A 70,103-nucleotide genomic window follows, 5' to 3' on the forward strand; every position below is an offset into this window, starting at 1 on the left:
AGTACTCTGCCATCTGCTGTCTTGTAAAGACAAGGCAAACGCACTAACCCTTCTCCGAATTCTATCCGGAGTTCAAGCAGACCGCTAGAAGAACGCCATTTCGGGACCATGGTCTTAAGGGACTACTCCGACTTGCACTATCTAAGGAACTCACAGAGAAGCTGGCCATAGTTGACGTCAGAGACATGTTATATAAAGCCTTCGTCTAAGAGTGTACTCGGCAGGACAACCTACTACGCGCCACGCTGTTACAACAGATAACCAGGTCATAGAAGCCGCCTATAAGTTTAACTGTCTCAGTTCCGGCCCCCGCCCGTCCTGTCGCGCCTGTCCCTGTTTCCTATGACCCTATAGACATAGATTACTCGGCCTGCAGAGCCTCTAACAAACGCGAAGCCAAACGAGAACATCAATACAATCTAAGCCTTTGTTACTACTGCGCAGGCCCGAACCACAGAGCTAATGCATGCCCAGAAAAGCCAAAGCCAAAGCTACAAAGCAACCTTCGTATTGTCTCTTTTACGCCTACTATAGCATCCTTGACTCCGGTATTCACTCCAGCAACCTTACAAGCAACTACACCCGTTGCCTCAGCCTCTCTTGCCCCTCTTCCTTTGTCTGGCAGTTATATTAATGCAAAGTCATTAAACAAAGCAACCCTGAACTAAGTCGCATTTAGGGGACTAAGAAGAGGTTAATTATTACTAATATAGTAAATAGCTTAGCAATACGATTAGATTCTATTTTTTTACATTTAGCAGACCTTCCTTTTGACTCTAAGTGCCTCTTAATTAAGTGTAACATTAGACAATTTAAATGTCAAGCCCTAATCAATTTTGGCTATTCTACAGTAGTATATATCAGCAAAGCTTTTACGTAACTCTTTCTTTATAAAAAATTAGAAAGTTAAAGAACTATAGTAGGCTTTGATAATTAGACCTTTATAATAATCTATATCACTAAAGTTCCCCTGTCTTCTGTACCTTCTAATATTTATTAAGAAGTCCTATTAATATTCGTCGTTCTTAGACTAAAATATAATATTATTCTTAGAATGCCCTGACTTAAACGACATAATTTGATAATAGATTAGGTACTAGAGACTATTATATATAATATAGAATACTGCTATAATTATTACCTTTAAAAGAACAAAAGATACTTTATTACTTTTAAAGCTATGTAAAGAGCATAGAATAATAAACCCTAAGTCTAGAGACAAATAAAAGCTATAGATATAACTATAATGCTAATTACAATAGAAGTAATAGCCTTTAATTACCTAAGTAAGCAAAGAGACTATAAAGTCTTTGTAGTATTATTAAGAGATATTAAGAAAGCCTTGAAACCTAAAGAAACTATAGATCCCTAGACTAGACTTCTTAAGTAATACTACAAGTTTCTGTTTCTGTTTAATAAAGCTGCTACTAATAAGCTTTTATTATACCGCCTTAGAGTAGATCACAAGATTAAGTTATTACTAAATACTAAACTACCGTCTAGAGCCTTATACAGCATGTCTAGAAACGAATTAGAGGTCCTAGACAATGCTTTTGCTATAGGCATAATAATTAATTTTTACTTATATATAGATTACCAGGGTTTAAACGCTATTATAATCAAGAACAGATACCTGATTTCCCTGATTTAAGAGACTCTAGATAAGCTCTGCAAAGCTATGTAGTATACTAAGTTAGATATTATTACTATCTTTTATAGAATCAGAATAGCTTATAGAGACGAATAAAAAATAGCCTTCTATATATATACAGGCTTATATAAATAGAACGTGGTCCTCTTTAGCCTCTGTAACGCTCTAGCCTCCTTCTAAAACTACGTTAATAATGCCCTAAGAAAGGATATCCTAGACTAATTCGTCTCAGCGTATCTTAATAACATCCTAATCTTTAGCAACTTGCTAAAAGAGCACTACCAACACGTAAAGACAGTACTAGGCAGATTAGCTGTCACTAGACTACAACTCAATATAGGAAAATACAAATTCAAAGTTCACAAGACAAAATACTTAAGAATAATCATCTAGAGCCGTTCAGAAGATGGCAAACCCAGACAAATACACATGAACCTAGAGAAGATAGTTGCGATTCGAGATTAAGAGAAGCTTAATAATGTGAAAGACATACAAAGTTTTATAGGATTTGCGAATTTCTATCGTCAATTTATTAAAGGATTCTCAAAGATAACCTTACCCCTGACCAAGCTTACCTGAAAAGACGTCCCTTTCAACTAGAGAGAGGAAGCTAGAAAAGCGTTTCAGACGCTAAAAGACATGTTTATAAGCTCCTTAGTCCTACAGTACTTCGACCCTGACTTACCCTGCACTGTAGAGACTGACGCCTCAGACAACGCGTACAGAGGAGTCCTGTTTCAGCCTAATAATAAGGGGATCCTGTAACCTGTGGCCTACTTCTCAAAGCGACACGCCCCAGCTAAGAGCAACTACAAGATTTATAACAAGGAATTAATGGCTATAGTCCGTGCTTTTGAAGAATGGCGCCTAGAGCTAGAAGGGTCCCAAGAACCTGTACAAGTTGTAATAGATCACAGAAACCTCGAATACTTCATGTTGTCTAAACAACTATCCTGCTGACAAGCCTGTTAGAGCGAGTTTCTCTCTTGTTTCGACTTTGTAATTAAGTACCGCCCTAGGTCACAGTGCCACACAGATAGATTATCCTGCAGATTATAAGATAAAGCCATTAACACTAATAATAATAAAAAGAAGTTCCTTAAGCAAGTAGTCCTGAAACCAAAGAATCTAAACCCCTAGATATTAGAACCTATTCCTATCTGTCTAATTAGACCTACAAGAGTCTTACGCCGCTATAAGAGATTACCTGAGTTAGGAGAAAGCCCTAACGTAATCACAGATAATATTACAGCCCTGCGCATAATAAACCCACAGCCTTGAACCATCTTAGAAGAAGATATCACTGCCGCATACCAGAATCTTGCCTGAGAAGATCCTTGTCGAGTAACTCGCTAACAAGTCCTGTCTGGGGTCAGAAGGTCTTTTATAGTCACGTTAGCCGACTATTCAGTAGAGAACAACAAACTATACTACTAACAACGCCTATGGATTCCTGAAAACGAAGAACTAAGACTCCGCTGTATTAACAAATGCTATAAACAGCCGATGACTAGTCACCCAGGCCCCGCAAAGACCTACGAGATCCTGCAACAATAATTCTATTGGCCAAAGATGATAGACTCACTAAAGGCACAGGGGGCCAAAGGTCCTATATGCTGTCGCACAAAACCGTCTTGCCAGCGCCAAGGTCAACTGCAGGCACTAGAGCCGCCCAAGAAACGGTGGCAACACCTGGCTATAGATTTCGTCACAGACCTCTCTGAATCCAACTGCATTTTCCCTGGCGCTATAAGCATTTGGGTCTTGACGAACCAATTGACTAAGGAGAGACACCTAGCGCCGTGCTCCGGCATAAAAATAGAACATCTAGTCAGGATATTTATTTACTTTGTTATTTATAGCTATAGCCTCTCTGAGTTAATAATGTCTAATAAAGATTTATAGTTTGTCAGTAAATTCTAGAATAGCCTATATAAAAGGCTAGGTATTAAAGCGAAACTATCTACTACACATTACCTAGAAATAGACAGATAGTCAGAATAAGTCAATTAAGCAATAGAGACTTACTTATAAAGCTATATTAACTATATATAGGATGACTAAGCTGAATAGATTATATTAACTAAATTCACTATAAATAACTATAAGTCAGAATCTATAGGCATGTCCTTATTCTTTGCTAATAAAGGCTTTAATCCTAGGATAAGCTTTGATTAAGCTAAGACCCTCCTTAACCTTTGTACAGAAGATATCTTGACATTTATAAAAGAACTCTTAAATTATTACTATACAGAACTAGTTTAGAGCTAAGCAAAAACTATAGATGTAGCAAACAGAAACTAGAGACGACACCCTGCCCTAGTATATTATAAAGGAGATAAAGTATAGCTGAACGTTAGAAACATCTGTATATAATAACTATGTAAGAAACTCAATAATAAATAAATTAGCCTATTTAAGATTAAATAAACTATAGAATTTACAGCCTACGAATTAGCCTTGCCCTCGTCCCTAAGAATATTCCTCATTTTCCATGTTGCCCTGTTAAGACCATGCTATACAGACATTCCCCTGAGACTCATAGTGGGTAATGACATATCTAATGAAATAGAATAGGAAGTTGAAACCATTCTAGAAGCAAGAAGAGAAAAAACTTAATAATAAATAAATTAGCTTATTTAAAATTAAATAAACTATAAAATCTATAGCCTGCAAATTAGCCCTGCCCTTATCCTTAAGAATATTCCCTATTTTCTATATTACCCTATTAAGACTATGTTATACAGACGTTCCCTTAAGACTTATAATAAGTAATAATATATCTAATAAAACAGAATAGGAAGTCAAAACTATTCTAGAAGCAAGAAGAGCTCTCAGAAGAAGACTGTTCTAGTTCAGAGTCAAATAGATCAGCTATAACGAAACGACTTAGGAGCCCGCAGCTCACCTCCTTTACGCCCCTGAGATCGTACAAGAATTCTACGAACGCCATAGCTATGCCCCACGTTGCCCTGAATACCCGACCTCTTAAGGGGGCGCCTGCAGCAAGTCAAAGAAACTACAGCTAGTCATGAATGCCTACAGATGTCTATAGTCACCCAGAAATGCTCGAGAAGATTCACAAGTGCCCCACCACAGCACCATAAGGACCTACGCTCGCAGGAGCTCGCGCATAAAGAGGGGGTGATGTTACAAATCCTCCCGCGACCTACGCCAAGGACCATATTCCCTGTGGCACTGACCATGGCTCACAGAGCTCATCTCAGACCCAGCTCCCTGCTGCTATTCTAGCCATCACTGACGACAGGTACCCACAATTGTCTATACCTGGCCTCAGCGAGATAAGGGGCACGGACATGTATATAGAGTGTTGTGTTCTCACTTTCGTTTCCTTTTCTTAACGCTTCGTCTTATATATTAGGCCCAACTATAGCTCTTCTAATAATAATATAAGATTATTACTCTTTAGAAACATCTATTTAAAAGATCTATACAAAAGTTATTAAGATCTACTTATCTTTATATATTAATAAGTAGAATAATCTTACTAATTACTCTATTATACTTAATATAAGCGTCTTTTAATAACTTATAAAGATAGTAAGCTTAGTAGTTATCTAAAAGATCGAAAAGGAATAAATAAAAATAATCTAAAAGCTAATAGCTAACTAAGATTTTAATAAATATAATTATTATAATATACTAAACTATTATAACTTACCTTACTAATATTATCTTTAATAGGCTTATAAATAGGCTATTCTTATTTTATGCTTTCTTCTTCATCTTTAATAATAGCTTAAAGGCCCCTTAGTCTAATAAGTAAAATAGAAACTATCTTATAAAGATATTCCTATTAATATAAGTTCTTTATAACGTCTAGATATTAATTTAATTATTTATTACGTTTTAAAATATTATAACTAACTTTATAATTATAAAAGAGCTAAATATAATAAACACCTCCTTTCTAGACTTAATAAGATTAATTAAATAGGTTAATAATATAAGTAAGAAGATTAGATACTTATTTAAATACTTAATATTGTTCTAAAAAAGGCTTATTAAAAAAGAAATAATATAAAGAATACTTATAGATTTACTAGTAATAAGATTATTATTTCTTAATAAATAAAGGCTTAAAAAGCTTAAAATAAAGCTATAAAAAATAATGCTATTCTTTAAATATAGTAATAGGCATAATAAACAAATAACTAGAAGCCTAGCTAACTAATTTAAATAATAGCTAATTATAGAGCTTAGACTAAGTGATATAATAATATAGCTGCTAAGAGAGAAGACGAAATAAGGAGGATAGAGATAAAGAACCTCTGTAGTATAAGTAGCAGGGCCCCTTCTTTATAATCTATAATTTCTGAGCTTAAAGGAATAATATATGCTATATTAATACAGACAGCTTCCTTTTTATTAGATCCTGTTCTTCTTCTTCCTCTGATATTTAATATAGGTCTTCCTTAGCCATCAGCAGCACCTTAGGAGGAGGCAGCACTAACAGGAGCAGGGGCAACAGGAGCGGCGCCAACAGAAGCGGCGGCACAAGCAGAAGCAGGAACAGCTAGATATCCTACTCAGATCAATGAGATATCTTCGCCTTCGTCACTATCAGCTGCAAACGCTTCGGGCCCTCCTCCTCCTCCTGCTCCTCCACTTTCTCCTCCTTCACCCCTGACAACGCCGCAGAGCCCAAGCCGGCCAAAACGAAAGCGTAACGGGCAGAGATATGAAGAGGCACTGGATCTTCTTGGGCCTAAGAAAAGAAGGAATAACTGAGGGCGGCGGAAGCGCTATGTGGTCAGCTAAAAAAAGCTGTTGTTTTAGTAGCTGTTTGTAATGTGTCGAATGTCGAAATCGATCGGCCATTCCAAAGTGTAATTCCTAGGCGAAATCTCCTATTACTATGGAGTTTTCTCGAAGATAGAAAGAACAACATTGTCGTTTTCACGATGCCTACGCCCAACGGCGAACACAATGGAATTGAGCACTTTGTAGTTCCTATTTGAGCTGACCAATGAGAAGCTGCGCCAAGGGGGCGTTGCCAAGAGGGGGCGTTGCCAAGGGGGCGGTCCCGAATGGCTCTCACGTTATGCTTCCCCAAGACTTGCTTGATTGGTCCAATCAGAGAACTTCGGAACAGAGTAACCCGATTAGTCCACACTGGCAGCTGGACTCGGTCGTCGGTCATTGTGGCTGACCGGGGCGGCCTGTCAAAGACCTCTCCACCTGACGAAGCCTAGGATCTCCTCAATCACCCGTTCAGCGTGTGTCAGATAAAGCCCATGTCCAGCCTTCTCATACAAGCTGACTTGCGTGTTGGGCACCAAAGCCTCAATCCACTTCGTACCAGCCTCATACGGCATGCCTTGGTCTGAATCTCCTTGAAGCACCAGCAATGAGGTCCCCGCCAATGCCTTCAATTTCTCTGTGAAATCGCAAGACGCGATGATCTGCACGCATCTTTCCATTGCCAGTGAGTCCGCGTCGTCGACGATTCTCTCAAAACGCGCTAGAGTGGGAGCATCGATTTCTGTCCCAGCGAGGGCTCCAAACACGTTGGGCAAGGATACTCGCGTAAACGTGGCTCGAGCGGTGCGGAGGCCGCTGAGGATTGAATCCCAAAGCTCACGCGAGGGCGCCGACGGATTCTCTGCCGTCTGCAGCGGGTATGGTAGAGCAGGTCCGATCCAGATGAAACCCTGGCGGAGAAGTATCAGTTAAGAAAAGATGGATGTTGCCGAGAGGTAGAGCTGCACAAGACCCAACTGACCTTACAATGCCTCTTCACCAACTCACTCCCCTCCCACGCCAGAAGCGTCTCTCCGCAACCCATACTAGCCGCCACGAACACAAAGTCCTCCAACTTCAGGCGCTCGATGATATGGATTGTATCTTCCGCAAATGTTTCATATGTGACCTCGGCCGGTTTCGCATTCGGACCACTCCAGTCACTCTTCCCGAATCCGCGGCGGTCGACCCCAATGCAGCGGATGCGGTGAGTCTCGCACAGAGGCAGCATCAGATGATCGTACATCCGCGAGCTCATTGGCCAGCCATGGATGAAGACCAGGGTGAGTTGCAGCGCGGATTGGAGCGCTGCTTCGGTGGCGTAAAAGGGCTGAGGGACCTTTGCGGGCGTATAGTCCCGGTAAAAGAGCTGGGTGCCGTCGATTGGAGAGGTCATGTAAGGCATGCTGTGCAGTGGAGATGGAGGATCTATGAGTTTTAAGAAGCTGGAGTTGTGCTGTGCTCTAATGATGGCTGTTGTTGCTTTCACTGTGCTCGGTTCACATCGACAGTCTTATAGCTCTTCCCAGGCACCATATCTACAACATCTCGTTAAGATCTGTGCTATAGTAAAAGAGAGCTGTCGAAATATACGATCTTTACGAGCTGGCCTTACATTTGAGCATCGCAAGTTGCTTCTCGTTATGCTCTTGGCATTTCTGTTCTGCTGGCAGTGCTACTAAGTAGTAGCAGACCTATCTGAACAACCAGCCAGCGAAACCGCTCTATCTTGGGTATCGTGCCGTCCGCATTTGGTTACTCCAAATCCCCCATGATTCGTAGATGCAGCATTTTCCCGGTGTGAACCCAGCCCAGATCAGTAAATCAAAGCATACTCCTACCGAGACCTCCGCCAAAAGCCCCAGGCATGCTGAGGCCACCCCTTTCATCCATATCAATGGTCGATGCCCTGGTTGGCGTCGGTGTCGGACTACCTTCTGCATCTCGTCTATACGAGCTCGTCCTTGGATTTCTCACTCGTGTCCCTACGAAACCACGACGGTTGCGACCTGTCCTTCCACGACCCAGCCAGTTCAGCTTCAGCTCCTTGCTCAGTTCTTCCATCTTTGCCTGCGCCTCATCGTTGGACTGTACACTTGCAAGCACAGAAAGACACTGCAGCATCCGCCCTACCGTTTCCGTGACATGTGATGACGAACTGTCAGTCGGTCTTGCGGCAGGTGGTGATGCCAGCGACTGGAACGCGATATCTTGTGCAGGATTTGAGGTATTGGAGGTGGCACGTGAGCGGCCAGCAGAAGAGCTGCCAAGCAGCGTCGAAGACTGAGAATTGAAGGATGAAAGGTTAGGATCGAGGGATTGGGCCGTTGATGGACGTTCGTTGGTGTTGGCGCTGTTGTCAAAGGAAGAGGTGTTGGAGAGGCTAGCATTGATAGACTCTAAGGATAGTCGAGAGAACGTGGCCTTCAGCACCTCATATCTGGGTAATATCACTGTATCCCGAAACGAGATAAGCAGCATACGACGTACTTCCAACTCATCTCCAGCTACTACCAGACCATTCGCTCCGCTGGGAGGAGATGTAGAGAGATGTGATGACTCTGAGGTTGTCAATGCTCCCCAAAAGTCAGCGGCTGCAGCTCGTGTGGTAAGCACGGTGCCACGGCCCTTGAATTCCTGATCAAGAGGAAAGAACACTGCTTGCATGAATGGCAAGACCGTCTGAAAGACTATCAGCCACAAAGATACAAGATGCGGCACGAGTCGATCGTCTGGCACCGATCGAATGGTGTGGTTAAGAGAGAGAAAACCAGTCTGAAAGAGATCATCCAAATCTTCGGTAATGGTGGTAGGTTGATGTCGCTGAACACATCTTTGTATATATATGGTAACGAGCTTGTTGAGATCCTCGACAGCCACCCTAACGTCTTCGCCCTCAAAAACTACCAATATCTTGGCCTTCAGAAAATCCCAGGCGTCATCTGGGGTCATGTTGTTGAGCCCAAAAGTTCCGAGTATGTCCCGCAATGCTGGATCAACAGCGACAGGTGTCATTGCCCCAGAAGTGCCTAGAGTCGAATGCTGCGGTAGTGACGTACTAAGAGTGGGCAGGTTGGAGAGAGCCCACTCAGAGCCTTCGCTTTCCCTCGACTTGGTCGCTTCAAGCGTCGAATTACTGGCCAGGGCCTTGGCTTCCCGCTTCTTTTCGCGAAGTGCACGGCCTGCATGGCGGAGATCAAGTCCAGAGACTGACTTGGAGAAGTTCGAACTCAAGCCCGGCGAGGATGGCTCGAAGGAATAGAGCGACGAAGGATTGTCGATATCCAACGGTTTGGAATTACTATTCACGGAACTTAGGGGAAGATTGTGGTGGTCATCTTTGTCCTTCAATTTCAGCTTCTGCCGCAGACCTGTATGCTTGTGTGGTTTCTCCTTCTCGTAGCTTGTTTGACGGTCTGACGAAGGCACTTGGATCATTGTTGAGGACGATGCGTTGTTCAGAGAGTACATGCTGTGGCTAGAAGAGAGCGAATCAGCAAGGCTGGTGGTTGAAGCATTGACAACCCTTGATAGTGCACTTGAGCCAATGGGTAGTTTATTCGGCGAGGCAAGCGGTCTATCCTTAGCCTCCTTGTCCTTGTCTCTGGTGATGCCAATGTGCTTCGGCTTGAACATTCTCATCTTCGAACCCTTCTTCTGTTCCTTCTCTGGCCCATCTGCTGACATCAGGCTTCTTGGAAAGGCGGCGTTTGCTGCAGTGGCAGCCGCTGTGTTTCCAATAAGCCCATTTTTATACTGCGGTTCAGTAGCTCGTGCATGCGTTAACGCTGCATCGGAGCCATTATTCGATGGTGGCGGTGTGCTTTTGCTAACTTTGCGGCCTTCTTGTGGAGTCATTTCTGGAGGGATTGGTGCTGTCTGCGAACGTTTCCTTGAATGCGACGACATCGAAAGATGCTGCATGGCTGCTTGAGCAGCGATCTGTGAAGCTGAAAGGCTCGCCATGCTCGAATGATCGGCAAGAGAAGTTGAGGGCATGGATGGCTCGAAATATCCTTGAGAGTGCTGTCTTTGGTGCCTCGAGTGACCAAAGGGTGATCCAAGTGGAGATCCTTTCCTTGTTGGCTGGTCACTATGAGGCATGAACTGTGTAGCCGGTCGGGAATAGTTGGGAAGAGACGTTTGGCTACTGTTCGCGGTTGCTATATTCGAGGCAATGTAGGACGGTAGGTTCGCCTGGTTAGCGGCATGGGCAGGACGTTTAGGCATCGATATAGAAGTGAGATTGGAGCCCGTGGATGTGTCTGATCCGGACGAAGGAGGACGTTGATTCTGTCTTGAGGATGAACGTAGCCGCTCCGGTCGGTGGGATGGGGCATCCATTGTGTTTTTCCGCTTCCTTGCAGCTGCGGGAATTTTGACTTGCAGCCAGCCGCGCCGGAATACATACAATCGAGCTGGGTTTGACCTCTTATTGCGTGACTCTGTGAGAGCCACCTACCATCACGGTCGCCCGGCTGTCATGCCCTTTACACGGTGTAAATGGATTTCGGCCATCTCGAAGAGCCAGCCAGTGGCATGGATAACAAGCATGTGGGGGAAGGGGAAGGAAATACAGTTACAGTAGTACTACGGGGGGGTAAAGATACTAGCGCTGAACTAACAATACTTATAACCCCCCCCTCCACCCTGGTAATAAGTAGTTACTCCATATTCTGCGTCAGGGTGCACGGGGTGCCCAAATTGGATCCGGCCAAGCCCTCGCCCCTAACGTAGGATACAGGGCTCTGCATCATTACCGTTTGCTTGTATAGCAACACAATTCCCTAATGGTCCTAGAAGCCTGGACTAAATCATGATTCCCTCCCGTCAGTCAATCTTTCTATCTATGCTTACAGGCCTTCGAACCAGCAAATATACCGCAGCCGACCAATGTCACGAGGTATCAATTAGCACCAGACTGGGGTGTTGCGTGCGAAACTGCTAGATCCATTCAAACGCCGTATGAATTTCCACGAAGAGGCGCATCTCGCTGCTGTAGAACGGGTGCGGATTCCCCTGGTCTTGCTGATTGTTGACGGACACTGCAGAGAATTAAGCTGATGATGTGTCTGGGCGGGGGATGACTGCACTTGTGCTCCTGAAGCTGGACGGGATTGGAGGGTTTTCAGACTCTCGCGTTCCGTTGGAAGAGTGGACTTCAAAGCAAAAGAGCCAGCAAAGGAGCCAGCAAAGGAGCCAGCAAAGGAGCTAGTAGAGGAGCCAGCCAAAGAGACAGTAGACCTACAAGACTACGGCAACCCGTTTCTCAACTTACCAAATGAGCTGCTCCTCGCAGTTGCACTTTCCTGGATAAGGAGTTCCAAGCCCTGCTCAGTCTCTCCTGCACCCAACTTCGTGTCCTCCTCGATTCCTATCTTGATGACTCGCTCAACGATATCAGTGTGAAGCTGTGATTCTTACGATACCTTGAACGTGACTATCCTGATCATTTAATATGCCGATCTTGCGGTTTTCTGTTCAACTGGCAACTTAAGCACTCATACTCGTTTGAGGAAAGATCAAAATCACGCGCCTGGCTCCTGAAGGGAGGTCAGCAGTGCCTTATATCACGTGAGGTTATCGACCTCATTTTTCGGGCCCACGAGCGAGGACAGCGATACGGCCTGCCTCTATCTTCCTTAAGTTCAAGCATGAGCGATCGGAATTGAATTTCCCGAACAAATGAAGCACGTTTAGTGGATGGGCAACTTCTGCTTGCAAGTTGCTGGGAGTTAGACTTAGATTCCAGACAGAATATGTTGCCAAAGACTCACCTCTTCAACTCGCATCCATTCTACTCGCAATGTAGGGTCCGAAAAAGTATAGCAGACTATTGAGAAGGCTGTCGCAGAAACAACAGGCTTAGAAAAGCCTAGAGTGTTCAAGTGCCCTTTCTGTGCACTTAACTATAGTCTGCACGTGCAGAATCGCGTGTGCGGCCGAATGAAAATAGTTTTGAATGTTTATCGGAATTTCGGACAAAGATATGCGAAAACTCTGGCGAGTGAGCAGCTATTCTATTGCGATAGTTCTTCTTCGCGAATTGATGTCGACGAACTTTTGCGAAGGGATTTACATGTTCTCTTCTAGCGGACGTCGGAGAGCTTCAGCACATCAAAAACAATCACCAATACCAGACTCCACGCGAATCAGCGACAGATAAAGTATTCAACCTACCTTGAATAGATGTATGCCTAATTCGGCCGTTTCCCTTGCTTCCCATGTTACAGGTGCCTCCCACTGATGATGGATTAGTGGGCTTTGACTTGGTGGTTTTGCCTCTTAGCCTCCCTTGTTCAGCTACTTATTCGCTCATCCAGTCCGTAGACTATTCGCCACGGAGGCTCAGGCCATAGCCTTTATGTATTTGAAGAGACTGAAATCTCCTAGACACTGCAATCCAAGGCTTGAAAGGATCAGACCCGGCCCTGTATTCTTACTTAAATACCTGCTTGCATGTTGACAGATGAAGAGCAGGTAGGGGAGAGCCATTATTTAATATAACCATCAGTTGTGCTTCCTTCTGCTGTGGAATGACCATCGACGAGCTCTCTAGCAACTTGAAGAAGTCGAGCACAGCTTGCCTGTGCCGCAAATATGGACGCTCGGGGGTTGACTGCCTTTTTATATGCATTTTCCCGAGTATAAAGTAATAGGTATGTCAACCTCTTCTTCTTCCTCTATGTTGAGAGCCAGGCAATATCGTGTGACCTCCTTACTTCGTACGCCATATGTCGGGAAGGGCAACGTCGTCGAACCTTAATTTTGCCTTGTACGTTATCGATTTCTTCCACAAACCTGAGGAATCCTGAGGGTAACCATTCCCATGATGTTTTGAGGATCATATCTTCGTTTCAATTGATAGCCTGGGTGCCAATGTTATGAGGCCAGCAAGGTAATTCAATTGAGAACACGGGATTGCGGCGAGATCCTCGATTTCTAGAGCTCCCTACTTGACCAGGCTAGAGTAGGCTTTAGTCCGGCCTCAACGCAGTGACAGCGGGCGATGGTTATGTGGTCTAAGGTCTCTGACCGCAGTATCATGCTGCGCCATGGACATTACTAAGGCATAGGGAGCTGGAAGGGGGACGACGATACATGTCTGAAGCGTGAAAGAGGTGGGTAATATACCACGTACTGCCGTGCGGGGAAGCGTAAATCTTGTTAGTTCAACACTAGTAAATTTGTATCAGAACAGCCCTCTTACACAATCATATGAGATTTCATATGAAGATACCCGAATTACTCTGCCTCAAGGGGTGCCGGGTTACATGACAAGATCATATCTTTCAGCTATCCTTCTCTCAAACAAAGTTGACCTCGCTCTCTTCCAAACTGCTTCATGGGAAACTAGACATACCAAAGCTCAATGCAAAACGCATGAATGGTCGTTTCTTGAACTTGAGGGATCCTTTTGATGATCTGGGAGGCTTGAAAGTAAAGTTGCGGATGAGAATTATTATAAGTACTAGTACATCATTTTTGCCTCAGTTCACAGCCGTACTATGTGCCTAAGGCGATGACTAAGTCAATATCTGCTTAGTCAACGACTAGCCCGTTTCAAGCCTGCGGTGTGTAGCGCAGCCCACTAAGCCCGTCTGGGGGACCGAGGCAGCATCATCTTCCGAGGCTAATAAAGCCAAGAGATAGGCGGTCCAAGTACTACTACGTAGTACGTACTTGAGTAGCACTTAGCGAGACCAGTAATGGTAAGTAGTTCCGAAAGCAGATGCTGACCTGGGCCAATTCTAATCATGAGGCAGTACGGAGTACCTCATTCAAAAACGCGTCATGCTGATGACTCCTTTCATAGAGACATACAGTCATATTGAATGGCATGGCATGCTTTTGTAGTGAAAAATGTAGGTCAACATTGTTGTCTTCTACGAGAAGTGAATTATAGTGCCGAATCTTACGTACTAGTACGTAGTAGGCGGAAGAAAGTGGCAAACAACCAACAACTCTGGTGAGTGGCACGAGTGGGTTCAAGTGCCCCGTTGCTAGCTCGTATCGGGACAGCGGCTCCTTCCCCGTCCTCCCGATTTGCTAGGGTAGTACCAAGTATCAGCAGATTGAATTTGAGTCCGTCACAAGTAACACAGACACACTCACACAAATTTCACTGATGTTCATTCACGTAACATTAACAATGACAGTATATCTCACGCCTGGTGGGTTTTTAGCCTTTTTGAAAATTTCAACTAATAGCTCCTGTTGCAACCCGCAAGATCAAGTGGGAGATTGCCTGGGATTTTCAGAGCTATGTTCTGCCTTACGTGCCTACCCCCCTTAACCAAGCGCCGATGCTGTGTGAGAAAAGCCATAGCTGCAGACCCTGCCTCAACGATCGACTCCTCATCTAAAGGTTCGCCTACAGCCCAGTTCTCCTCCTTGCCTCTCTCTTTATCCAATGGCAATGCTTGTGCTCCAAGAACTTATGGCAATGCTGATGTGGCATGGCAGATCCTATCTCTATCATCAGTGCTGTCGCCATAGGACTGCATGCTGTCAACAAGCTGTATGATCTGGTCTGTGGAATTCGAGACTCTCCACGAGAGATTCAAGATCTGACTGCCGACTCCAAATCTCTTTGTGATATTTTGGACGCCCTCAAGCGGTTCCTTGATGAGAACAAGGATTCCGGGCTTCCATCGGAGATTATTCAGAGCCTCCATATCCCTCTAGATAATACCCGCCGTGTGGCAGAACAACTGGTCAGCAAAATCACACCTTTCGTGAGCGAAAAGGGCGAATTTAAGAAATCAAAATGGGGTGGGATGAAATGGTCCTATTATCAGAAGGATGTAAAACAACTGGGAGCACAACTGAGCAATGGCAAGTCAACACTGAACATGACCCTGGCAGTTATCAATGTGTAAGCATCAACCTGTCTTCTCTTCTGCGTTGGCAAGTTGGGCCCGTCAGAGTGATAGCTGACTGCCAACCAGAGTCAGGACCTCACATATCAAAAACGACACGACTGAAATCATCCATTACTTGAAAAAACTCAAATTGGATTCAAAGTCTGGGAAAGGAGACGTTGGGGATTATGTGGCAGAGGATCAAGCCGACGTTCAAGGACCAGACCCGCGGATGAAGGATATCAATTTTGCCTTGACAAGGTTTCTCGAAACCGCATCTACTATTGCTGGGTCTCCATCCCAGTCGCCCTGGGCTTCACCAACGAACGTTGCACAAGCTTCATCCTTCAATGCGGATCTTGATGATGATGCCGGCTCAGACCTTGCCCGTGCACCAACCTTGACCAGAGAAGATAGCGAATCAGAAATTCGGTACATACTTGCAAAAGAGCACGCCCACAATTTTTTCAACGAGGATGGACAAACCGCTCTCCACCTTGCAGCTATGCAGGACGAGTACTTGACACGAAATGTTCTTGGGCATGGTTTTGACGTCAACGTCTGCAACCTCGACGGCGAGACCCCACTCATGTGTGCAGTCAATGTCGAGAATCTAGAGACTGTGACCTTGTTGCTGAAGAGTCATGCTGACGTCAATGCAGCTGACAACAAGCAGCAGACGTGCCTCCATCTAGCGGCTTCGAAGAACAAGTCTGACTCAATAACACAGTTACTTCTGAGACGAAATGCAGATACAGAGTTGGTGGATGAAACTGGACTCACACCGCTGCTTGTCGCAGCATTCAACGGCAACGATGTGGTAACCCGCCAATTGCTCAAACACGGTGCGAAACACCAAGCGATCGAGCCAGGCGGCTTCACCGCCCTACATTATGCTGCCATGCAAGCAAATCATGCTTTCATGAGTCGCCTCCTTGACCCGAAGGGGCCCGATTTCGAGGCTTTCTATGAGCCCTCTATCTACAGCCTTCCTACGAACCCGTCTCGTGATACTATCTTCAAGCGGCGCGTCTTAATTGTCCGCATGCTTCTCGAACACGGCGCAGACATCCATGCCTGTATAAAAGGCTTCACACCACTGCAAATTGCAGCAGTAACCGCTCAAGAAATGATCGTAAACATCTTGCTGGAAAAAGGAGCTAGCGCGCAAGGGGTCACCGTCATCTGTGGTTACTGGGGTCTCAGCCCCGAAACAGTGAAGCTCCTCCTTGAAAGAGGCGCAGATCTCAAAGCTACCGACATGCGGTGGAACAAACCTGCCTTGACTTGGCACGCTGAAGTCGGCTCTCCTGCCACCCTTGAAGTTCTCCTCCAGCACGGTGCCAGCGTACACCACCAAGACGTCCAAGGTTCCTCAGCCTTGCACTATGCGAGCGCTAATGCCCGCACCGAATCCGTTAAGCTCCTCCTGGAAGCGGGCGCCGATCCCAACGTACAAGATCTTGAAGGTAAGACGCCACTCACCCGGCTGATGTCACCGCCCACAGGCCGCTTCTACCTCGCAGGACGTTGGTGGAACCCCACTCCTACCGATCGCAAGGAGACGGCGATCCTTCTTTTCGACGCTGGCTGTGACACTTCTGTGAAAGATGTGTATGGAAGGGAAGCCATACACTATGCGGCGAGCAATGGCTACTTGGGTGCTATAGAAGTGATTGTGGACAGAGGAGGGGACTTCGACGTCGTGGATGAGAAGGGTAGCACGCCGCTGGAGCGCGCTCAGGAGAGAGGACATGTAGATGTGGTGAGATTCCTGAAAAGGAAGAAATTCATGAAGGAAGAGGAAAAGGAGCAAGGTAAGTGACAGATATTGAAATGAGGGACGGAGGTATGAATTATGATTGAACGACTTGACAAGGTTTCTAGGATATGACCTGTGCTCATTTGTCATATCCTGTTCTGTCAAATTTGGATCTACATGGTTACGATTGTCATTCCAAGAGCCAATCAATTACGACCTAGAGGCTAGAAGAGATGTTAGAGAATTACACACCTTGTGTTACTATATGGGTGAACTTCCTTAACGTACCCAACTGTCATATGCATTACCCTCAAATGCATCAAAGCTACTTGGCGTTTTGGATCTCGGAGCATACCTCTACTATTCGAACGTTGCTGGTCCTAATTGGAAGATAAAATTGAAAGAAAAATGTTCTAAAAACAATTCAAAGAGGTCACCATGCTCAGATGAACATTCGTTAAATGGCGGCGAGCTGAAATTGGTGGCTTGAAAATTTGGTAGGAACAGAAGATATCGGCCCTACAAATTGTGCATATGACAGCTGGGTACGTTATTCAACATCAAATCAAGAAGGCAAGTTGAGTCCAACATTAACTATAGTATCCAATTAGCATGCTGATGCTCGCGAGAGAGAATCTCAACTTACAGCACATTTCAGCCACTTAATTAAGCTTTGCGGTAAGTTGATTGCTACTATTCGTAGATAAGAGACAGTGTCCACGATGATGATGGTGCTAGGAAAATCCATAGGCTTTTCAACCTGGATACTGGTAGAAAAGTAGGATGCGAAAGAGCCACTACTAACCGTAGTAAGCCAAGCACCTGACTCAGGCCTGGTTCGCTCCCACTTTTCGAGGTGATGCTACCTCGAGCTAGTGCAACGATGAGTGAAGGACTGGAGTTAGTATGCAGTGTCTCCAATCAGCTTGTGCTCATCCTTGCGCCTGATGGGATGCACAGGCAAGTGAAGCATGGAATGATGATACATTGCCACGCCTTCAAGCTTTTTCTCGGCACTTGCCTTCCTCAAGCGATCTCGATACCTAGCTGGAAAGCTCCATTCAGCTACCTCAACTTCCCAAGGTTTGTTTATCCTGCCCAGCCGATGCAACCAGTTGATGCCCCAAAACACGTAGCCCTCGTCTCTGCGCACGCGGTTCTTTGGCTCGTAATAGTTCGGTGATGGCTTGTAACCGCCTGCCCAAAGCCAGCCCTCATTACGGTCGTTTGGCGAGTCTCCATTGAATTGGAGCTGGACACCAGCGTTGCGGTCGTCTCTCTCAGTTTTGAAGATGCCTCCCAAAGGAAACGACACTTCTAGCGCTTCTCATAATCCAGGCCTGAAGGTCGAACGATGGGAGAAAATGAGAGCGTTGACGGTACTGCAGGCGCAAGTATAAAAGACGCTTTATGAATAGAAGCCCGCGAGATATAAAGAGATCGATTTGACGATGTTGTCCATGCCTGGCTCGTTCCATGAAGAACTCTAAATCACAAAGGTCCCATGGGCGAGTTAGCAGCATCGATTTCTTTTCAGAAAATGCAGCAGCACTTTTAGAGGGATAGCCGACCGCGTCAGCAGACATTAGTTCTATTTTATTCATGCCATTAAGAGGGGATGTTCTTGAAGACACCAAGCTAAGTACGGATTCAACGAAGTGGTCTTCAAGCTGATCAAAGACGTCTTGCAAAATCTTGACTAGAGCCTGGTGCACACAGGTGACTTGTTCGACTTCCCATGGCGAGAGGAGATCAGGAAAAGCCTCTAGTTGCCCTAGATCCTCTGGGTCACCGAAATCTGCATGATCGGTTGTGTTGAAAAGCTTACGCAGAATTTCGAATCGGTAAAACGCTCGCTGTAATGGTGCCTTCTCCACGTCACTTATCTGTTGGGATTCTTGAAGAAAGGAATCATCACTGCAACAGCTCCCTGCGCATTGCGCATGCCGACAAATAGAACCCAGTGATTGGGTGGTATAATTGGATAAAAAGAATTCGACGCTGTGTGAAAGTCGCTCGTGTATCTCGAAAAGATTGGACGGCTCAACAGCTCCATTCTGAGCGATTTTGGCATATCTGATGCATTGTGGCGACAGCTCGGCCCCCGATACCAGACCGATCCCCCGTGATACATGTCAAGGACGACACATCGAAACTCCCAACATCAAACCTTTCCGCGAGAGAGCGAGGGCTATGATGAAAGACGTCGTAGGGGTCAAGGTCCCATTGGCACGGAATTAGGACGGCCGCCAGCATGCGAACGCGGTCACTCTACTACTCCCTTTCGACGAGGATCCCATTTACTTGGACTCAGATCAACGAAGCCGACCATCCCGGCGACGCCGACCATCCTCTGACAGCCCCAAGGGCTTCTGTACGTTTCAGGGCATCATTCGAGGTTCCAGACGTGACCGACGCAGTCCCAGCACCAAGCGCTCCCATTTTCGGGAAGATTGCCCAAGTCTCGAAGATTCTCCAAGTGCAGGGAGCCGCCATCGGAGCAAATCAAGGGGCTGTTCTGGCTACGAAAACCCCGCCGAGGACAAGACTTCCAGACCTACCAGTAAACCAGGATATGGGTTCACATTACCCAATCCAGCGTCACGCAGTTCCAGTCGTGATTTTCCGAAACCATCGTCACGCAGCTCCAGTTGTGAACTTGAACACAGTCGCACCCGTGGTAGTAGCACCGTTCAGAAATCTTTCACGCTGAACCCTAAGTTGGAATGTAGTCAATCGAAGAGGAAACACTAATTCCGCGACGGGGACGATGTGATCGATCTCGCGCAAGGCTGGTCCTTGTTAGGTACGGTAAGGTTATCATATTAGTCCGACAAAAGCTGGAGGGATTGCTCCTAGATGTCATGTGCAAGATTAAGTAACAATAATAGAATTGACGGCCCCTTGGTGCACAATTGGGGTTATTTCTACTTTGCAGAATTGGAAGTCTTCCAGAAAAAAGTAAAAGTTTTGAAATTTTCAAAGCATTCTTCGTGATCATGGTGTCATCTGTAAATAAACATCGATCTATCGCCGAGACAGCCTGCTTTGAGAAAGCTCCCCAATCAGAGGCTGATGTCCTCTATGCATGTGGTGCATCTCTTGGATGTGGACAGAGTCGTGCACCAAAAGTAGTAAAAACTACCCTGATATTAAGGTGAGGGCTAGCAGGTAGTAAATGTAAGCTAGGCCCTCTAGCCTAAAATATGCAGCGGGTAACTTATAGGCCCTGCTTAGATGAGCCTCACACTAAGGCCGTTGTACAGTACCACGTCAAAAGTATTGGATCGACGCGCACTTTTTTTCCAACACGCGTTTTTTACTACCCTTTTCAACCAACCACCATGAATCAACGCAGGGCTTTGGCGCCTCTAGAAATCAACAGGAGCTATGGCAAGGAGCTATCTCCATTTCAACGCGGTCAGATTTCAGCTTACAAGGCTGTGGGGCTGTCAAATGCAGAAATTAGCGAAAAAGTTACTTGCGGCAAATCCACTGTTTTTAATACCCTTGTACGAAATCCACTCTGTAACAAAGGTAATAGCTTGCTGTGTTCTGGTAGACCCTCTATATTAAATCGCATTTGAAAATGAGATGTTCTATACATTATTTAAGCTAATCTAAGAATTACTTATATAGCTTTTTAACTTGCTCTTAGAGTACTTATTTTAAAAAGTACTCTTTATTAAATACTTAAAGACGAGGGCATTACTAATTAGCTTGCTAAAAAAAGATAACTCTTAAAGTAATTATTAAATACCTTACTTAGTATTTAGAATAAAAAAATTAGATATAAAATAACTAATATAAGATTATATTTAGTAATAAATATTCTTTTAAAAGAGGCTTTAAGACTTAATAAGTTTAGAACTTTTATATATTATAATAAAAGTAAGATAAAGATATAATTTAGCTATTTAAAAAAGATAAGAATATTAGTATTATAATATAGAGTATAATTTATAAAAATAAGTATTTAAATATTATTCTTTTAAAGTATAATCCTAATTTAAAAAAGTTAAGATATACTACTAACTCTTATCTTATTATTCTTTATAAGCAAATTCTTTAAACGTATAAACCTAGCCAGATTTTTATATAAGATAACGCCTAAATCTATATTATAAAAAAGGTTAAGGCCTAGTTTAAGGAAGAGGGTATATCTCTACTTAAATAGACCCTTTATAGTCTGGATCTGAACCTAATTAAGCATCTCTAGGCGTAACTCAAGCAATAGATTAATGATAACTACCCTGACTTAATCAAAATAGGCAAATCTGAGGCCAAGTATCAACGTCTATTTACAGCTATTCATGATGGTTAGGACGCCATTAGGCAAGAAGCTATTGATGCTTTGATCAAGAGCATGGATACCCGTATAAATGCAGTGATCAGGGCCAAGGGATAGTATACCCGCTTCTGATATCTAGTCGCCTATTTAGGAAATTAGTATTATTCAAAAAAGCAGATTTTAACATACTATTAAATTGATTCTTATAGGATTCTAATAAATACCGGGCGTATAGTAGTAATTTGTATAGGAAGAGTAAAAAATGTTAGTAAAGTATAAGTGGGCAATCACTTAAAGAGAAGCATAGAGAGTACTTAAGCTTCAGGGGCTTCTCTAGGCCTTCTTTAGACCGGAGTACCTGCACGACTAAGCACCATCTCAGGCTAGTAGAACCTTAGTATTAGCGTAGTTTGACTACTTTTGGTGCACGACTCCGTACTCTTGCAATACTACTGACTTTGAGCCAAATGGCGTCTCCTAGTGCATATAAATCACCAAGTAAAACACTACTTTCAGGAAGAAGCGAGCAATTACAGCGCCGTCAAATCTTGATTTGAGTGGTGTGATGTAGGTCCTGGCTTACAAGGGAAGAATCCTGGTGAGTGAGTCCTTCATAGGGACACCCATCATTGGTCACGGATAGAGCCTTCTTACTACGTACAACTATTACTACGGTACTACGCATAATTGATGTCACCCGCGCGCTAGTAACAGGGTACCAAAACGCCTCCTTTACAGCCCTCTAATACTATGACCTCGCTGTCGCTATTGCTACTATACGCAAATTTGTTGATCCTGTGCGTTACTACGTATTCTACTAATTTTATCTCATTCTACACCAGCAGTCTATCTCATAGAGCTACTTGAGTCAATGCCAACAAGGTGCCAGGCGGTCATTGATGCTAATGGAATGCACACTCAATACTAAGCATAAATAGGCTAGTCCCAATCGAGCGATTTTGCTGCGTTCTACCTTGGCGTTACAAGCTATTACTAGCGTACGAGTGACATTAATCATGCCCCGTACCGTAGTAACAAAAAAACTGAAAACGCCGATCACGATCACCTGCAGTGTAAGTTACGTGGCACCACTGAGATGGGTTGACTGATGGTTTGAGTTCACCGGTAGGAATGTCTGCAGCGGGCCAGTGTGACAGCATATAGATGATGGCTGCTGACCACTCAGACCACTTGCACACTCATGCTAACCACAAGAAGTAACTTCTCAGCGACGCCTCGTACAAGAGGATGGCTTGCCTAACGATATCTACCCACGAATTAGAATCCTACACGAGGCAAAAACAAAATCCTAGGAAGCAAAATCCTAACGCTTTCAACGTGCACTAGGGTTTCTCACAATTCTAATGAGGATGCGCCGAGGAGAAGGCGCAGACTCCAAAGGCTGAGGGCAAATGATAGTTCGAACCAAACACCTCAGCGACCCTGGTCTATGTCCGAGCTGGATGGGACCATGTTTTGAAAGATGCTTGGCGCCGTCGTTATGAGGGTGTGGACTGGCATAGGGGGCTTTGAGTAAGTACACGCCAACTTTCTGAGAACTTATGTCAAGAAAGGCTGGCTAAATCTCTGTCATCTTGAAATGCACCTGTATATTGCTTTGGAAATAAATAATCACTACGAGTCTGCTCTAACTAAGAACTAAAACCAAATGGAAGTCGCAATAAGTGGTATGAAGAACGTTCAACATCTCTCTGTTATAAACTGCGCTCACGCTTTCCATGAAAAGGCTTTGCAGCTGTTGAGATTGCACTTCAACTGGCTAATGGCTTCGCCAAACTGCACGACTTCTGGGTCACAATTCAGGAGGCGCCTGAGGATATTGCCGATATGGTTAGCGAGTTGAGGTGCCTCTCAGACCTGCTGAGTGAAATCGCAACGCAGCAGTATACTGGCCGTGGTATTCTAAGTGCAATGGAGCGCTGCGGGAGGAAAGTCAAAGTCAGCTGCGATGCCAACCTTGTACCATTTCTCCCGTTCAATAGCTGAGCGATCAAGATACTCCACGGAATCGTCCAAGAGTTCGAACCAAACTTCACCTCACATCTTAGGCGCGTACGATTCTGGAATAAACTCAAAGCGGCTCGCAAGAAGCAAAAGCTCAAGGAGTTCCGTGAATCCCTTCTGGAAACCAAGACAACGCTTATCCTCGCTTTGACGCCCAAATGGTTGGTCAAGTTCATCTCAAGTCCGTGGGACCTAGAGGCTGATAGCGTGCTGCCAGTCACCTTCCTCCAGCTTATGTAGGTAATGCTGATATAGTAGGAACAGCCATCGGAAATGTTCGAGATGCGCTCGATACCCGGGAACCACGGGTATCGGCACCATCTCAAAGTACTTCTGATAGCGAGTCACCACCATCATACTCTGAAGCCAAGCCCACGGTACTGGAAAGGGCCGATGATGGAGTAAGTCCATCTCGCTCATTGGAAGCCTGAAGCTGACCGTCTACAGACGATTTCATCTGTCCCTGATGTTCAAGACCCTATCCGAAATCTCATTGAAAGTGCTCTGCTCGCGGCAACTCGGGATTCTTTCGATGGCACCTCATTTGCAAAATTGATGAACGACATGATGCAACATGCTTCTTCCGTACAGTCTCCAGAACGCAGCTACCACACCACTCGTCCAGTTCAACCTCATTGCAGCACATCTGACAAGCCTACAAGCCAGACTCCTATAGCTGATCAAGTCGAGACCGCGTCCGCTTTACTTCGTCAGCAGGGAGGGTCCCCAAAAGTTTATCATCAAATCTCAGGGACCGAGACTCCGTTCGGAACCATTTGGTGCAGAACCAGCACGGTGAAGACAAATGGTCGCTCCAAGTCACCCAAAGGGATTCATCTGGTGACCTCGTACGTTTATTACCCTTCATGGTGGCTGAGCAAGCTTGGTGTCAAGACTGGCATGGAAGCAAACTTGAGCAGCTCCCCCAAGGGATGGCAGTTTTGCCTTAATCCTGTCCGTGCAGTCCCGGACGACTCTTTAATCTTTGATTTTTGCAAGACCGGCAACATTGAAGCAGTCCAGCATATGATAGCCCGAGGCGTCGCCTCGGTGCAGGATACGAATTCCAAGGGTTGGACACCTCTACACGTAAGTTGTGGCCCTAACATCTGCTTTGGGCATCGCCGCCTTTGAGGCCTTTGTCTGGAATACGAGAATAGCCATGCGAGTTTACAACATTTGTGGTGTACACGTCGGCTGATCTCGTCCAGTTCGCAGCCGATGCGGCCAACGTCGAATTATGCGAATTCCTGATTTCGGAACGGGCTGACAAAAGAGCTTTAGCCTATGAAGGCCCTTCCGAAAACACGCTGTACGTCTCTTTGTGCGCTTCTGAAAGGGTTCGTTTAGGATGTGACTAATAATTTACACCTCCACCAGCTCGTCGGTGACAATCTTCGCAGAGAAAGTTCAATGTCTGTCCGCACAGCGTAAGATTGCTATGCTTCGTCTATTCTTGGATACTCTGGATTTGTCGGAGCCCAGTGACGATGGATGGACCGTGATTGGATCTCTGGTAAAAGCGCAATCTAGGGAAGATAGCTCCCTTGCTTCAAACAGCATAAGCTGGTTTCTGCAGCAATTCTCGACGGACAAGATGGTCAAATTCGGAGCCAAAACGCTGTGGCACGGCCTTCAGCACGCCGTGCGTGCTTTCATACAGCTCACCCAGGAGGATATGGTCTTGCAAGAACTGAACGATCTTGGAGTCAACAGCATAAAGAGCTCGATTAGAAGGTCGCAGGTCGTGTCTCTAGCTCGTTGGACAGCACTTCGAGTCGCAGGGCGACGACTGTTACCGATGCTGAACATAGCAGGCGCGATCCTTCATTGCCCAGGCTTTGATTGGGTTGGGGATGGTCCACAACCCAACGCCGCCCTGGCGGAAAAGCAGTTACCGTTTATCTTCTCCACGTGGACAAGCACCCTAGCAGACAGTATCGAAAGCGTTCAGGAACTCACAGCCGTGGAGCTTCAGGCAATTTTGGAACAAGCAGGCTGGACGTCAGCATTCTTTCAAGGATTGGATTCAAAGCTTTTTGATGAGCGACCTCAAAGCCAGCAACGCTGCAGCGCTAAACCTCGTTGTTCAGCCTGCGGTGACGACTATACTTTCTTGGGAGCTGGAGTGGTGGAGCCCTCTTGGATTGCCTTTGCCGAGTGCACCAAATCCAAACACCGATTCGACTGTCTTTGTTCCAATTTCCCTTGGAGTGAGGTGGTGAGCAAAATCGACCACATTCGGCAGAGCCATCAATCAATGCGAGAGGAGGACGACGATAAGAAGCCGGGGGAAATTCAACAACAGCTCGGGCTTTCCCGTGCCCACACTAGTCAGCTTGATGACGGAGACGACGCTAACGTTGACACGGAAGATGAAGACCCCTTCTACGACACCCTACCCGAACAGCTTAGAGAAGGAGAGCAAACCAAGGAAGATGAGGAAAGCTTAATCATACAAGCGCTCGAAACACTCAACAAAACAGACCCCTTTTCTTCCATTGCCCTTGATCTCTACCGCACCCAGGGTCAAGCCTGGCTCGGATCTTACCAGCCGGCCGAGTCGCTTTGTGGCACGTGCTTTCTCAGGAGGGAAAGGTATATTGATGAAAAAGGGGATCCGGGCAATGATATGGTCAAGCCACCCGAGAGGTTTGTGATGATAATTTGAGAATGGAGAGGGGTGAGGCCGCAGCGGAATTGATATCTGAGAGATGGGTTCGTGAGGGTGAAGGAAAGAAGAGAGACTAAAAAGCAGGGGAGCATATTGCCTGAATTGCTGTTTCGGCTGTGGGATCCTTTCAGCAATTTCTTTTTTATGACTTCCTTTATATCATTTAAAGTTACCCACGACTTTTGCAGGTTATCAACACCTTGGGATCAAGGGTTTCCTTTTAATCTCCAGAGCTCGAGATCCCCAACCCTGTGAAGGACCTGCAGCCATTCTCTACTCAACATGACTTAATTCTCCGCGAACCACTCCCGAATGAACCTCTTCTTTAGCTCTCTCTATTATTCATCACTTAAAATCCAAAGCTGCTGTTGTCACCTGCATTATAACTGTAATAAAGGATCGTTCAGATGACACACTTTATACATCGTTACTTATGACTTGTTCTTCCTCATGTAAGTTCTATTAATATCTGCCCTGGTTTAATAGTCTAAAATTATAAGCCATAATAATTTTATGAAGATATTTTATGTCTCACTTACTATTTAAAAAAAATAGTTAGATTGGATATAATAATACTGTACAGACAGTCATCCTTAAGCGACGCAGCGTGCGTAAGTCATAAGAAGTCATTTTCAGGCTTTATGATATTTTGGACCTGCAAAAGAGACCGTAAGTATTTTTACTGTTTAGGGGAGATACGGGAGGCGGCCGGATTTTGTAGCATTCAACAGTACAAAGCAAGATGAAATGGCCCACCATCACATGGTCTACGGGGTACAGGAGCCGTCAAAACCGCAACAAAAGGTGCCCAAAACGGCAGCTGTTGTCCTGATGTAGAATTTGTGAATTTGGTGTTCCTCATGCCAAGAATTATGATGCTAAATCATGGGAATGCTTTTCTCAATAAGGAAGTGCACCCATTTAGTGACATGGGGGATAGCCAGACTGACAGGATGATTCTCATCTTTGCTACTTTTTGGTAACAGAAATCTCCACGAATTCGGGTTAGGTTAGGATTTCACTTACTAGGGCTTTTGAAGTACGGAATAGGAATAATAGTCCGTCACCAGGCATCATGAGAAGAATGACGGTCTTCACTGAAAAGTGCCGCCGCTTGCACCTTGTGGTTTCATGGTGAATATGACCTCTAAGTTCTAACTACGTTAGCGCGCGGAGCTGTTTGAAATGGCTTTGTGCATTGGCCACCTCCGCAGCAGGCCTTCTCGGCTTTTATCTAAGATCTTTACTAAGAGATTTTGATTTGTAAGACTGAAGGTGGTAACCGTTTCATCAACGCGGCCTACACTTATGTTCGCAATATTGTCCGCCCGCTGAGCATGGCCGACATCCTGACTCAACTCCAGACATGCCTGGACCAGGTATGTCTGCCCTGCTTCAATAAAGAACTAGCCCGGAACATATCTTACCCGTAACCAGCTTGCTACTCAATACTACGCCTCGGTCTGCTACAATCTTAGTCGACATTCACTGGTACCACCACTTCAAACGTCAGATCCGTACTCGGCACCCATCAAGGAAGAGCCCAAAGACGAGGACGCAGGAGAAGACCTCGTACGGCCGCTGAGACCAGACTCTCCTACCACATTTGCTGCCAACCAACTCCAACTTGTGCGGGATCTCGTTATCAAGGAACAGCAGATCGAGTATCTGGTCAAGGTGCTTCCGGGCATCGGCACCAGCGAGCAGGAACAGGAGGAGCGGATTCGAAGCTTGGAGAAGGAGCTGAGACAGGTGCAAGAGCAGCGGAAACAGAAACGGAGGGAAATGCGCGTTACTGTGAAGAGGCTGGAGAATGTGATCATGGGAGTTGCCAATAGTGATGGACGAGGTTGAGGAGATTTATGTTTGACAACATGGACCTCAACCCTTTTACTTGATCGCATTCTCAGCAGGCCGAGATGGAATTATAGACTCTCAAGCGATCTAGAGACACTGTTCCATCCGATGGCAGATTTTGGACGACTTGCTTAGGTACTTATTCCGGACACGGGGCATCTTTCTTCATGTCACTCGTACATGGGAGCCGTCCACATAACTCTCAGTCACAGTTTCGCCTGAGCAGTTGTTGCTCTTGCCGGCCTACTGTCCTCCACAATCTCCATAGACTTAGTATGCTCTAGGGGGTTACGGGAAGCGTATTTTCTTGGATTGGCATCGAAGGAGGGAGGAGCAGACGAGCTTCCAGACGAGAAAGAGGACCCAGTGCTAGTCAGGGAGTTTTGCAGAACAGCTGGCGGCCTTCAACGGGCGAATGTCGAGGCTGCGAGTAGGGAAATCTCCTTAGCATTCTGGTTCTGAGGTGGTTTCTAAGATCTTCCCGAGTGAGGCTTTGAATCGCTTTGAATGCAAGCCCCTGCTTTCCACATGGGGCTCAGTATAGTTTACAGAAGACATTCTCCTCGTGTCTCTTTAAAAAATACCTAGGTCTTTGGACCTTGTCTATAATTATCGTCCAAATGCCACGGAAACCCCTCACTCTGACGCCTCGTACTTGATGCTTGTCAATGTTCAGCCCCCCCAGCCAGATAGCGAGGATTACCCTTTGTCAATCGTAGCCTCGGCACAAGCCCCGCGTACTCTGTTCGGTAAACATAGACCAGTCAATCTTATGCCAGTTGTGACCACTAATCAACGTACATTCAACATCTAAGAACTTCCACATCTCTCTACCTCTCTTTCTCTATCAGCTATATACACGACCTATAATGCCAAACTCGACCGCCCTCAAAGTGACCAGTGCGGTCTGGGTGATAGTCTCGCTTGGACACACCGTATGTCACGTCTTCACATCACCCTGTACCTTGCTTTCCTTACTCATCCGGAAAGCCATTTCATAGACCGCACTGACTTATCGTGGTGGAAAGTTAAAAGCCCGAGAATTCATGAATGAACCACAGTTTAAGCGGCTGCCCCGCTTGGTGGCTGCTTGTGCGAGGGCCGGATGGTTTCAAGGTCAATAACTCCACCCCTACCTTGCTGCGATTTTCCCCGTAATGATGATAATGCTGATACTTAAAACTCTGTGAGGGCAGGGAGTGTGTTCTTTCTGATCACTGGTATAGGCTTGTCTTTCTGTCTAAGCGGCCAGGATGTCTCAATGCTGATCATGGATTGCTAGCAATCATGAATTATCAGTGGGCCGAGAGTCCGCAATTGCTGGTCGATCCGGTCAATAAGTTGATTGCTGCTCTGGCTGCGGCTGTGTGTTTGGGCAGTTCGACGTGGTATATCCGGGAAGGTGATCGGAGCACTGGGGGCTTTGTGGGTGTGGTGGGAGTATTGCAAATTTGGGCCGCTTTGTGGAAAGAGATGTAGGAAACTGGTCTGATGGTATCATGCTGCGGGCTTTCAGAGCTGTTTGTTGTTGAACACCAAGAAGTTCATTGTCGCTTCCATACATCTTTGTGAATTCCACCATGCGCCGTATATACCTAAACGCCGACGCTACCCTCGACACGCACATCTCGGCTTGCAAGAATGTAATCTTGGTGCCCACCTCTAGGTCTGTATGGTCTGCCAGAAATAGTTGGCGTAAAAGAATCTCGAGAACTTCGGATCGATGTTCACAACATGCACATCTCCCTTCTTTGTGTTCCGGATGATCGCCTTGTTGTAGTTGCCTGCCTCGTCAGGCTCAATATCAATACCCAGCGATCTGTATATCTTGAGCTGCAATCTGTAGCTCTTGTCAGTCATATATCCCGCATGCCAATGTAAAAGGACTCCCTACATCGTCGCATCATCCGCCTCCCTCTCCCTCCTAGCCTGATCATCACCCTCCAAACCCTGCATTTCCAGATCCGCCAACTTGGCCTTCAGCGTCTCCAACTCCCCTTCTAACCTCTCGGTTTCGATTTCCACTTCTGACGCGGCTTTCGCTATGCGAAACTTCTTCGTGTCCAATTCACTTATCTCGGCCGCATGGCTGACGGAATCGTGGCTGGATACGGTCTCTTTGTGTTGAGAGGATAAGGTGGAGAGGTTGCGGGAGAGTTTACGCAGCGCGTTTTCTGCATCTCGGATGCGTAATTCGCGCGACTGTTGAATTGTGGAGAGGGATTCGTTAATGCGACTGAGGGCGAGTTTGTCGGGTTGGATGTTGAAGTTGTCGATTGTGTGGTGGATTAGCTGGATGGGAGCATTAGTACTTTGTGCGATTGCGGGTTATGGAGGAGACCTTTCTTACAGTCGCTGGATCCTCATCGAGGAGCATTTTGATGGAGTCGAAATTATAATAATGTGATTCGGTTGGTGAAGCGGCTCTTGTAATGTGATTCTTTGAGCCTTCTGTGGTATTCAATTTGGCGCCGACATTGTTTATCTGCGGTGATCCGGTTGTGAAGGACAACCGGGAGGCCGCCAACCCTACGTCATTCGTCATTGGATCTTGGGCCACTTTGCGCAGGTTGCACCGCCACAGACCACATGGGACAGCCAGCTGCCTTGTTCAGAGGCATCTTCACATACTCGCACTATATGAATAACTCCTAGCATATCGATAAAGGCAGACAAGCGCATAAGAATTGTTTTTCCTTCTCTTACATCGATCGACATTCACAGAGACCATAGTCTGCCAAATGGGCGACCACCTTCCCTGTAAGCTCCTCCATATCGTCTAATTCACCCGCACCCGTCGCTGATCTGAATTTTAGATGCAGCAGATGCCGAGAGGTCAGCATTTCTCTACTTAACTGCTTCTCGACTCTCGAACACCCACGTGTTCACGGATCAGTGGCTGACAAACCTTGCCGTAGCCCATTAAAACCCTCCGAGCTCCAAGTCCTTCGAGCACAATTCGAGAAAGAAGGTGAATTTGTGGGAGTGCAGACCAAGTTCAACTATGCGTGGGTATGCTTCCGCTACTTGAAGTCGTCCGGCGCAAACCTTGACCTCAGGAACAGGGGTTGATCAAATCGAATGCCCGTGTCGAGCAGCAAGAAGGCGTGCGACTCCTCGCCGACATCTTTCGGACCGCACCCGAACGACGAAGAGAATGCCTGTACTACCTAGCGTTGGGGAACTTTAAGCTCGGAAACTATGCTGAGGCTCGAAGATATAACGATTTGCTTCTGGACAAAGAGCCGGGCAATCTGCAAGCGGAAAGCCTGAGGACACTTATAGATGACAGGGTCTCGAAAGAGGGACTTATGGGTGTGGCTATTGTGGGTGGGATAGCCGTGGCAGCCGGGATTGTTGGTGGTCTTTTGATGAAGAACTCCAGGCGAAGGTAGCCCGAAAAATGCGTTGAGAGTCTTGTTCATTCCATGGCATGCAGTTTTCAGTATTTCATGCCCTATTCATCTGTCTATTTATACAGGTCTTGAGCTCGCTAGAACTGGCGTCTCCTGCTCACCGCTGTACAAGATACTGGGAATACCACCTGTCAATCCACTGATGGCTCTATTCCAGTTGATCTCGGCTCAGCTCTCTACCTCGGTTTTCTGGATCTTGGTACCTTCAAAGGTGTAGCGTGGACTGATCCTGCTGCAGTAGAGACTGGCTCCCGTTGGCTGTATTTATCTGGAAAGGAATTGGCAAGATTCACGGGTTTATCACCTTGCTCATAAAAGCAGCAGTTAGGCAGCCACAAGCCAGGCACCAAAAAATGCCTCTGAGAACTTGCGCATTCCAGACTTTGAGGAACAGATGTTCATAGAAGTGATGACTGAGCTAGCATTAGCGTAGCGGGTCTATCAGTCAAGTGGCATCGTCATCTGGCGGTGGTAGCAGATGTCAGCCGGCAACATGAAAAGGGAAGCAAAAGGAAGCGAAGGAAGCGAAGGAAGCGCATTGTTCCGAGGTTGGATGGCACAGTTGTTTGATCAACCTGCTCCTGCACAAACATTATTGTTCTGTATCATCATTATGAACACTTTCTGCCCGATGATTTGATTGCACGTGAGCCCTGTATGGATGACTCTTATGCTTGAGGACAGTTTGTGGTGTAGGGCAATAACAGGGACACTGCCTACCCACCAGAGATCCTGCGCTTGTATTCAGCATCGCATTGCGCCACCTCATTCTTAACTCATTTTCCTACACAACCTACCTAACGCTTCTGCCGCAACGCCGAGACAGCGCCTTAACATTTCTCGGCCGCAGCGGTAATATTATCCGCTGCTGATTCATGATGGCGGACTCTACGCGAATACCTGGCGAGCATGTTAAATGTCATGAGTGCTCAAACACCTGGCCCCGCCAGCAAGGAGGTCTTCAGTGCCCGCGCTGTGAGTCGGAATTCGTGGAATTCGTTGAGATCGTGAGTTCATCCTTCCCGTCCACCTCCATGGATGCGCCTACCCTACAAAGAGGTCGGTTCTAACTGTTTGTTTCTGTGCAGGTATCAAATCAGCCGTCACCCGATCCTCCACCACTAATAGATACCGCTGGCGATAGCGATGATAGACACTTAACGCGCTCACGATCGTCAGACTTTCCCGAACAACACAATTCCTGGCGGAACTTCCCAGATCCAGATGAAGACGATATTGGTGAGTTGGATTTTGGCACAGCACCGACACCGCCCAGAGGTTATCATTGGGAATCAAGAAGTCCGAATGGCAGCTCGTCATTCACCTTCAGCATGTTTAACTCTAACGGAGGTCCTATGATCATCACAAATAGTAGAAGCCGAGGCGCTGGCGGACCACTTGGAGATCCAGCCATGGCCGAGGTAGAGCATGATTTTGAAGACCTGGTTCAGACCATAATGGGAGTGACGCCGCAGCAAGCAGGTCGGGATCGGGGTACAAGGAGGCCAGATTCACCGCTGCCACCCGGCTTGGGGTTTGGTCCTCCAGGCCAACCACCGCCACATACACAGTTTGGTGGTCCGTTGATGGGGTGAGTGCTCTTTGAAGTCGAGTGGGGCCCGTGCTGACTGATGAAACAGGCTTTTCAGTACACTATTGCAAGGCCTTGGTGGTGGTGGTAGAGGTGAAGGTGGTGCTGATGGAAACCTTGGTCCTTTTGCCATGCTACAACGTATGATGGATCCGGCCAATGCCGCCCAAGGCGATGCAGTCTTCTCGCAAGAAGCACTAGATCGGGTGATCACACAGCTTATGGAGCAGAACCAGGGTAGCAACGCGCCAGGTCCTGCCTCAGAAGCTGCCATTCGCTCATTACCGAAGAAGACAGTCGAGAAGGACATGTTGGACGATAGAGGCAAGGCTGAATGCTCGATATGTATGGATTCGGTCGAACTGGGAGACCAAGTCACCGTTCTGCCATGTAAACACTGGTTCCATGAGATCTGCATTACTGCATGGTTGAAAGAGCACGACACCTGTCCTCATTGCCGGAAAGGTATATCGACACCGCCAGAAGCGAATGGACATGCCTCACGAGGAGGTAGTGGCCAGCCAAATAGACCACCGAGACGAAGATCCTCTGCTGCCATGCCTGGTGGTTGGCAAGAGAACACAGGTACGTCACGAAGTCCAGTGGCTGTGGAAGAGACGTCTCCTGGACCACAAGATATCCGTGCAGCAAGAGAACGCTATTACAATAGTCAACAGCCAGAGGATCTAGAGAGGCGCGATACTCACGGAGAAAGGAGATCATCGAGAGCAACGCCGCCATCATCATCATCATCATCGAATGACAGAAGGCACCGCAGTAGATCACATCGCTCCAGCTCATACAACAATAGTGGTGGAGGAGGATTTGGTGGCTGGGTGCGATCTTTTGGCAGTAGTGGTGCTGGGCGGTGAGGAACTTCATGACAAGACACAGGATGCGAGAAAGACTCAAGACAACAGTGGTGGTCAATGGCCATCAATGGCACTGAGGTGTGCAGTCATTCACCATATCAGCCCGGTCTGAGTTGCAGACTACCTTCAAACTTGCGAACAAGCGAGCTCTGCATCCATTTAGAGGGTGTTTGGGAAACTCGCAGGTCAGCACCCTGCCCTCTTGTGGTTATATGCGAAGACCACCACAAAAGATCGAACAGTCATGCAGGTTCCAAACCGAGCGATGCAAATGCCATTTCAGGCAATACGGACGAGCATAATCAAAGCTGTTGACCCTCTAAGTCACCTCTCACAAGGTAAATATACGTTTGTCTACACCACCAAGCCCCCGGCATGTCTAAGCCTTGGGATAGATTCTTCAACCTGTCTCCATGCACTTAATTCAGAGACCTGGCTCACTCCATTTCAACACGAAATCCCTTGAACCCCTCTGCAATGTCTTTTACCCCATCATTTTCCTCCTCCACCTCCTTACTGCCATCGAAGCCACCCTTCTTCCCCTGCTTCGCTGCATTCCCACCCCGATGCCCAGCACCCACATCATCCTCTCCTCTAAACCATCCTTCCCTGACCCTCGCACAAACGTCTTCCAATACACACGCACACCACTCCCAATCACTCAAATCCAAATACACCTGTCCACTCAACCTCGTCCACAACCTCCCCTTATACTCATATACCGCGATGAAAGTGTCGAATTCATCCACAAACGTCTCTTGCATGTAATCCACCACTCTCCCCACCTCTTCCTGCGCCATAGCCCCTTTGACCACACCTTTCCTGTTCTCGTTCTCGTTCTCGGCCGTGCTCGAATCCAACGGAGGGGAAGCGATGGTCAAGGGGAGGCGTACGTTAGCGAAGGCGCAATCTCGCAGCGATCCGGCCCCGCAGACTCCTCCTTCCCTGTCGGCACTGTTCTCCATGACCTCCGTTCCTAAGATCTCAGCCACGCGATCGCCTCCTTTCCTCATGCTCTCCCTCAGATACCGCATCAGGTTCTCCTCTCCGCCGCAGACCTCCCCTCTGAACTTTCGTGCCGCGGGGACGCAGTAGTAGGGTGCGTTGTCCGTGGTGGCGACGAACTGGAAGAGGGCGGTGAATGGGGTGGCGTTGGGTGCGAAGGCGGGGAGCGGGTTGCGGATTGAGGCTTGTGAGGTTGGAGGGGGCATGTAGCCGTGGGAGGTGGGATAGGTGGTCCGGATCAGGTGTTGGTTTCGGAACGGGACGTAGAACAGGGCGCAGCCGCGCGGGGTGAAGAGCCATCTATTGACGAGGGGTTCGTGGTTAAGTGAGTGTTTGAAGACAAAGGGAGGTAGATTTCTTGGAAAGAATGGTCATCAGTGAAGGAAGGGTAGATGACGACTCACTTATGACAATTCGAGACCAAGAAGTCCGGATCCAACACCCCCAGATCCAGCGGGATATGTCCAATCCCGTGCGCCGCATCGATACAGCTCAGCACCCCCAGCCGTCTGCACTCATCCGTCAACCTCTCAAACGGGAACCTCACCCCGGGCACCGCACAGATCGTATCGAACACGGCCACCTTGGCCCTTAACCCCTCCCGCTGCAACCCCTGGACGACATCAACAAATCTCGCCACCACCTCCTCATGCTCACAGGGGAACTCATACCCCTCCACCTTCCTCGCCGTGACGGTCGGGTTCGTCTCCACGATCGAGAAGATGGTCTTCTCGCACGCGCCGTAGATGGTGTCGAAATACACGATCACGTCCTTGCGCGGCTCGTAGACCAGGTTGCGGAGCACGGTGTTGATGCCCAGCGTGGCGTTCTGGACGAAGACGCAGGTGTCGAGGGGCGCGTCGAGGAGGGCGGACACGGCGCGGCACGACGCCAGGAGGAGCTCCGAGTAGGTGTAGCGCATGAATTTGTCCGGGGCCGCTTCGGCCAGGCCTTGGAAGTGGCGGAGCGAGGTCAGGACCGCGTGCGGGTAGGTGCCGAAGGAGCCTGTTGGGGGGTTTGGTTAGGGAAGGGGTTGGGGTTGGGAGGGTTGAGGGGATGGGATGAGATGGGAGAAGAGAGGAGAGAATGGGATTGGACAGGACAGGACAGGACAGTTATCAGATCGGGGTATGGTGATGAGGATGAAAGATGATCGGGCGGCAATGGGAGATTGTACAGCGATGGAATCATATAGGGTTTGAGGAAAAGGAATACAGCACCATGATTGAGGTTCTTGAAGCTCTTATCAAATAAGAAATGCTCTCGCATCGGCTTGCCGAAAGGAGTACTTTGGCTGGTGGAGCCCATCTTTTTTTGACTTGGAAAGGCCGGGAATAACGAAACTGGCAGGCAATCTAAAACTTCAAAGGGGCGTTTTCAAAGACGCGAGGAAGAGAAGATACGTAAACAAGTCAGTTGGAAATATGGTGACGGACGAGGATGAGTGGATTGATTGATATGAGTCAGCGGGGGGGATCGGAAGGGCGTAACTTTAAGCCTGCCAAGCGTTCCTCGGTTGGGGCCGCGTACATCTCTGCCTCTGCAACTGGTATTGACAGGGGAAAAAAGGTGGAATATGGTCGGATCAGCAGAATAACTGTGCACGGAAATGATGTCAGTGGATTGTAGATAGAGAGTAAGAATGACCTTGTATTTCGATGAGGATCTGTTATGGGCAATATGAAAAGCCTGGCCGCGCGCTGATAAAAAAAACAAAGTTCTTTCAACAACCTGAAGATCCCATTCCAGGCCTCCACCTCCCTCAACCTTCTAGCTCATCCAGTAATATTTGGAAACCGGTTACCTAAGAATGCATAGAAAGGAGCACACGTCGATCATCACCGTCTGGGACCCGCAGAACTGAACCCATCTTCCGAGACTGGTTTCTGCACCAATGACGCCCGCAGAAGCAGAATGCCGCCTGAATTTCCATTTCGTGCAAAGAGATTCGTGACAGCGACTGCTCAACTTTGATTCGTGAGAAGCTGTTGCACATCAGGGGTGGGCGGGATCTTGAGCTGATCAAGGACGGTCGGGTCTTCTCTGAACTCTTTGCTTTTGATGGTGGCTCGCGCGAACATGAGGTTCCGTTCGACCACTTTGCCTTCCTTGCCCGGCATGGGTCTGGTGCCATCGAGGACGCGGGTCAAGAAACGCATCAGGCTGCTCATTGCTTCGATCTTGGCAGACAGCGGTTCTCGGGAGACGTTTTCCAGTGCCTCGGAGAACATGGCCGGCATGTAGTATGGTAGTATTGCTTTGCCGTCCTGGTAGCCATCCACATTCAGTCCGTTGACCAGTTTCCGTCGTATTGACACTGGGAGAGAGTCGAAGGCCTGGGAGAAGAGCTCGGCCTGCTCGGCATCCGCGGTTCGACTCATCAGAAGCATTCGTAGTAGAGCACGCTCTTCCGGGTCTTGTACAGACAGGCGTCGGAAACCCTTTTCAACCAGCATCTCGGCTCGCCGGGTAAGCACTGTGTCGTATCCTTCGCGGAGTGAGCTGCGGCCCTCTATGATATCGAGCGCCACTTCATGGGTGGTCAAGTACGCCTGAGCAACTGGCTCAATCATCATTTTGGCACAGCGGGCATCGAGGTGGCCGGCCGCCCCGGCAACATCCAGAATCAATTCCAAAAATTTGAGGTCAAAGGCATGCCTGTGCCCCCTCATCTCTAGCAAGCCCTCGAGATTACCTGGCACATTTTCCGCCTGTGCAAGCTGGCCGCCATTGAGAGTAGAACCCAATTTCAAACCCAAGAAAAGCTCTTCTTTGTGCTTGTCATCAAGCCTTCTGATGCAAGGAATAATGTCAGCCTTTGCGGCCTCATAGATAACCATGTCATGATTGATCGCATGAGCTGGGAGACCCGTGATCTTGGAGACATCTTCAGCAAGCGCCGGATCCTTGCCTAGATCGTTGATGATGGTTGAAGTGAGCAGATTAAAGAGGTCCGCCTTCTTCCGAAGACCGTCTATGAAGAGCTTGCGTAGCCTCTGAAAGGTCTCGGGTTTTAGTTTGACAAATTTGTTCTGCGAACTCGTGAAAGCCTCGTAGTCGTCATTCCAGATCCACTTCAGTGCAAGCATGCCAACGAGCGTGCGGTTTACTTCGTCGTACTCCTTGCCGAAGAGAAGACACGATGGCGATTTCTCTTGCCCTTCATCTCCCATACTAGGCTCACCAGGCTCAGAGGCCGTCGAAGCATTTTTAAGGCGTTCAAGCTCTGGCACAAAGGCATCCGCGATCATATGAAGTGCTTTGGCATCATCGGCTTCAAAGAAGATGCCCTGGAAAACAGTCTGCTGCAGTTTGGTCTCTGTATTGAGCTTCTTCATTCTGCGCGTGGACAGTTTGTCTGGCGAAAGTACTTTCCACAGCTGAGCCCAAGACATTTGATAAGGGCAGTTTGAGAATGACAGTAGCAGCACAGGTACAGGTGCCCATACACGGCCGGAGGTTCTAGAAATACTGCTGCTGGCGCTGTGAACAAGTATATCGACTGTTCAACTGATCTCAGCCGCGTGCTTCTCACCGTCACTTGTAACAAGTGAATACAATGTCCGAGACCCCAATACCCGTATGACCACCTCTTATTTGCCCAGGTGACAAAGGGAGGTATTAGGCGGTCAGGTGCCTTGCAAGGCAGTCTTCACTCCAACACTAGCATCGGCACCAGCGGCTAGTAATCAAAGAACACAATGATATAGCCGTGCTGGAGATGGAGATGTTTGCCGTATGTGTGAGCACCCACTAGTGGTGGTCCATGAGATGATGTCTATCTCTATCGTCGTGCTAATCCCCCAGGCTGGGCTGTGTTGTCGCAGGCCCAATGCGCTACTCTTTCTATTGGTGGATAGTGCAGCACAAGTGGGGGCGCCTTTTGTCCCCAAACTCTAACAAGACGCTGCGCCTCCCTTCACATTAGAGAATCCAACAGTCAACCTCATCTCCTTGTCTTCTTGTTATTTGATACCACCTACCCTTATCAGCCTCATTTACAGAACATGAGCTAGCCTCGTTTGACCTATACATATGCATTTCAGCTTTGTGTCTCGGATACCTGCCTTCTTGGTGACGCTCTGACGCCTTCCTTCGATGTTATATCTGTGCAGCTTGTTGCATATTCTGCGCCTTGCTACAGCGGCGGAGATGATGCTCAATGACCATACCCTGGATCCTCCTCCATTGATAAAAGCTTGGTCTCGCTCCATTTCATGTTGAAGCCTGGTACCCTAATCTAGAGTGTTCTTGGATCCTTCTAACTAACTAGTGTATCTATCGCGCCTGGCGCTTTCGCACTATGCCACTCAACTTCCCTACTTCGAGGACGCACTGGCGGCTCGATGTCGTCAGTCTGCTTGCCGTTATTGGCGAGTCAAGCATGGCTAAACATGCCCAACCCCTGACCGCCTCATGGCTATGTCTCCTACCACGATTGATACCTGCTCCTCAGGCACTCATCCACCCTGCTAGGCCTGCCGGATTGCCATCGCAACCCGCCCACGTTGTTGGTATCCATTCGGGCAATTACCTCCAGGAGCTCAACTACTTTGCCAATTTGATACACCCGATATCGGACCTCAAAAGGCATAGCATTCATGAGATCTATATCAAGCACAAGCCGATCAAGGACAGAAGTGGCTTTGGTAATGAGGACAAGGTCAAGGAGATTGTTACCAAGTACTTCTCCTTCCTCAATTTCTTGACAGTTGGCAGTACCTTGCTTAGCCTCGCACTTTTGGTGTGGTCCGTGATTCACCAAGACGGCCCTGCGTGCATAGCAATTGCCATCATATCCATAACCTCTACCCTAGTGGGCGGGGCCTCGTATTGGCGCCCTCTTCTAACAGAGCGCACCTATGATTCCGACGTACCACCAGGCGATATCGTTATACGGACAAGAAGCGGCGCTTTCGTGGTTGTTCACTGCACGGAGGAGGTGGCCCGCGAGCTTTATGTTGGAGCAGAGGACTGTGATTATGTGCTGGATACTCGCCCGGCCCAGGTCCTTGTCGGAACAGGCACGATCCTTCTCATGATCGGTGTTGTATTGGTAGGGAACTGCACCTTTGAGATGCAGGTTGCCCTTGGAGCATCTTATATCGCGCTTAATGGTCTGTACTGGGTCGCAGCACTCCTCCCCCCGCGCAACAACTGGGACCTGTTTACTCGATATGAGTGGGATGAGGCACGTGTCATTACCAAAGAGTCCTACACATGCACCCTTTACGAAGCAATCATTGCCGCAAGTCGTATCAGCAAAGACAAGGTTGGAGAAATCAAGACGTCTTGGGCGAAAACCAGCAGGGCTGCTCCAGATACACCTGTGTGGAACAAGTGGCTCGATGAGGTGGCAGAAAAGGGAAACACAGATGTCGACGGCAAGCCGTGGGATCCAGTCGAGTCGTGGAAATCAATCAAGAGGAACGACGATGCGGAGAGGGGCATTGTGAAAAGTGAAAAAGATATCGGTCCCATAACCAAGGGTGTGCTTCGTCGGCCTACTGATGAAGTGAACGGCAGAAAGGTCAATGCAGGAAATTGAGGTATGTTGAACATCAGGTTCGAGCATTCTTCTCCTTGTTGCGGCATCAGTAGCTGTAGCATCACGGAAATGGTTATTTGTTTCAAGGACTGTGCTCTTGGATCGTCACTTCGTTTTACTACTGTCAGCAATACCGAGTATTGGACGTCTTACTCATCTTCAACCCATTCCATCTCACTACACAACTTTTGTGCGCAATGCTCGATTCAAAAAGCGAGTCAATACATACGTAATGACTTAGTCTCTCTTATTCTACTTATTTGCAGATGAAGACCATCATTCTAAGAAAGCTGGAGGAGAAGATACCCGTTCAAACGAGCCCCTGCCCCCGGTTATCTACATTGCAGTGCTGTGACTTGGTGAACGTGATATCGAAGCCGGTGGAGGACAGCATTTCTAGGTTTAACTCACCCTCGCTTAAAGAGCTCTACGGTCTTGCTATTTTGAAGCTGAGATAACCAGTCCAGGGCTTGACTACACATATCCCACCACATAGCTCGTCCTGACGCTTGCCTGAAACACCATCTCCAGTTTTCAAGAGTCTGAAAAAACGCAATGGCGTGCAATATATGTTAGACGCTTGATTCCTAACCCTGCCATCCTGGGGTACCACATCTCACTCCCCGGCGACTTTTTTCGGAGCATCGGAACTATTATCACTTTGACCGATATCCTCCTACCATAGTTATCCCAAGATCAACCCCTTAGCGCACCCAATATTCAGTCACTCAGTATCCGGCTCGCACGAAAGTCAGCCAGCCGCGTAGCCAATACGTATCAAGTTCAGCAATCTAAGCAAAACTCACGACAATGCAAAATGGATTTGAAGCGAGTGGGCGGCTTGCAAAACCTTCTGGATGCGTTGGACGTTGCCAAGCACAAGCATTGGTCACAGCACGGTGTGTCGGAACACTACCGCACCAACAATGACACCTCACAGACACCACAAGGCACAACTAGACATTTCCGAAGCGCTACTACTGGCAGTCGCTCTGGTTCCACAGGTTGTTCTGCATCAAGGGCTACCGAACAACAAGTCGCTCCCTACGTTGCTCCCCTTAGTTTTACCGCTGATCATCATAACCGTCCAGCTCACCTTTCAGCCACTCAACCGTCAGCACAAGTGAAGATGGGTGGGTTCTCCGAAATGGACAGTAAGTCGCTTATCGCAGCCGCCCTGGCTCCCGATCCTGGCGTTCCAGATCCTGGAAAGAAAGTCAAGAAGGGCTACAGCAACGGACCGATTACTCCTAATTCGAATGTTACAAGGCAGAAGGTGAGTTCAGGTCTTGTTCTTGGCCATCTCAGCTGCCTCCTGGCAAAGGTACTTATCTGATTACTCTTGCAGAGCACAGTGCCATCCAGCTCGGGCAAAAGACGGAGACGTGCATCAAGTGTCTCCTCGCAGACTAGCCACCACGAAGACAATTTGCCCGTTTCCAAGAAAAGTCACACAAGGGAAAAAGATGCATCTATTGGTGAGAAATTGGTGACAGGTCTTGAGGGCAGCACCAATCATCAAAAGACTGCCGGAACCACTCATAAGAACAGCCGTCCTGGTGGTAGCGGTCGCTATGACAATAATGAAATCCAAGCCCATTCAGTCAGTACAAAACAGTGTGAAGAGACCAAGAAGCCGGCCAAGCCAGTGTCTTCCTACGTAGTCTCATCGCAGGGGCATGCGGAGCTAGAAGCCAACCCTAAGCTCGTGGTCGGTACTGAACCCCCTCAACGGAAAGTGAGAAGTGCCTACGGTTACAATCAGGATCTTGGCCAGGATGTCAACCACCAGGTCGTCGATCGTGACAACCATGAATTTAACGATGAACATACTGAGACCCAGTTACCAAATCCTCCTCAGTCCTTATCCACCCGCCCAGCCAACAAGAAGCCCCGCCTCATCACCAATGCCGACCCTTTTACCCCCTCTCCTCCTGGGACGCCCTCGGCATCATCCCTTCAGCACGAGCCCGACACTGACAACAATAACAACGACGATGACGATGACGACGGAGATGACGAATATACCAACACTCCACCCTCACGCAGGAAGAAGACTGGGACCAACAAATCCACCGCCACCAAATCCAAATCCAAAGCTCGCATCGCCTCCGCCAAAAACCGCAAACAGAACTTCCCCGTCGCGAGCGCCATCTCCGAAGCCTCCGAAGCGGACAAGATGATGTTTCGCATGAAAGGCGAAGGGAAATCATGGAAGGAGATCACGGCCGAATGGACGCGCATGACGGGGCGCAAGCCGGGATTCAGCACTCTGAGCGTCAGATTCGGAAAATTGCAGGAGAAGTTTGCCAGGATGGGCGATATGGACGTACGCTTCCCCCCCCTTTTCTCCTTCCCTTCAAAATTCTTACTTGTTCACTCCCAATCACTGACCTTTCTTTTCATCCCCTTGTAGTTCCACCGCCTCCTGAAATTCAAGTCCCAGCTCGAGACGGCGTTCAACAGACGCGAGAAATGGGACCGCATTGCCACGATGATCGTGGAGGATGGCGGGGCCGTCTACACGGGCCAGGCTCTGCGCGTGAAGTATAGGAATCTGGTGGAGGTGGGGTTGCATAGGGAGGATGGTGCGATGGGTGATGGTGGGGTGGAATTTGCTGGGGTGGAGATTGCGGAAGAAGGAGAAGGGGAAGCGGGCGGTGAGGTGGCCAGTTTCGATGAGTGGGATCGAGAGCTCATGGGCGATGGAAATGCTGAGATTGGCGACGAGATCGGTGATGACGACGACGAAGGGGCCATGATGCTGAAAATGAGCCGCAGGAAGAGGGGCAGGAGGCGTCGCGGTCGTCGTGTTGAGCTGCCGCGCTATCATGATGATCTGGAAGGGGAATTTGATGAAGATGATGAGAATTTCATGGATGGCGAGTTGTTTGGTGGTGGTGGTGGTGGTGGTGGTGGTGGAGAGGATATGAGTGAGTGAAAGGGTGTCACGACAACGTGCCAGCTATGGTCATGCTAGTGGTGGCGATGATGATGGTGGTTTTGAAGATGGGAGGTTTTGATCACACGAGGCCTATGATGATGACGACGATATGGATGAGATTGGGACTTGGTTCACCATGAAAAGCAAAGTTGGGAAGGCGGAAACTCTTCTCCTCATTCGTCCATACACTTGTCTGCTTGGAAAGAAAGAAGAAGAAAGCAGAACGATTGGCGAATTTCTTCGTTGCAGAGGGATTTCCTAAGCCAGAGGAGAGAGAGAAGAGGCACACCACATAGAGCTCACGATAGAGATACAAAGAGATCCGCTAGCAGAATCCTCAAAACATTCATTAGTTACAAGAAGACCTTCAGGAGAAAAGCCCAGTCTTTACCCTTTAGATCGCAAACAACGATTAGAGGTTCAGATAGGTGTAGTAAATCAAGCTCAGCGATGTCTTAAACCATTGCTTGATTTGTTATTAGCTAGTACTAATAGTTGACCAAAAGTCTATTTCCCTCCCCAATCTCAAGAGCCAAGGAAGAAACGCCTGTCTGCATGCTCAGGTACAGTACATGACCGCGCGAATGGCTTGCTTGCCACCTTTTTTTTTTCCTGACCCTTCGAGACATTTGGCATTAGAGCTTGAACAAAGTCCCCCCCAAAAAATAAAGCAAAATATTAGGTGATGGTGACATATATGTATTGGTACAAGCGTTCAAGTCCGACGCCTATGACACCGCAATTTCCTCCCGCCCGCCTGAAAATTGCTGTGGAAATATGGCCGTAAGAAGGGTATCATTTGTTTCCCGCCGATCCCACGCTAAGGGTTCGCTTCATCATTATTATTTTTAATTGTTGTGGTACAGGGGCTGCTGCTCATGTGTTATCGTGAGCGGATGCTGAAAGACGGGTTCGCTTTGAGGGGTGAGCATCATCCATGTGGCGATCATTGAACTGCTGCTCTAGCTGGTTCAAGCGCCGTTTTAGGTCCTCCTCATTCTTGCGGAATGTGTCTAGTTCCTTCTGTAGACGGACCTCTGATTCTTTTCTCATGATGTTGATCAGCTCTAGTTCGTTGACGCGTGTTTTGAGTTGGTTGTTGTGGTGGAGAAGTTGATCGTAAGTTTGGGGAGGTTCGAGGTGGCGGTCCATCAGGGAAGAGGTAGAGCCGGGTGACGGGTGGTTTAGGTGCAAGGCTGGGAGAGAGGGCGGGGAGTGGAAGGTGTGGTCGTTCAGCATCACTCCGTCGAAAATGTGTTGGGGAGCAATGTTGGGGTCGTGGGATGTACCCGGGGTGTCTGCTCGGGAGATGGGCGAATGGGATCGATCGGAAGCGCCAGAAGAAGCCTTGTGTGAAGATATCCGCTGTGCGTGGTTTCCCAAGGGCGGTGTTCCTGCATCTGATCGAGCTGCGGACAGACCATTTACGTCGAAAGGGGGCTGTAGAGTAACCTCATCAGAATGAAAATCACCAGGACGCGGGAGGTAAGCGGCTTACCTTCTTTCTCTGGGCATGCATAGTCGACTTGACCCGATTTCGACTCTTGATCACGTCGGTCTTGAGACTGATGGGACGAGGTCGCCCGTGGAGCTTGAGGAATAGCCCGCACGCATTGCACAGCACCGAGCCCGTCTCATCCCTTCGCCACAGTGGTGTAGTTGACGTCTGGCAATTTTGACAAACAGGCTGCACAAAGGGAAACCCGTTGTCAGCAAGTGTGGCAGCCATTTCGTAGGAATTCTGCTCTAGAGCGATATTGAGATGGGATAAGATTGATCGAGGTTGGATCCCGATAAGCTCAAAGACTTGGCGCCAATGCGCATTCAACTTGAAGGCTTCACTGACTGACTTACCGGAGCATTGCCAGAAAGAGAGGCGGGAGCAGGCGAGGAGCTCGCATAATTCACACTGGGTGCCGCATGATTGGAGAAGGATCTGACATTTCGTGAATAAGGTCAGTTTCGAAGGTGCTTGACCAGGGAGAACGCGACTTGGTAGGCAGAGTACGCGACGGAGAGCCTCGTCAACACAAAGCATCTGTAACATACCTCAACTGTGATGATGGGGCCGAGGCAATCGAGGCCAATGCTGAAAGACCGGGTAAGGAAAAGGAGGCAGTGCTATGAGGCGAAGTCTGAATAGGTCGCTTGTTGTATTGATGTTGTTGCACGAAGGCCGCGTTGGAAGCTTGTGTAGAAGTGGAGGATGGTCGAGAAATCTCCGTAGCAGATACTGCTGGCGTGGGTAGAGGGGAGGCGCCTCTAGACTCGTAGGGACTGTAATTACTATACTTCTCAAGGTCGTTTCGGGGGTGAGGTGCAGAGACAGAACGAAGGTGTTCGACGGGCGAAGCCCTGTAGAGCAAGGGAGCCAGCGTCATTAATGGTACGTGAACATCTGTCATGGAACTATGGTACAGAAGATAGATGGAAGGAAAAGAGAGAGCCGTTGGACATTCTGCTGCAGTAGAAAAAGCCTGTCTATCGATAAATCCTCCCTATGTTATCGCCGATAACTGACATGTTGTGAACGGGCCTGGAGAACTAATTTCCCTACCCCTATCGAGGCGCCTAAAGGTGAGTCCGCATTCCGCTGTCCTGACGCCAGTCCGGCCTATATATAGAGGAGAGGTGCAGATAGACTAATGTCGATCTGTTTGGTCCCGATCAGCAATCTCTGTACTTTAACTGCTGGAAGTTGTATTTAGTTAGACAGAGCAGTCGAAGTTACGGTGCAGGTAATAGGTCAAGGGTCTTCTGTGTACGACCAAACAAGTCTGACCGTTCTTGGGCATACCAGTTAGTGTTGGAAATCACAAATAGTAGATTATGTACAGGACGCTTTCGTAAAGGATGGTAGATTGCTTTCATGTTGGTGGCTCAGCATTCTGGCCGTGGTGCAGAGGTTGATTAGGGAAAGGATTGACCATAACGATTATTGTATCGTACCCCTGTTAAGGCACTATTTGAACCGAGTCGATGTATAATCTACCGCCAACGAACACGGCATGAATCCATCGAGTATGAAACTGCCCATGGTCATCCTGGGGCATTATCGTCGGAAATCAACATGATCTGAGCTAATAACTGTGGTACTACGTATAATGAGGTGCAGATTAGTGCATGCCCCCTGAAGAGTACCTGAGCCCCACAATTTCTGTGAACCTTAAACTTAGTTAAACAAGCCGTTAAGTTAGGTACTGCGTCCTCGGTCTCGGAAGAATCGGGCGCCGGGCCAAAGTTCCGTGTTCACGCGGCTAATGCTGGCGCTGTTAAGCTTCGCGGCGGCTAAGTGCTACGTAACAATGACTCGTGCCTTTTTGAACCAGATCTGATCTGGGCCGAATTTAACTAGCAGGCTGGCGAGTCAGGCAGGCCTGTACACACGAGAATCAGAGTACAGCTGTGGCCGTGCTCCATTATGCAATTCAAATTCAAAGGCACTGGACTTGTACTGTCTCAACTCATCAATGAGTACTGATGTCTCATGTGTTACAATCTTCTCATGACCTTTCAACAATATGCCTCGACACCGACCGGCGGCCTCCGGGTATGCTCGACTTGCGCAGGCAGACGAAGAGGAAAGGTCACAAGGGATCTTGGACGATTCAGAAGATGAAGACGCTTTTCAGCACCCATTGACCCTCTCTTCCCCCGGTACACGATATGCCCCTATTCAACCTTCCTCCCACCAGTCGATGAGAGCGCCTGGGAATGGCTCCCCGGACGGCCACCGAAAGCGTCCTTCGAAAAGAACACGCAGCAATTCAGGCGTCGACATCAAGGCTATCAACGCGCGATTGGAGAGATGGGCTGAAGAGATTGCATCGAAGTTCAAGATCAACAAGGTTAAAGGCAAGTCGCCACAAGAAGAGAAACTCGAAATCTATCATTCCGTCTTCCAACCTCCCGACTGGATCAGGCCTTTGACCTCGGAGGACCTTGTCTCCGAACCCGAACCTGAGAGTGATAAATGCATGACCAAGGCCCAATTTGATGATATTGTGGAGAGCGTCAGAGTCGCGATCGAAATCGGCGTTCACCCCAAGATGATAGCCCAGGGCAGTTCAGGCAGCTACTTTGCGCGCAGCAGTGATGGCAAGGTTGTTGGCGTCTTTAAGCCTAAGGACGAGGAACCGTATGCCTCGCGGAATCCCAAGTGGACCAAATGGTTCCATCGCAACCTTTTTCCCTTCTTTTTCGGACGAGCATGTCTGATTCCCAACTTGTCCTATGTTTCCGAGGCAGCAGCCTACGTGCTTGACAATCGGCTAAGAACGAACCTCGTACCCTACACCGATATCGTCTGGCTTTCTTCGAAATCGTTCTTTTACGACTTTTGGGATCGTCGCAGTTATTGGCGAGGCAAGAAGAAGCTACCTGCAAAGCAAGGTAGTTTCCAAGTATTTCTCAAGGGCTACAAAGACGCCAATATCTTCCTGCGAGAGCATCCCTGGCCAGACCAGAACAACACGAATTTTCGTGCTGAAGATGCTCCGCGACATAAGAAAAGACGATGGTTGGATTGTAGAATATCCGGTTCTCAGTCCGACGACGACGACGAGGATGGCCACGCCATGTCTCCTCCAGAGCAGGACGACCCCCAAAACAAGCAATTTCGTTGGACTGATAACATAAAGCAGTCTTTCCGCGAAGAACTCGAAAAGTTGGTGATATTGGATTACATCATGCGAAACACAGATCGAGGCCTAGACAATTGGATGATCAAAATTGATTGGCATACAGAGAAAGTTTCCGTTGTCTCTGAGCCACCCAAACTTGAGGAATCCACTGAAGGACTTGACCATCCTGCTCAACCTACCTCAAAGGAAGCTGCACCATACCGAAGACAAGAAGCCATGGCCGCCGTGAGCAGGACGGGTACGCCTCCGAATGCCAGTGACACCAAGCCTCCATCCGTTTCCATAGGCGCTATTGACAATAGTTTATCATGGCCTTGGAAACACCCTGATGCTGTAAGTGAGAGTTTGGCACCTGGACTGGATTGTGGTTACTGACATTGGCGTAGTGGCGATCTTTCCCTTTTGGATGGTTATTCTTACCTGTCTCCCTCATCGGTCAGCCCTTTTCGAGGAAGACTCGAGATCATTTCCTACCTCTCCTGACATCCACTGTTTGGTGGAGCGAAACGCAACTGGCCCTTAGAAGAGTCTTTAGTCAAGACTCTGATTTCAAAGAGGGCATGTTTGCGCGTCAGATCGCTGTGATGAAAGGTCAAGCTTGGAATGTCGTCGAAACGCTAAAGCAAGCCGATCACGGACCGCTAGAGCTTACACGAAGGACCAGAGTCTGTGTCTGGGACGATCTTGTAGACATCCCTGTCGCTATTCCATTGCGCGTTCCGAGTGCAGAAATGAAACGCCGTCGAGATGTCGAAACAAGGCAGGAGGAGGAAATGGACATTGGCGCGGCCTATGCTTCGGCACCGGCTCCAGCACACGATCTTTTGGGTATGGGATCTCCCACTACTGACTTGCCCAACCCCAACCGCTTTGAACTGTTCCGGGATCAGTCTTCTGCGGATCTAGGGCGCATCCATGAAGAGCCGAGCAGCCCTGCAACGATCGGTGATCTGAGCCAGCTCCGCCAAGACATGGGAGACCGGACAAGACAAGATCTATCAAATAGTCTCACATTACCCTCACGGCCGGCAAACCATCCAAGATCGAGGACGCGATCGAGTCTGGACTACTTCCGGTCTTTCAGTCGCACCAACAGTGGAAGAAATCCCAACCTCAACCGTAGAAGGGCGAGCAGTCCGTTCTTGTATGATCGAGATGATTTGGAAGGCGATCTGGGATACGCGGCAGCGGAAGGCATGGAAGGGAACGAAAAGAAAGTTATTGTCGAGCGATTGGAAACCGTCAAGAGCAGCAATCCTGTTTTTACTTGGTGCTGAGCGGTCTAAAACATGTCGTATCTGTCTGTGCAGGGGGAGGGTCATTGTTGCATAGAGCGTCCTTGGAATCTGGGCCTTCTTGGTGCTCCAGCGTTATATTACATCTTGATCTCACGTACAACCCATTAAGAGAGATCAGTCATGCCACGGTCTTATTCATGATGAGGTGCTCTTAATGTCCTGTTCCCAGGTAGGATGTGCCAACCACAAATAGCATGATACCCGAATAGGGTATATCCCATGTGGATTACTAAGCAGCCTTGAACTATTTCCGAGTCATCACTCGCTGCTTGAAGCACATGCCATTGAGTTATCCCAGCCACAGGGGTGCGAGCATTCATTCGGATCCGATATTTAGCTGACGCGGCCAATAAATGCTTCGCGCACACAATGAATTCTTCCACCCCTTCGCAGCAGAATGTAAAAGCATTCGCCAGAGGTGCTCGTTCGAGAATATGGCTCCAAAGGCAATCAAGTCCCCTCACAACGCGCAACATCCAAACTGGCAGACTCAAACCAGATATCCATCCAGCCAACCGTAGAAAATGTTGAAGAGGTATTGTCTAAATCGAGATCTTCCACTCATCCGCCAAATCTGGTTCCTCTCTGTGCTACTATCCCAGCCGACCTTTTGACACCAACCCCAGCATATCTAAAGATCTCAGCAGAATCAAAGCTATCCTTCCTGTACGAGTCCGTAGCTACTACAGGCACTATTGGTCGGTATAGTTTGGTGGGAGCCGATCCTTTGAAAGTACTCAAAACCGGTCCTGCTCATCGACCCTCAGAAGATCCACTTCATCTGCTCCAGAAGGAATTATCAGGCTTTCGCGTTGTAACTGTTCCAGGCTTAGCCCTCCCTCCTCTGACCGGCGGCGTGATAGGCTATGTCGGATATGATTGCGTGAGATACTTCGAGCCCAAGACTCCCCGGCCGATGCGAGATGTGCTAGGTTTGCCGGAGAGCCTGTTCATGTTGTTCGACACCATCGTTGCATTTGACCATTTCTTCAACGTCTACAAGATTATCACGTATCTGAGGGTGCCTGAGGAATTCACATCTTCTTCATTGGCGCTGGCTTATCGGTTGGCATCAGAGTCTATTCAAAAAGTTATATTGACCATTTCCGACCGTCACACGCCCCTCCCGCATCAGCCGGCCATCAGACAGAATCAACAGTTGACCTCAAACATTGGCCAGTCTGGCTACTCGGCACATATGATGCGGTTAAAGAAGCATATTACCAAAGGGGACATCATCCAGGCTGATCCTTCACACCGAATAGCACATCCAACAACCTTGCATCCATTTAATATCTATCGACACCTCCGTACCGTAAATCCAAGCCCCTATCTCTTTTACATTGATTGTGCCGACTTCAGCATCATCGGTGCATCTCCCGAGCTCCTCGTTAAGGAATAAGCTGGTCACATAATCACACATGATAGCAGGAACGGTAAAAAGACGACTCGACCCCGAGCACGATGAAAAGCTGGCAGATGAATTACGCAACTCGGTCAAGGATCGCGCCGAGCATGTCATGCTGGTTGATCTGGCCAGGAATGACGTCAACAGGGTATGCGATCCGTTATCTACTCGTGTCGACAGATTGATGGTTGTTGAGAGGTTCAGCTACGTTCAACATCTTGTCTCGCAGGTCTCCGGCGTCCCCCGAGAAGGTCAGACCCGCTGGGACGCATTTCGATCTATATTTCCCACCGGCACTGTTGGGCGCTCCGAAAGTCAAAGCCATGGAGCTCATTGCTGAGCTTGAGGTAGAGAAGTGGGTGTGCAGGAGCTATTGGGTATGGTTTCTCAAGAGTTTCGCTAGACGGGGCAAAGGAGGATGAAGGGGCTATGGGTACGTGCATTGCCCTCAGGATGGTTGTTAAGGACAGGGTTGCTTTGCAGGCTGGTGGCGGAATCGTCTGACAGCGTTGAGGAGGATGAGTGGCAAGAGACATTGGACAGCTTGGAGCAAACATTTAATGCATCTCATCCGCCGAAGAGAGATATCTTGCCATGCAAGAAGCCGACGGACTCAATGGCGCAGTGGATGCTGGTGGAACAGAGGAGAACGTCAACCACTTCAGGGCCGGCTCAGAAGAGAAAGCGCATGTGGATCTTGCAGCGTGATGATTGGAGTAGAGAAGTGGTAAAGTGAACCATGGTAATGATGTTTTAGCATGCTCTTCTACTAGTAATTCGAAGCTGATAACCCTGTGGTGTAGGAAGTAAATCAAAAGGCAAAATGCCATGACTGAGCGCTACTAGTTAGTACTAACTTAGTAGTTAATGCTATAATTTACTACTTAGCGCTACGTACTTCAAGTTAGCATGACCGTTAGCCAAGTCCTAAGCCCCCCGAATGCGACGTCGATTTACGAGCTGGGGTCCGAAGGTTCAACCTTGCTGCCGGCCTATCGCAGTGCATGGTTTTCGTCATCTCTGAGAGATTTTGAACAGAGGCATCTAAGAAGTGGTCTGCCATAATTGTCCATACTCCTGCACACCTGTTGCACACCTGTTGCACTCTAGCATCAATACAGAATTGCTCTACAGAACTTTCGATTAGCGAGCATCCCGCGCAGGACTTCAGCCGTCAGCCCTCGCATTGACTGCCATTGCATATCAGGAGCTATATACTGGGCCACACCACCTCTTCACCGAACGACCAAACGCAATTCAATCTCACCCTCTCCTCGTCGTCATACCATCGCTGGCTTGAGTGAAGGCGCCACTGCATCAGTCGCGCCTGCTGTCCGCACCGACCTTGCTGATTCGTCGCAACCCAGCGGTTATCGCCAGAGAGTTACATCCATCGTAGACACCTCTCGGCCACCGCGGCACTATGTCGAAAGTCGTGAGGAGTGTAAAAAATGTAACCAAGGGGTACTCGGCCGTGCAAGTGAAGGTTCGCAATGGTTCGTGCATATTCGAGCTCTTCGTTCCATCAAAGTCGGAGGCTGACGACTGCGGCAGCAACGAGCAATGACCCATGGGGTCCCACCGGCACCGATATGAGCGAGATCGCCGCTCTGACCTTCAACAAGTGAGTTCGGTCCTATGTCGCTCATGTTACGCATCGGTCGTACTGATTCAATGCTCCGAAAGTCCGAGCGATTTCTACGAGATTATGGATATGCTCGACAAGCGATTGAATGACAAAGGAAAGAACTGGCGCCATGTCCTGAAGTCCTTGAAGGTGCTGGACTACTGTCTACACGAAGGGTCGGAGCTTGTTGTCACCTGGGCACGCAAGAATGTCTACATCATCAAGACGTTGCGCGAATTCCAATATGTTGACGAAGAGGGTAGAGATGTCGGACAAAATGGTGAGCAAGCGGACTGGTGCGCACGATTTTCAGGCGTACTTAGCTAACCCCTAGCATAGTTCGTGTTTCTGCGAAAGAGCTCACTTCCCTTATCCTAGACGAAGATCGGCTTCGAAGCGAACGCTCAGACCGCAAGCTTTGGAAGTCTCGCGTTAGCGGCATAGACGAATACGGACCATCAGCAATTGCAGGGCCGCCAGTTGACCGCCAACAGAATAATAGGCGCAAAAATCCAAGGACAGACGAGGAGGATGCCGAGTATCGCCTGGCAATTGAGGCAAGCAAACATGAGGCCGAGGAGGAGAAAAAGCGAAGAGACAAGAACAAGAGCGCAGATGACGATGATGACCTAGCAAAGGCTATTAAGCTTAGCAAGGAAGAGGAAGAGCTGAGAAGGCGGGAATTGGAAGATCAGAATGCAGCCTCCTTGTTTGACGATACGCCTGCCCCAGCACAACCTCAACCCACTGGCTGGAATCAAGGATATCAACAACAGGGTGCTGTAGATTGGTTTGGAAATCCTATCCAGCAACCATTGAGCACAGGGTTCTTGAACAATCAGTACTCCCAACAACCACAGCAGACAGGCTATCAAAACGGATACACCAACGGCTTTGGGCAACAACCAACGGGGTTCGATCAATTTCAGCAGCAGCAGCAGCAGCAGCCTAGTTTCCTGCAACAACAGCCGACTATGCAGCCTCAGCAGACAGCGTTTAGCAACAACCCGTATGGTCAGCAACAACAGCAACAGACAGGTGACGTCTTCGGCCAGCAGACCCCGCAGCAATCCTTCCCCCAAGCGGGTAGTCACAATCCATGGGCGACGAACAATCAACAGCAGGCTGACAGTCTCAAGCCGATGCCAACTGGTTCTAACAATCCTTTCGCTCAGCGGCCTCAGCCCGTCCAGCAGAAGACAAGCCCGCCTGCTCTAAACACACTATATGAGCAACAAACAGCAACACAATACAGTCAACCAATCCAGCCAAATCCAATCGCCAATTTCCAACCTCCTCAACCTCAACATCAATCACCACAACAAACAGCGACGAACCAGAAGCCAATGGATCCACAACGTGCCCGCCTCAATGCATTACTTGCATCTGGAGAAGGACAAGACACATTTGGAAATGTCGGAGACCTCCGCATACCAGCACAGCACACGGCCCCGGGCACATTCGTCAACTCGGCGGGCGGCGGCATGGACCGACTACGCGCTGCCCAAACGGGAAATAATCCGTTTTTCCAGCAGCAATTTACCGGGGCGGGCCCATCGCAGACGGGATTCCACCAGCAGCAGGTGCCGGCACAGACGGGACCTGCGGGTGGTTTTGCAGGAGCATTTGGCCAGCAAAGCAGCAATCCTTTTGGTGCGAGGCCGGGCCAGCAGCAGGGTGGGAGTTTGATTGATTTGTGAAAACGACATAACATTGTGCACGGGTGGGCGTAAACACTTATCCGTAGGCATTGCCCAGGAAATCTGGGACATGGGAGTGTGGTGATGAGCACTCGTTCACCTTTGGTAGGCTGTTATTGCTATCTTTTGTTGCACTGCTCAGGCTTTTGTGAGGTTGGTGATGGACCCCTTTCTATACCGGCTAACGTGGGTCTTTGACTGATAAGCCCTCTTTGTATCTTAAGAATAACTTGAGCATTTACAATTCGGGAAGAGCAGTATGTCTCTGCTCTTTTCGTCATACCTTTTTCCCCATGCTGTTTTGCGCCCGTGACCGCTGTGAATGAATAGTGAAGAGTCCCAATGATGTGCCAACTGCGTGCTTGGATAAATTATGTGCAGTTATTGATGAGACAAAGGTCCATTTAAATTTGTCATGATGGCTTGAACGAACGACCTAGTAGGCAGACTTGGGTCACATTAGGAGGAAGAGTGGGTACAATTTGCCTCCTACTCCTACTGCTCCTCCGTTGCCGCCCTTTCTTGAGCTCCAAACCTGCCCGCTAGGGACGAAAAACATAAACGGAATGTAAAAGAGCATAGGTAAGTTGGGGATGCTTCGTTTGCTCGACCGTCTATGCGTTCATATCAGAACATCCTAACTTAGATGGCTGATTTCGCTGCAACATAACATTTGTAGCGTATCATGGCTTCCCAGTCCCCCACCTGTGGTCACGAAGAAAGCATTGCGATGCCGTCAAGGCTAACGCATGAGGAGTTGATCCAAACTGCACCACTCTGGCCCAAGAACAAGGTTCAACATAATAGCGATTAAGTGCGCCAGTATCGATAGGGTGTGGTGGTAAGGGTGGCGGTTGGGGTAGTGTCAGTGCAGCGTGAACTCTGTCCCACGACAGCTTGGTATCGCTGATCTGACTGGGATACCAGGGATTTTGTTGTGATGAGAAGTCAAGGTGATTTTCCACCAATAGTTCGCGGCTGAAGGGGATCAAGGATCTGCTAAACGGAAAAGAGCCTGTGTTAGCTGGCAGAACTCTTACGGTTACACCAGTTGTCGAGTGCACGCTTGAGATCCTCCCTATAATATACGGACAACGATGTCCACCTGAGCCAGATCATTCAGCCATATCGGGCAGATATTCTTTACGCGAAACACCTCTGTAAGTCTCGTCAGTATTTGATCGTCAGCATCATCAGATCTCTCTGCAACGAGCGCGGCGCCAGCCAGTTTTTCAAGCTGGCAGTTGGCTCTACGCTAGCTTTTTGGACTGAGTGTTCGAGAAATCGCGAAATATGAACCCGGCTGTTACTATTCCTCAATTATCTCAGTTCATAGCACAAGGGGGAAATGCAAGTCTCAGTGCTAGTGCTAGTCGAGGTTGCGGTCCGAAGCTTGGCGCCAAAATTTATGGCAGTTAAGGATCCTCCTCCTCTACACCCCCTGCCTTCTACTACTTACTATTCCACCACCGCAAGTCAGAATCAACTCCAAAATGGCTAGAGAGCTCCCCCGTCGCCGCCGTGCCCCTGCAGATGGCGTTTGTTCGAATCCTCCCTCTCCTCAGGCTCCCAGGGCCCCCCAAACGATGCTTGATACACCGCGCCGTGCGCGCCTCCTTGCTGACGCACGTCTTACAGCTGGCAAATTATCTCGTACGCAGCTATTTAAGATACATGATGTAGCCAATCGAACTGGCTATCGAGTCATTAAAGAAGGAACTGTGCGCCGCAGCGAGAGGGTGCATAATCGCGGCCGAAAACCAGTTCTTGCTCCCCATCAGTGCGAAGCAATTAAGGCAGTTGAAGATGCAAATTTTGGCTTTGCATCGTCAAGCCACTTCAAGGTGGCACAGACTATTAGCCTAGCTAAAGGCTCTGAACGTGCAATTCAAAGAAATATAGCCAATTCTGATGTGGGAATATACCGCGCATTGTAGAAGAAATGGCTACCAGCACACTCAATTGAAGCACGCAATCTTTGGGCATTTGAGCACCGCTATCACAACCTAGAAGACTTTAAAAAGTATCAGTGGTGTGCTAAGTCTTATTTTGCTACTAGCCTTCAACAGCAGGCCCTAGTTCATCGTCGCCGTGGCCAGGAAAATCGAGAAAAGCTTTCAAAAACCCAATACAAACTCAAGCGCAAAAATCAGACCATCCATATCTATGCAACCATCAGCTAGAACTTCAAGGGCACCCTCCACTTCTACACAGGCACAGGGAAAGGCGGGCGACTTATCCAAGCTGATTATGTCAAGATGTTGGAGGAGGTTGTTGCTCCAGAATGGGACGAAAATCTTATTCTGATTGAAGATAATGATGGACCACATGGCACAAAGGGTGTTGCCAATAACAAGGTTAAGCAAGCAAAAATCAAGCTTAACATCAAATGGCAAGCTCAGCCTTCCAATTCGCCAGATCTCAATCCCATTAAGACCATTTGGAGGATAATAAAGCAGCGTTTGAAGTCCAGGGGGGTCATCTTCCAAACTGAGGCGCTGAAGGCTGCTATCCAAGAGGAATGGGATAAAATCACTATTGAGGAGATCAATAATGCCATCTCTACCATGCCAGATAGAGTAACTTGTTTGCAAGAGCGTTTTGGGAAGGCCATACCCTATTAGAGGGGGGTAGATAGAAATGCAGAATCCTTTAACTGCCATAAATTTTGGCGCCAAGCTTCAGTCCGGCCCGGCATGAACGCCTTGACCAAGCTCGACAGGCTCGCCATGATATTACGGCTGCACTTTAACTACTAACTTAGTCTATGCAGTGGCCCGAGGGGGCTTGGAGCGGCTGGTAGGTGGCCCGTGCGTAAGACACGTAAAATATTCTTCAGTCTTTACACGAAGCCACCAGTCTCATATTACTTGCCTTCATTTCTTCTTTAGCTTTGATCTAATATCAGTTGACTGCATTTACTATACCTTGCACTATTTGATTTGCACCGCCATGATATACAGTGCCTATGTTATACAAGACTGAGACCTTCGGCTGACATACACGCATTTTCCATACAGAAAAAAAGGGGTTTTTGAACGGTATGGTTCAAATGCCAGATCCCATTCATCACGACGCCAATCTCAGTTTGCTGCCATCAATGGTGTGGTGTCTGATGACAGCGGCTCAAGCTCGGCCACCGAGACCACGACAACAAAGACCAGACCCCTGCGAGGTCGAGGCAACGGCAAGCTCGTTGCGAACATGGACGAGAAGGCCGAGACGTTCAGCTGTGTGGCAGAAGAGAAGCTTTCGGCAGTGTTGCACGGCGAGAACACAGCCAAGTCCAAGTCCAAAGCTACTGATGGACACCTCAGTGACTTGGCAAGGGAGCACATAGCTGGTGGCTGGCGACCAGGCATGGACCCCAAGGTCGACTACTCTGGACACTTCGAGTTTGGCGGCTCACTTGGTACCCTAGCTCTTATGACCGGCTCCCTCTGCTGATGTACTATATGTGGATTGGCGCCACCTATTATGATGGAAAATTGCCTCTCCCACTGGAAGCCCAATCTTGGGCGGGTTTCGGAAAGCATATGCTGCATCTTGCCTACACCGGCGCCTTTCCTCAACTCAGGGCTTGGCGCATCTATTGGGTATACTACGTCTTCGAGGCTGCGTGCTACCTGTACAGGCCTGGCTTCACGTGTTGCGGCAAGCCTTTGCCTCACGAGCGCTGTAAAAAACTTAGGTATTACTGTTCGGCCTATACCAGGTTCTACTTCACAATCTTCATCATGGCTATTCTGCATGGCACCGGACAGTTTCCCGTCAACACCTTCCTGGACGAGTTTGGTCCACTCATGTCTGTGGCCATAATTTCCGGCTTCCTTGCCAGTTTCTACGCATACTTCTGCGCTTTTGCCCGCGGCGCTCAGCACCGTATAACTGGCTATCCTATTTATGATTTCTTCATGGGTGCCGAGCTTAACCCGCGCCTGTTCGGCATCCTGGACTTCCAAATGTTCTACGAAATCCGTATCCCGTGGTTCATCCTCTTCGGCTTGAGCTGCGCGGCCGCCGCATGTCAGTATGAGCAGTACGGCTATGTCTCTAGCGAAGTTCTGTTCCTTGTCATGGCCCACTTCATCTACGCAAATGCCTGTGCTAAGGGTGAGCACCTCATCGTTACAACCTGGGACATGTACCAAGAAAAGTTAGGTTTCTTGTTGATCTTCTGGAACATGGCCGGCGTCCCAATGTCGTACTGCCATTGCACGCTGTATCTCGCTAACCACGACCCGTCCACGTATGTATGGAATGATTACGCACTCAGTGTGATCTTCATGGCCTACCTCTTCGTCTATTGGGTCTGGGACACTGCTAATGGTCAGAAGAACTCGTTCCGAATGATGGAGCGTGGCACCTTCATGAAGCGCAAGACGTTCCCGCAACTTCCTTGGCAAGAAGTTATCAACCTGAGGCCATTGATACGGAGACTGGTGATCGAATCCTAACTGATGAATGGTATGGGTTTGCGCTCAAGATTCACTACAGTTGCGATGGTGTATTTCGCCCTTCCGTGGGGACTGATAACCGGTTTCAACAGCCTCTTCCCCTGGTTCTATCCTGTGTTTTTCTGCGTCATGTTCGGTTATCGTGCCATGAGGGACATCACGAGATGCAGGAAGAAATATGGTGATGCTTGGAGGGAGTATGAGAGGCGGGTGCCGTACCTCTTCATACCGGTAAGTTTGCAAAGTACATTGCAAATTGAAGGAGTCCGGCTTAGTTGGCTGATAGTATGTCATATAAACTCGCCAAGCGGACGGCTTTCGTTGAGACGCCCCCAAGTAACATGCACTTCTCCGTTCAATCTTGTAAGGTCCTGGTTCGTGATCCTTCGGCCAAATGAAGCTACATAGTACGGCCAACCATTTTATAAATACACATCAATCAACTTTCAGCACCTCACAGTCTCCAAAGGATCAAGTTCCAGCCCAATCACGCCCTCCGAGGGAAATCCTTCGACCTAAATCCAGGCCTCGTGGTAACAGCTGGTCTCGATCTTGGCACAATATTTCTTACAAGGATAATGGTAATCAGGCCGCGGCCAAATTGGCCATTTCATCCAACTCTTATGTCATCATAATCGGCGGTAAGAACGACACCAAGTGACCCATGGAGCCATGGGGCCTGCAGAAGAACGTGGCCAGGCACCCGGCTGATCCGCCGTACCGCCGAAAGGAGCTTGAAACTAACCAGTATCCCTGGAGAAGGAGGCAAAATACGACCGAACCGCAGTAGCGCTGAAATGAATTAAATATAACCAGTAATTAAGTCTCGTTCTGGCACAAGGGTCCAACCCGATACTCCTAACACAAGGATCCAACTGGTACTCCTGGCACATTTAAAAAAGTAAATAATAGTATTTCGTCTCGTGAACTTCGAATTCGCATTTTCTTATATCAAGTTATAGTTCAGTAACAGCTAATCTGCTTAGTACTGTCTTTATGTATTAGCAGTGCTCTTTTAGCAAGTTGCTAAAGATTAAGATGTCGTCAAGATATGCTGAGACGAATCAGTCTAGGATATTCTTTCTTAGGGCATTATTAATATATAAAGGATACTAAAATATTATCTAGATTAATATTATAATTAAATCTAGATAAATTAATAAAATATAATAAATTAATATTATAATTAAATCTAGATAAATTAATAAAATATAATAATTTAATATTTATAATTATTTTTATTATTTTTATTATTATTATTATTATTATTCTTACACCTATTGAGCCATTAAGCTCATGAGGGAAGGTACTAATAACAATCTATAGGAGAAACCCTCCGGGGAAGAAAACCTATAAGCCATCCGTTTCTGTTGTTCGCGTTGTACCGGGTAGTCGTGTCCTGTTACACAGGGTTACGAAGAGACATCCCACCTTCCTATCCTTTCCGGGAGGTTGGCTGTGTGGCCCTGGCTGTTAGTGTTAGTTGAGGCCGAGGTTGAATTGTGGGAGGAGTCCTGTGCGTTGTAGCCATCCTGCTGCTGCCTTGGCGCCTCTTGTCGTTGCGACTATTTTCGAATAGTCGTTAGTCCCTCCGTCTCTAAACAGCTGGCCACGGCGATCAGCGAGCTTTTTATAATTTTTAATTAAGATTAAAAGAGATAACTAATTAAAATATATTAAAAGAATAAATTAGTAAAGAAAATTAAAAAGAAACTTAAAAACTACTTAATATTAAAAGTAATGCTAAAACTACTTTTACTATTTATAGATGTCTGCACTTAATTAATTAGTTAATCTAGTAACTTGCGCAAAAGTTATATCTAATTCCTGTCTAAAGTTTAAGTATAATCTTACTCTAGTAGCTAATAGTGTTATGCCTATTCTAGTATAGCCCTAGATTATATAACAACTACTAGGCTAGCGGCTTAATAGTAATTTAATACTCTCTTTGCTATTTAAGCTATATTTACTATAAATAGTTATATACGCTATTATAAGTAATTGACTTATACAGCTTTTCTTCTTTGCTTAAACTATACTTAATTGTCCTAAGTTAGTAGCTTAGAAAGAGGGTTATACCTATCTAATTATTTGCTTATAATATTAGTCTATGCTTCTACCTATAGTCTTCTTTATAGCATTATATGCTCTAAGGTTGTTTAAGACGCTTTATTAAGGCCTGTAAATGCTATAGCCTTAGAAATAGCGTCTAAATAGCTTGCGTAATTATATAATTGCAAATCTAGGATTTGGCTATACTATATAGCTAAATTCATGTGACTAGGTTTCTTGTACTATAGTATAGAAATCCTTGTGCACTAATAGCGCTCTCTAATAATATTATATCAGTATTCTTTGATTTAAATAAGGCCTATCTTAGTACGAAATTATATAAAGACGTCTCTAAAGAGTGCCTTAGTAAGTCTATTAGCAAGTATATCCTTTATTAATACTTAAAAAGTCTGAATTTCTCCTTCTTCTTCTAATTAGCATATATAGTAATACTAGATATTAATATGCTTTATTTAATTATATTACTTAGGGTTTTATATCAGCTTTAAGCAGCCTTTATTATTTTTATAAAGCATTACTATTACTTACTTTACTCTAAATTTGTTCAAAAGGTGTTAAATCTATATAGCTTGTCTTATAGCTGCTTCTATAGCTAAGTACTTAACCTCTATGCTAGATGTTAACATTGTTCTCTACCTTTTAGACGTCTAGGAGATAGCCGTGTTATCTAATAGAAATAAATAACCTATTATTAATTTTTTATTATCTAGATCTCTTATAAAGCTAGCATTTATATATCTATATAGTTATAGCTCTCTTTAAGAAGTATTCTATATTATATAGTTAATTCTGAACTTAAGGTCTATCTTTATTGTTTTTTTAAGATATTATAGGACTTTTCTTATAGCCTTAAGGTGCCCTATATATAAATCTGCGTATTACTGACTTAAATAGCTAATACAGAAACTAATATTTAGCCTTATACTATATACTAGATATAGTAACCTTCTAATCAGTATCTAATCCGCCTGAATATTAGTCTCTTTTATATCTTCTTCTTTGTCTAAGGCTATAAATATGCTAGACTTTATTAGTATAACCACAACATTATAATCTGTTATGCCCTCTATAGCAAGAATCTCTCTTAGATAGATAGTCTAGTTAATTTATAGCTGTTAGCAAACTCTATCTTTTCTAATCCTTATCTCTATAATTATTCTTACTTCTCCTAAATTTTTTATATTAAAGTTCTGCTAAAGAAGGGCTTTGATTTAGTAAATGGCTTTTAGATCCTCTATTATTAGTAGTAGGTTATCTACGTATATACTAATAATTGTTCTTCTATTATTAGATATTAATATACTTAGATCCTTATTTAGTATATTATATCTATTAGTTCTTAAGACGCTTATAAGCTTCTCTCTCTACTTCTTTACAGATTACTTAAGTCTGTACAGGCTCTTAATAATTCTGTATACTTATTAGTCTTTATTTAGCCCTTCCTTAAGTAGTACTTCTTTAGGGATCTGTATAAATATCTGTTTGTCTTCTTCTTCTAACTTGCTAGCTAGATAAATAGCAACTATATCTATCTAGTATAGTTTTATATTTTTTATTATAATAATAGTAAGAAATATTCTAAGGGACTCTCTTTTAATAGTAAAAGCAAACATCTTCTTATAATTAATCCTATAAATTTGTAAGAAGCTTTATACTATAAGCTATGCCTTATATCTTGCTGACTAGTTATTCTTATCTCTCTTGATCTTAAATATCTATTTATACCCTACTAACTTTCAGCCTTCTAAAAGCCTCTTAATTCTCTAGGCTTAATAAGTGCTTAGATTCTGTAGTTTTTTATTAATCACATCTCTTTATTACCTACTATATATAGGGTCTGTTACTACTTATATATAAGTTCTTAGCTCATCTAGCCCTAAGTAGCCCTTATTTCTATATACTAATAATAAACTCTTTCTTACGCTAGGGTACTTACTAACATCTACTATATTAATAGTCTTTCTAGCTACCTTATCTAGGTCTTTAGAGTAACTAGGCTGCTCTGTCTCTGTAGCCCTTACAAGTATACTAGGATACTTACCTAACTATATTAATTTATTATAGCCTAGCTGTGCTCTCTCTTTGTCTGTAAGTATATTAGGACTCTTCTTACTCAAATATACTTCTTTTAATGCTAAGATAACTCTTATAACACTAGTAGTCTTAGTGTTATAAGCTTTAAGTACCTTTTATTACATTTATTATAAGGGCAAACCGTCTTAATATAGTAGGATCTTTTATAACCTTTATAAGGGTCCTCTAACTTATAATAAGATCTTTTATAATCTTTATGCCTGACTTATTTACCTAGTTAAAAAGCTATTATAGTTATTACTTACTTATCTTATATCGCTTTATAACAGACAGTTCTCTTACTAACTATATACTTAACTTACTTAGTCTAATTCTCTTAGATATGTCTTAGTCTTATTTAATTAATTCTCCTCTTAAAGGGGGTATAAAATTAAGTAGATTTATAGTATTATTAGTTTGCTTTTAAGGCCTATCTCTCTTTTTAAGAGCATCTAATTATGCCCTCTTTATATATATTCTCTATAGAGTATTTATAAAAGAAGATAAAAGATGCTATATTAGGAGATCAGCTCCCTTATATCTTTTATTAATAAAGTATACTAAGATAATATAAGCGTTTTGCTATATAAGACTTTATATATAGATTTGCTTTATAGTTAGTATATACCTTATTAGAATGCTAGTCTAGGTCCTTTTAATATCAGACTTCTGTTACTTTTCTTTAAAGATATAAGTATAAATAATACTGTAAATATTTGTAAATAATTAAGATAAAGTATCTAGTTAGTTTAAGTTTACTTAAAAGTTGTCTTAATTCTTTTTATTAATAGTTAATTTTAGATATAATTAATAGTATTTATAGCCTTAGTCTAAAAGTAATTTAATAGATTATTATTAATTAGTATTAAGTCTTTTATTATATAAATAGTTCTCTTTATACTTGCTTTATATTACTATTATGCTCAGGAATATAAGGCACGAAAGAGCTAATAGATATACACTTTATCTTATAATAGTCCTTAAGAGCAATACTTATAAATTCTCCTCTTCTATTAACTTAGAACACTATTAAAGAATACCCTGATTTAGCTACTACTCTAGTATACTAGTTTTTAAAGTATTTATATATATTTAACTTTTGTGTTAGAAAGCCTATCTAACTCTTCTTTGTAAAGTCATTCTTTAGCACTATAATATAGTGCTAGCTACAGAAGGAGGCAGGATAATAAAGTCTCTATAAGTTAGAGTATACTAATTCGAGTTTTCTTGTAGTCTTTTATCCTTCTTTATAATAAATTATTTGTGTCTGCTTACTCTTAACACAGGGCTCACAGATTTGACTATTCTTTTGCTATTTAGTTAGCTCTATTCTAAAAATAGCTAGATCTAGCTCAAAGATAACCTGATCTATGTCTAGTAGCTAGATTTATGCTAGTAGATATCCTATTAGCTTAGGCAACTCAAATATAGTTTATATAGCCGAGTCAATAATATTATAGTTGCTATTATAAATTCTTAGTTATTTTGAATATTAGTCTATCTTATACAGCTATTAGTATAACAGTATAAATATTATTAAGTATAAAAAGATTATCTTTAAGAGTTATATAAGTAATAATTTCTTTATTAATAATAAGTATTATATAGTTATTTATATCTATATATTTCACTTTATTTAACTTTAATTAGCTAAGAAATAAGAGATTACTTATATAAGCTAGCATATATACTATATTATTAATATTTATATAGTCGTCTTTTATCTTAATTCTAATAATACTAATTTATTTAATTATAATAGTATTAGTATTAGCAGTAATAAATTATTTATTTATAGTTATTAGTACTTAAAACTAACTGCTTTAGCTAGTAATATATTTATTAGCACAGAAATTAATATACTAATTATGTTTTTTATTAAGCTTAGTTAACTTTACTAGATAAATAATATTATAAAGGAATTCTTATTATTTAGAGTTACTATCTATATTATTTTTGGCTTTTATCTAATTAATATAATATTTAGAGGCTAACTACTTTAACTTAGTAGTATTTCTCTTTTTATTAATACTTCTTTTAGTTTATTTAGTTAGTTTATAGTCTTTTATAAAATAGCTAAGTTTATTATAATTATAATATTAGATCTTAGTTAGGTTCTTACGTTACCTATTCCTAAGTCTTATATTTATAGCTATTTTAAATAACAGACCTATCTCTTAAGATCTATATTAATTCATACTTCTTTAAAAGTAAGTATTTATTAAATATTAGTTAGCTTTATATCTTTTTAATTAAGGATATATTCTTTTTTATTATTAAATTAAGTAAAAAGGCCTTTAAGAAATTAAATAATTTAAATATCCTTTTAAATATCTTTTATAAGATTAATAGTTATACAAACAAGATATATCTTTATAAAGAAGTTATAAATACTCAGTAAGACAAAGTGATTAATAACATCTTAGACTACCTAGCAGAGAAAGAGAACAATAGCAATAGCAATACACAGGTGTTATACATACTATATGAAGCGCGGGAGCTGCTAGAGGAAGGAAGAGGGCAGGACGCTAGGGGCGCCTGAGATAAAGAGGGATCAACAAGATCCACTGAGGCGATCCTCTAAAGTATAGAGGACAGGCTAACGAAGATTAAGAAACAGAAACTACCTTAGGCGAACCCTTACTAGGAAGCACGCCCCCTAAAAGCGTTATACGCTGCAGCGGCGAAGCGAAACATAGTCAACAATAGGACATAGTGCTCCCTGAGACCCACCGCCTCTTATTGCCTAGTATAGACAGGCAACGCCCCTAGAAAAGGGGAGAAGAAAATTATAATTAAGATATCTAATAAAATAGAAAAGTATATAATATATAAGGAGGAAGCGAAGGAACTAGTAAAAAAGATTAAGAAAGCAGCCCCTAGACTTATAAGGGTAAACAGAATAGGAAATAAGGACATTAAGGTTATACCCTTAACTTAGGAGACAACGGCCGTCCTCTTACAACGGTTACAATAGAGGAAGACAATAAGGACTTTAATAGTGCTTTAGCAGCACACCTTTATAGTTATAATATATAGTATTTAGATAAATAAGATAGATATTACTAAATAGCTAGAAGAGATCAAAAAACTACAGGCGCTTAATAGTAACTTATATAAAGATATCAAGATTATTAAGATAAGCTAATTAGTTAAGGCGATTAAAGACAAGAAGACTTTTTTCTTATTCTTAGTTAAGATAAAAACCACTAAGATAATAAACTAAATACTAATTAAGAGGTTTATAATTAATTATAAGCTTAAGTACTATAAACAGTTTATATATAGCTGCCTAACCTAATACTATAACTATTAAGGTTATAGACACTTAAGCAAGCAATATAAATAACTTATATATTATAAGTATTACGCGGCTCTTTATAGCACTAAGAAGTATCCTAAAAAAGAGGCTATAAATTACTACTATAATAGTCTATATATAGCTAGGGCACTAAGTATAGTCGCCCTTTTATAAGGTAAGATAGACTAAGAAACTACGTCTAATTAAGAATAAATAACTAAGAACCTAATCTTATTAAAATGCCTTGCCCTTAGCAGAGCCTTAGAACGCTCTAACAAGGGCTATTAAGTATATAAGTCCTACTAGCGACTTAACAGACTCTAGCTATAATAGTAGTATAGTAATATCCTTAACTCCGCTAATAAGGCGCCCTAGAAGTAATAGCCTTTAGCACTTTATAAATGCTGAATCTAGAGAAAGAGCCTTTACTAAGACTAAATATGGCTGCCTACTTAGAAAGCTTACTATTATAGGCCTTAATAACTCCTAAGAGAATAGCCCTAATAAAGAAGTTATAATATATTAAATATTAAAACTCTACTAATCCTATAATATAACGTACAAAAAGAGAGAGTAGGCATTATAATCTTACTCTTTAAAGATAACTATATTCTTAATTATAATATTATAGCTATTTAAGAGCTATAGCGTAACCCACAAATATATACCTTGCTTAACGCTTACAAAAGAGACTTTACTTTACTTTATAACCTAAGAGAAGATACTAGTGTATACTTTTACATTAAAAACAATATAGACATTAATAACTAAGAGGTCTAACGTAGTTTATAAGCGTCTTGCGCATACAAGCGTCCCGCGCACTTTTCTTTTATTTTATAACTTTATAATGATTTTATATAGCCACAACATAAAAAAATTAATTATTTTTTATATATTTATTTTCTTTAGTTATTTTTCTAATCTTTTAACAAATTTATATATTATAATTTAATCTTCTTTCTAGTCTTATAAAGAGTGATTTAAAGCATATTTTACTTTTTTATAATATTTCAAATTAATATTTCTTAGCTTATATAAATAACTTTAACCCTAAAAAGTATTCTATTATATTAAGAATAATATTTATTATGTAATTATAATTTAATTTTAGCTAATAATTAAAAGATCATCATTTTAAAAAAAAGTGCGCAGGACGCTTATATACGCAGGACGCTTATGAACTACGTTATTACAAATCTCCTAACATTATATTACTAGTAATTTGAATACGTTTTGGTAGTAAGCTAATAATAATACACATTTATAACATATATAGCAGGTCACCCGCCTTATACTTAGAGCAACAGAGGCGCTCCCTGTAATATTAGCGCTTTATAACCTTCTAGTTAGGCTAGGGGAGCATGTCTTACTAGGAGACTTTAATTTATATCATCTATATTAGAGCGGAACCTTATGTGGCACTAAGTATAGAGCAGCAGAGTAATTAATTAATCTTATTACTAATGCTAAACTAGAACTAGTTCTTCCTTTAGGTACTGTCACCTAAGAGGCGAGGGGCCTCTACTTAATTATTAATCTAGTATTTATTTCTGCCTTATTAATCTTATAACTTAATTACTGCTCAGTAAAACATAACTTATACTAATTAGCTAATTATCTCCTTTTCTCGACTTAGTTATATATAAAGAGCACGCCTTATACAAAGAGGCTAAGAAGGGCCTAAAAGCTTATTAATATAAATAAGATAATAGAAATAATTATAATAATATTACTAAAGAGGTATCTTAACATGTCTAAGATAATTAATGCCTACGTAATAAAGATTTAAGACTATCTTAATAAGATTATTAGTAAAGTAGTTCTGTAAGCATAACAGAATACTTATAACAAGTTTTTCTAGACCCTAGAGTGCTTAAAGGCAGTAAGGAATACCTATTAACTTTATTATATATAAATATTAATAAGACAGAAAGAAGACTAAGCGCGGTATTAATAAGCAAATAACTACAAAAAGTGAGCTATTAATAAAGCTAAGCGAATTAACTTTAGAACAGAAATTAAATATATTAGTAACAATCTCAGGGGTCTATAGAAACTTGCTAAATAAGCAAGAGCTGATAATTATTACTCACATAATTCCTTTAAGTTTATACCGCTAGTAATCTAGGGCATTATAATATATATCTTTAACAACTAGATTAAGGTGCTTAAAGCCACCTTCTTTCTGTTATTACTAGAGGCACTTCTTAATAATATTAAAGATGTAGTATATCTGTAGGTATATTACTACCCTATAGCTATTACTAAAAAAGGAGGTACAGAATATTATTTAGCGTATAAGGGCAGACAGAGCCCTAGGCCCTAATAAGATCTCTAACAGAATTCTTTAGGCCTGTATTAACTAGCTTATACTTGCGCTTACCTACTTATTCTCTACTTATATATTACTAGAATATTATTCTTATGCTTTTTAGAAGGCTTATATACTAGCTCTAAGAAAGCTTAATAAACTAGACTACTTATCTCTTAAGGCTTATAGACTAATAGCCTTACTTAATATAATAGGCAAAACGCTAGAATCTATTATAATATAATAAATTACCTTTTTAGCTAAGTAATATAATACTCTTTTAAAGACATAAATAAAAGTAAGGGGCAATTACTTAACTAAGGTAGCGCTAGAGCTCCTTATTAAATAAATATATATAATTTAGAACTAAGGGAAAGACAAGGTAGCTTCTTTACACTAAGTATAAATATAGTAGGCGCCTTTAATATAATATTATATTAATAATTAATCTATAATCTAAGAAAGTATAAGATTCCTTTTATAATTACTAAATAAATAATAAGCTTCTTATTAAATAAGGCTTTTACACTCTTTATAAGTAATAAAATGTCTAAGAGATTTAAGGTCTATATAGGGATCCCTTAAGGCTTTCTAGTCTCGCCTATTTTATATTAGGTAAGCGCTTTTAGCTTTGTTAATAATATTAATATACTTGCGTTTAACTAAAGTACAAAGAAGAATTATAAATGCCTAGAGCAGTTATATAATAAGTGCTTATGCTAGGCCTGTTATTATAGTGCTATCTTTACACTACAAAAGTATAAGCTAATTTACTTTATAAGAAACCTAAGAAAGTTTAATATAAAAGAAATAATTAATATAGCTAGCACCCTAATAATAATAAAAACAAATATTAAAGTACTAGGACTTTAGATTAATACTTAACTAAAATAGGGCTCTTATATTAAAAAGATACTTTAAAAGATGACTTAATAAATGCTTACGCTTACAGCTCTATTAACTTCTATATAAGGCGCTTCTCTCTTATATATAAGACGCATTTATAACACTATTATTAAACTAGTAATAACTTATATATTAGTTATTTAGCATCTTCCTAATAAGTTATAAGGCACAAAATCAAATATTACTAAACTCTTACTTATCTAGAATAGGTACTTATATATAATAGCTAAGGCCTATAAGGCTATACCTATCCTAGTCATTAAAGCGAAGACTTACTTCTTACCCCTTTTATTACTACTTAATAGTATCTAAATAGACTCTTATTACAGACTTATAATTATAGGCATAAGGCAACTTATCTACAAAAGCTGTCTCTAGATTATTAAGAAGCTCAACTTATAGCAGAAACGCTCTTATTACACTATTATAATATCAGGTACTAGAAAGTATAGCTAGCATAAATAATGCCTTCTTAAGCTTAATATAAAGATAAAGCTAAACTAAGCCCTAAAATGCTCCCTACTATAGAAAAAACCCTTATAAGAAGCGGCTATATTACTTATAAAAGTGTAATAATAATACTAGTCTTATTATTAAATAGTTAAAGCGTTTTAATTAAAGAACTAATAATTATTATAAAGCGCCTATCTAGTAGTACTCTAGTAAGTCTTAAGCCTTGTATAAAGTAAGGAAATTAGCAAGCAGAGATTAAGGATATATTAAGGCCTAGCTAAGATATAAAGCTCTCTTACTATATAGCTAAGGACTACTAAAATAGGCTTTACAGACTTCCTTTTTAAATAGAACGTTCTAGACATCCTCTCATTATCTTACAAGTATAGTTAGAAAAGACAGACTGCTTAATATATAGTTATAGACTACTTGTTGCTCTTAGATAAATATAAGATGCTTGCTACTACTAGTACAATAGATTACTATTGTCTCCTTAATAATCTAAAGGCCCTTAAGATAGTAACGCTTTAGCTAATAAAGGCTAGGGCCCTCCCTTAGTTCTTATTTATAGCTAAACAACTTTGCGCCT

General features: G+C 45.0%; 15 protein-coding genes across 15 annotated transcripts; 10 read left to right on the top strand and 5 right to left on the bottom strand.

The window, feature by feature from the left end:
* Positions 1-6,837: 6,837 nt before the first annotated feature.
* On the bottom strand, positions 6,838-7,820 carry EPUS_08519 (uncharacterized protein; the record flags this gene model as incomplete). The annotated part of the gene is made up of 2 exons (XM_007789485.1): positions 6,838-7,326; positions 7,398-7,820. 2 exons carry the CDS (start codon positions 7,818-7,820, stop codon positions 6,838-6,840), a joined length of 912 nt encoding a protein of 303 aa, XP_007787675.1.
* A 419-nt stretch (positions 7,821-8,239) lies between these two features.
* On the bottom strand, positions 8,240-10,759 carry EPUS_08520 (uncharacterized protein; the record flags this gene model as incomplete). The annotated part of the gene is made up of 1 exon (XM_007789486.1): positions 8,240-10,759. The coding sequence occupies one exon, from the start codon at positions 10,757-10,759 to the stop codon at positions 8,240-8,242; it is 2,520 nt and encodes an 839-aa protein (XP_007787676.1).
* Positions 10,760-14,874: 4,115 nt separating this feature from the next.
* EPUS_08521 (uncharacterized protein) lies at positions 14,875-17,104 on the top strand (the record flags this gene model as incomplete). Its single annotated transcript, XM_007789487.1, has 2 exons — positions 14,875-15,293; positions 15,367-17,104. 2 exons carry the CDS (start codon positions 14,875-14,877, stop codon positions 17,102-17,104), a joined length of 2,157 nt encoding a protein of 718 aa, XP_007787677.1.
* Positions 17,105-23,001: 5,897 nt separating this feature from the next.
* On the top strand, positions 23,002-26,028 carry EPUS_08522 (uncharacterized protein; the record flags this gene model as incomplete). The annotated part of the gene is made up of 7 exons (XM_007789488.1): positions 23,002-23,020; positions 23,080-23,291; positions 23,349-23,538; positions 23,616-23,758; positions 23,805-24,446; positions 24,569-24,669; positions 24,738-26,028. 7 exons carry the CDS (start codon positions 23,002-23,004, stop codon positions 26,026-26,028), a joined length of 2,598 nt encoding a protein of 865 aa, XP_007787678.1.
* A 1,340-nt stretch (positions 26,029-27,368) lies between these two features.
* Positions 27,369-27,885, top strand: EPUS_08523 (uncharacterized protein; the record flags this gene model as incomplete). The annotated part of the gene is made up of 2 exons (XM_007789489.1): positions 27,369-27,410; positions 27,469-27,885. The coding sequence occupies 2 exons, from the start codon at positions 27,369-27,371 to the stop codon at positions 27,883-27,885; spliced, it is 459 nt and encodes a 152-aa protein (XP_007787679.1).
* A 1,665-nt stretch (positions 27,886-29,550) lies between these two features.
* On the bottom strand, positions 29,551-30,433 carry EPUS_08524 (kinetochore protein spc24; the record flags this gene model as incomplete). The annotated part of the gene is made up of 3 exons (XM_007789490.1): positions 29,551-29,728; positions 29,783-30,180; positions 30,239-30,433. The coding sequence occupies 3 exons, from the start codon at positions 30,431-30,433 to the stop codon at positions 29,551-29,553; spliced, it is 771 nt and encodes a 256-aa protein (XP_007787680.1).
* Positions 30,434-30,629: 196 nt separating this feature from the next.
* On the top strand, positions 30,630-31,283 carry EPUS_08525 (Mitochondria fission 1 protein; the record flags this gene model as incomplete). The annotated part of the gene is made up of 4 exons (XM_007789491.1): positions 30,630-30,648; positions 30,705-30,723; positions 30,807-30,900; positions 30,948-31,283. The coding sequence occupies 4 exons, from the start codon at positions 30,630-30,632 to the stop codon at positions 31,281-31,283; spliced, it is 468 nt and encodes a 155-aa protein (XP_007787681.1).
* An 899-nt stretch (positions 31,284-32,182) lies between these two features.
* On the top strand, positions 32,183-33,767 carry EPUS_08526 (uncharacterized protein; the record flags this gene model as incomplete). Its single annotated transcript, XM_007789492.1, has 3 exons — positions 32,183-32,311; positions 32,393-32,895; positions 32,945-33,767. 3 exons carry the CDS (start codon positions 32,183-32,185, stop codon positions 33,765-33,767), a joined length of 1,455 nt encoding a protein of 484 aa, XP_007787682.1.
* Positions 33,768-34,204: 437 nt separating this feature from the next.
* On the bottom strand, positions 34,205-38,167 carry EPUS_08527 (uncharacterized protein; the record flags this gene model as incomplete). Its single annotated transcript, XM_007789493.1, has 3 exons — positions 34,205-35,129; positions 35,177-35,777; positions 36,742-38,167. 3 exons carry the CDS (start codon positions 38,165-38,167, stop codon positions 34,205-34,207), a joined length of 2,952 nt encoding a protein of 983 aa, XP_007787683.1.
* A 908-nt stretch (positions 38,168-39,075) lies between these two features.
* EPUS_08528 (uncharacterized protein) lies at positions 39,076-40,320 on the top strand (the record flags this gene model as incomplete). Its single annotated transcript, XM_007789494.1, has 1 exon — positions 39,076-40,320. The coding sequence occupies one exon, from the start codon at positions 39,076-39,078 to the stop codon at positions 40,318-40,320; it is 1,245 nt and encodes a 414-aa protein (XP_007787684.1).
* An 817-nt stretch (positions 40,321-41,137) lies between these two features.
* Positions 41,138-43,261, top strand: EPUS_08529 (uncharacterized protein; the record flags this gene model as incomplete). The annotated part of the gene is made up of 3 exons (XM_007789495.1): positions 41,138-41,596; positions 41,669-42,649; positions 42,737-43,261. 3 exons carry the CDS (start codon positions 41,138-41,140, stop codon positions 43,259-43,261), a joined length of 1,965 nt encoding a protein of 654 aa, XP_007787685.1.
* Positions 43,262-44,140: 879 nt separating this feature from the next.
* EPUS_08530 (uncharacterized protein) lies at positions 44,141-45,669 on the bottom strand (the record flags this gene model as incomplete). Its single annotated transcript, XM_007789496.1, has 4 exons — positions 44,141-44,704; positions 44,763-45,005; positions 45,119-45,200; positions 45,314-45,669. 4 exons carry the CDS (start codon positions 45,667-45,669, stop codon positions 44,141-44,143), a joined length of 1,245 nt encoding a protein of 414 aa, XP_007787686.1.
* Positions 45,670-46,785: 1,116 nt separating this feature from the next.
* Positions 46,786-53,940, top strand: EPUS_08531 (uncharacterized protein; the record flags this gene model as incomplete). Its single annotated transcript, XM_007789497.1, has 10 exons — positions 46,786-48,240; positions 48,294-49,166; positions 49,612-50,575; positions 50,634-50,761; positions 50,843-50,911; positions 50,965-51,046; positions 51,821-52,099; positions 52,168-52,237; positions 52,300-52,520; positions 52,580-53,940. 10 exons carry the CDS (start codon positions 46,786-46,788, stop codon positions 53,938-53,940), a joined length of 5,502 nt encoding a protein of 1,833 aa, XP_007787687.1.
* Positions 53,941-56,198: 2,258 nt separating this feature from the next.
* On the top strand, positions 56,199-57,387 carry EPUS_08532 (uncharacterized protein; the record flags this gene model as incomplete). The annotated part of the gene is made up of 2 exons (XM_007789498.1): positions 56,199-56,519; positions 57,028-57,387. The coding sequence occupies 2 exons, from the start codon at positions 56,199-56,201 to the stop codon at positions 57,385-57,387; spliced, it is 681 nt and encodes a 226-aa protein (XP_007787688.1).
* A 290-nt stretch (positions 57,388-57,677) lies between these two features.
* On the top strand, positions 57,678-58,397 carry EPUS_08533 (uncharacterized protein; the record flags this gene model as incomplete). Its single annotated transcript, XM_007789499.1, has 1 exon — positions 57,678-58,397. The coding sequence occupies one exon, from the start codon at positions 57,678-57,680 to the stop codon at positions 58,395-58,397; it is 720 nt and encodes a 239-aa protein (XP_007787689.1).
* Positions 58,398-70,103: the final 11,706 nt, after the last annotated feature.

This window comes from Endocarpon pusillum (assembly GCF_000464535.1).
Source record: "Endocarpon pusillum Z07020 unplaced genomic scaffold scaffold1121, whole genome shotgun sequence".
Taxonomy (NCBI): domain Eukaryota; kingdom Fungi; phylum Ascomycota; class Eurotiomycetes; order Verrucariales; family Verrucariaceae; genus Endocarpon; species Endocarpon pusillum.